The 61,103-nt window shown below is 43.5% G+C and overlaps 4 protein-coding genes across 4 annotated transcripts; 1 reads left to right on the top strand and 3 right to left on the bottom strand.

Moving 5' to 3' along the window:
- Positions 1-17,302: 17,302 nt before the first annotated feature.
- LOC120701418 (receptor kinase-like protein Xa21) lies at positions 17,303-18,278 on the top strand. Its single transcript, XM_039985471.1, has 2 exons — positions 17,303-17,733; positions 17,830-18,278. The coding sequence occupies exons 1-2, from the start codon at positions 17,505-17,507 to the stop codon at positions 18,015-18,017; spliced, it is 417 nt and encodes a 138-aa protein (XP_039841405.1). The 5' UTR covers positions 17,303-17,504; the 3' UTR covers positions 18,018-18,278.
- Positions 18,279-25,270: 6,992 nt separating this feature from the next.
- On the bottom strand, positions 25,271-30,290 carry LOC120701407 (high mobility group B protein 15-like). The gene is made up of 7 exons (XM_039985465.1): positions 30,051-30,290; positions 29,543-29,840; positions 28,093-28,171; positions 27,090-27,252; positions 26,920-27,006; positions 26,227-26,612; positions 25,271-26,125 (listed from the first exon to the last, which is right to left on the bottom strand). Exons 2-7 carry the CDS (start codon positions 29,833-29,835, stop codon positions 25,724-25,726), a joined length of 1,410 nt encoding a protein of 469 aa, XP_039841399.1. The 5' UTR covers positions 29,836-29,840; positions 30,051-30,290; the 3' UTR covers positions 25,271-25,723.
- A 14,554-nt stretch (positions 30,291-44,844) lies between these two features.
- LOC120701393 (cysteine proteinase 1) lies at positions 44,845-47,798 on the bottom strand. Its single transcript, XM_039985462.1, has 4 exons — positions 47,265-47,798; positions 47,015-47,134; positions 45,518-45,761; positions 44,845-45,404 (listed from the first exon to the last, which is right to left on the bottom strand). The coding sequence occupies exons 1-4, from the start codon at positions 47,730-47,732 to the stop codon at positions 45,118-45,120; spliced, it is 1,119 nt and encodes a 372-aa protein (XP_039841396.1). The 5' UTR covers positions 47,733-47,798; the 3' UTR covers positions 44,845-45,117.
- Positions 47,799-52,401: 4,603 nt separating this feature from the next.
- On the bottom strand, positions 52,402-60,250 carry LOC120701380 (probable galacturonosyltransferase 4). The gene is made up of 9 exons (XM_039985454.1): positions 59,744-60,250; positions 59,539-59,610; positions 56,458-56,499; positions 56,282-56,375; positions 55,941-56,125; positions 54,656-54,927; positions 54,186-54,543; positions 53,526-54,101; positions 52,402-53,008 (listed from the first exon to the last, which is right to left on the bottom strand). The coding sequence occupies exons 1-9, from the start codon at positions 60,233-60,235 to the stop codon at positions 52,733-52,735; spliced, it is 2,367 nt and encodes a 788-aa protein (XP_039841388.1). The 5' UTR covers positions 60,236-60,250; the 3' UTR covers positions 52,402-52,732.
- Positions 60,251-61,103: the final 853 nt, after the last annotated feature.

Raw genomic sequence — 61,103 nt, 5'->3', positions numbered from 1 at the left:
TTCTCTCTATATCACTCTCTAGTACATATATTAAAAAATATATGTAGTTTTTAATGCCTAATTTGTTATATAGTAAATTAAATATCATGAACCAAAACAATAGTAATCCATTTTTTCATAATTATCTAATGCCTAATTTGTTGTATAGTAATTATTATGAACCAAAACAATACTAAATTGATAACTACTAGTACATAATAAAAAAATAGTTACATTAAAATAATTATCTTATGCCTAATTTTTTATATTACATTATCAACTAAATAAACTAAATTGCTTCTTATAGTTTCATGAACCAAAACAATAATAATCTATTTTTTCATGTACATCTAAATCAACTATATTGCTGCGCAAATCTACAAATCATAATTACAAATTTCATATATTTGTAGATACATCAAGAACCAAGAAGAAATTAAAAAAAAACCTTGGACACCGGCCGTCGGGAGCTTTGTGCGCCGGCACGGGAATGATGAGGTGGCGGCGAAGGAGCTCAGTCGTCGCAACACTGGCGCAGAGGGAGGGTCGCCGGGAGAAGACGACGCTGGGGCGGGGAGAAGCCTCGGGTCCCGGTTGGCTACGGCCCAGGCGGCGGACGGCGACACGGACGAGCGGAGGACACTGCGGAGTAGATCCACACAGCCCACTGGAGGACGCGGCTGGAGGCATAGATCTGCGTGCGGATGAGAGAGCGGCGGCGGCGGCAGATCTCGGGTCACTTGAACCCCGGCGGTGGCGACGGCAGAGCGGGTCGCTTGAACCCCGGCGGTGGCGGCGCGTGCGTCCCGGCTGGTCGGGGCGCGGGGACGGCGGCGGCGCTGGCGCGGAGGAAGCAGGATGCGGCGGTCGTGGGGAGGGCGCGCGGCGGCGGCGTTGGGGCTGGGGCGGAGGAGGAAGGCGGCACGATCCAAATTTTGGCAGCCTCCCGGCGGCAGTCTGCGAGTCCAAAATTTTTGCTAAGTCCCTGGACGCGCCTTGATATTTATAGCGCGTCAATTTCTAGGGGCGGGTGGTGATGTCACCCGCCCCAAGTAATTGTTTTCAGGGGTGGGTGTTGATGTCACCCTCCCCTAGTAATCGTTTTCATAGGCGGGTGGTAATGTCACCTGCCCCTAAAAATATTTTTTAAAATGTCCTGAAAAATGTTTTATGTCCAAAAAATAGCAAATCATATCCAAAAAAGATAAAAAATTAACCCTAGCATTGTTGAGACACATTAAACAAGGAAACAAATATTAGAATTAAGTTTTCAGATTGTATTATATTTCATTGTGTGTAAATCACATTATAACCCTATCACTACTATCACATAACTATATGGTTTTAGATTTTCACACCCTCAAGGCAAATATACAACGATTTGTGGTTTTCATATTTTTTCCTTGTTATATGTGTCACAATTATGTCAGGTTTAAGGTTTCACCTTTTTTAAGTTCTTCTACTATTTTTTAGAATTAATTGAATTTTAGAAGGTAATTGGAAATTATTAGCAGGGGCGAGTGGACTTACAAGCCACCCCTAAAAAGGCTTTTGTAGGGCCGGTTTATGTTTTAACCCGCCCCTAAAAATGCTTTATAGGGGCAGGTGCTATTATGACCTGCCCCTAGTAATATTTTTCAAAATATCCTGAAAATGAGTTATATCTAAAAAATGGCAAATCATATCCAAAAAAAAAGAAAATTTAACCCTACCATAGCTGAGACCCATAGAACAAGGAAAAAATATGAGATATATATTTCTATGTGTTTTATATTTGATAGTGTGCAAACCCCATTATATAGTCTCTCACTACTATCTCATTACCCTATACTTCTAGATTTCCACAACATCAAGGCAAATATACAAAGAAATCTAGTTTTCAAATTTTAGTTTATTATATGGGTCAAAAATAGGTTCAGGGTTAAATTTTGGCTTTTTTGGGGTCCTTTCCTATTTTTTTCAATTAATTGAATTTCTGAAGTTAATTGAAAAATGTTTTTAGGGGCGGGTGGTGATGACACCCGTCCTTATTAATGTATTTTCAGGGGCGGGTGGTGATGTCACCCGCCCCTATAAATATTTTTAGAAGTCACGTGAAAATTAGTTATATTAAAAAAATAGCAAATCCTATCCAAAAAATTGAAAATTTTAGCCTACTATTGTTGGGACTCATACAACACGGGAAAAATATGAGAACCATATTTTAGTGTGTTTTGTATTTTATGGTGTGTAAACCACAATATATAGTCTCTCACTACTATCACATTACCCTATACTTGTAGATTTCATCACCCTCAAGGCAAATATACAAAGAAATGTAGTTTTCAAATTTTAGCTTTACTATATTGGTCAAAATTGGTTCAGGGTTAAATTTTAGCTTTAAAAGTCTTTTGAAAATGTGTTATATCCTAAAAAAATGGCAAATTATATCCAAAAAAAATGGAAAATTTAACCCTACGATTTTGGAGACCCATAGAACAAGGGAAAGTTTAACTATTAGTTTTAGAATTAATATTATTAGCCTGACTGACACGCAGAGTGTTTAAGAGTGTCTGAACACGCGGGCCCGCAACCCTTAGAATCATAGGAATGACCGAGGGTAAAGAAATAATTGCTCCTCCACACGATCTGAAACCCCATTAAATATTCATCGCAATAAACGTTACAATCATTCCATCATTCAGAATGCAATGCCATACAGAACGCAAGGGAAATGATACAAGTCCATACATTACATTAAATATCACATGCAGTCCATGCATCTAGCTAGTAGTCCATATTATTACAAGTCCATAGAGAAAGCAAGGGAAATGATACAAGCACACATAGTGCAACGAGTATTTCACGACGACGACGTTGCTCTAGTGGGTTGAACAGACTGGTACTCCGTGGGCAAGCCTGAGGACACGTGCTCGTGGCATCTAGCACAGTTTTCTTGAGTTCTTTCTGCTTCCAATGTTTCCTCATCTTTGGAATTATTATTCTTTGTCACTGTAAAGGAGTTTTGTTAGCAAACAGACGATACAAGTCCATACATTACATTAAATATCACATGCAGTCCATGCATCTAGCTAGTAGTCCATATTATTACAAGTCCATAGAGAAAGCAAGGGAAATGATACAAGCACACATAGTGCAACGAGTATTTCACGACGACGACGTTGCTCTAGTGGGTTGAACAGACTGGTACTCCGTGGGCAAGCCTGAGGACACGTGCTCGTGGCATCTAGCACAGTTTTCTTGAGTTCTTTCTGCTTCCAATGTTTCCTCATCTTTGGAATTATTATTCTTTGTCACTGTAAAGGAGTTTTGTTAGCAAACAGACGACTGGACAAGGTCTTCTGTTTTAGTTGGATAGTTGTATACATAAGGATTGAAGCTCAACTAAATGAACCCTTGTGTGGAGACTATTTGGGTGGAACCTTCGTAGTTGCCGGAATCTTCGTCGTCGCCGTATGCTTTGAGATCTAGTTCGGTGCCTCCTATGGTGAGTCCGGTGGTGTCTCCTCCACAATAGTGGATCCACTTCCCTGTTCACGTGGAGAGGGGCTGCCTTCTATTTCCTCAATCAAACCTGCATGAGAATCCACATGAGGTAGCGCAGTTTATGGATTATTTGGGTGCTCAAGCATGTAATTAGGACGATGTATTGACTAGTTGAACCATACATAATTGCACACGTTATTGTCCTTGTGCACCTCCTTGTCCAGAAGGCCCCGCACCCTGGCAAGGGGCGGGTTTAGGGTAAAGACTTAATCGGACTCAAACTTCTCTCAGATCTGCAATAAGAGCGACAATTGTTAGAAGGACTAGTGTAACATAAATGAAGCAAGGTTCTGTTATTACTGCAATTATCATTCTCGTGTTGCTCGACTGCCTGTGGGTCAGCTGGTGGAAGATGATATGGTTGAATCCAAACTGGCCACAGCTGCACGTAGGGACCACTTTGTCCAACTTTCCGGACGCCTACATATACAATCCTAGGTATAGATTCCAATTCTATAAATGTGTTCGCCCTGAGTGAGTAATCACTTGGATCCCTCTCGACGTCGCGAAGCTGACATATGTTTGCGAAGACTCTAGGTAATACCAATTGCGACTGCGCAAATAGATGTAGCCTGCAACATACTGTTCAAAGATCTCCTACAGTACATATAACTTGAGATGTAAAAACTACTACAGCAAAAACTACTTATCAAATGAAAAAGTGCATGTAACAAAAAGTGTGGATCTAGTTACAATTCACTCAGAACAATTGAGTTTGTATTTTTTCTGAATTTTCTACGATTTGTTATGGATTTTTGAAGTTCACTATTTTGAAAAAAAAAGAAACGAAACATTGCACAGAGGCCCCTGGAAAGATTTGGGGCCATGCAATACAGTCCCTGGCCAGACTTGGAGCAGGGGAGGCACGCCGGCCGAAATCCGGCGGGTTTAGTCACCGGCGGCGGGAGAACCGGAGTGGGAGAGCAAGAGGAAGTCGCAAGCTACCTCAGGGAGGCTTCGGTTGGGGCAGAGATGGCTAGAGGCGGCTCGCCGGCGAGGAAGAGGGGGCGACGGCGGTAGTTCTTGGCGGCGGCGGCGCTCCGGTGATGGGTTCGGGGCGTGGCCGGGCCTAGGAGCTTCAGGGCGGCGCGAGGAAGCTAACTCCGGCTGTGAAGGTGGGCGCCGGAGTGGAGGAGGATGTCGGCGCCGGAGTGGAGGAGAACCGCGACGTAGATCTGCACTGGTGCCACGGGCGGAGGAAGACGGAAGGGGCGCAGACGGAGGAGGATGGCGGCACGGGCAGAGGGGCACGACGGTCGCGCGGGCGGAAGAGGACGGCGGCGCGTTTCGGTTGCCTGGCGGCGGCGGCGTTTTCGTCCTCCGCAAAAAAATGACTAAGTCCTAAGTGCCCCAGATATTTATTGGAGAGTTTGTAGGGGCGGGTGACATCATGACCCGCCCCTGAAAATGTTTTGTAGGGGCGGGTGGTGATGTCACCTGCCCCTAGAAATTGTTTGTAGGGGCGGGGACAGAACCAACCGCCCCTGAAAATGTTTTGTAGGGGCGGGTGGTGATGTCACCCGCCTCTATTAATGTATTTTAATATTTTTAAAAATTCAAAAGAAAATGAGTTCTATCCAGAAAAAATAGAAAATCATATCCAAAAAAATTGAAAATTTAACCCTACCATTTTTAGACCAATAGAACAAGGGAAAAATCTGAGATCAATATTTTTGAGACCCATGGAACAATGGAAAAATATGAGATCAACAATATATTCCAAGTTTCATAAATAGGTCTAATATTCCAAGTTTCATGAATCCGATTACATGCACTCGATTCTAAATAGCTACTGATTCAAGCGGTAACAATTCTCGATTCGCCATCCTTGCGTGCCCATGGCTTGTCATCTTTTCTTAAGCTTACTTCTATAATGTTCATCTTCTGTGGTAGGTCTGCGAAGAGGTTCATTTCGTTGTACTGATTATAATCTTCCACATCGTTGATACCATCAACTCCTATGATATCTTGTTTTCCAGGAACAACAACATGTTTTGCTTTCTTTACGGGGTCAGCTACATACAGTACTTGTGCGACTTGTGAAGCAAGTACCCATGGGTCATCTTTGTAACCAACATTATTGAGGTCAACAATTGTGAGTCCATAGGCATCCACCTCAACACCTCTAGGGTGTTTAACCCAACGACACCGAAATACCGGTATTTGTATATTGTAACCATAGTGTATTTCCCATATATCATCTATGACACCATAATAAGTGGTACTTTCTCCTGTTCTCTCGTCCAAGGCCTCAATACGGACACCACTATTCTGGGATACGCTCTTCTTATTCTTTGCAGAAGTATAAAATAAATATCCATTAATATCATACCCTTGCCATGATGTGACCTGGCTAGATGGACCTGATGCTAATCTTTTAATCATTTGTTCTTCCAAGGTATCTCCATCTGGTAGATCCATATCCTTCAACCATGCAGTCAATCGACGCTTGTGCTCTCCCATGATCCAATCATCTGAGCGGCCATTACATTCAGCACGAATCATGCTCAAGTGCTCATTGACTAAAGGAGTCATTATCGTGAGATGCTGCAAGATGCTATAATGTGGTTGTTCCACTCCTTTAAAATCTTTGTCAATAAATGTTTTTCTCCCAATCATCCCAACCCCTTCCAACCTCCCAAAATAGCGAGGAACGGGCAGACCAATGGATACTTTATCATTTAGGTAACCAAGGCAACACTTAATGACTTCCTCAGTACTGTATCCCTCGAACATAGAACCCTCAGGATAAGCACGATTTAGTACATACCGGTTTAGAATGGACATGAAACGCTCGTACGTCCACATTTCGTGTAGGTAAAGTGGACCCAGTGCACGTATTTGGTCAACCATGTGAATCATTAAGTGCTATGTTATATCAAAATAACTAGGAGGGAAGCAAATCTCGAGTTGTGCCATAGTCTCCCCAATAAATTCTTGAAGCTCATTCAATTCATCTTCGTTGATAACCTTTTGAGAAATCTTGTTGAAGAAATAGCACAGCCGAGTGATTAACATCTTCATGTATACTGGCTTGATCGCTCTAATTGCAATATGGAGGAACACCGTCAACAACACATGATAATCGTGACAGTTATATCTGCATAGCGAGAGGTCTTTCATCGAGACTAGTTTCTTTATGTTGGATGAAAAACGACTAGGCACTCTGATCCCCCGTAAGCTCTCGCACATTGCCTTCTTCTCATCATGTGTCAAGTTGTAGGAAGCCGGAGGAAGTTCATATCTTCCATTTCCTTTTTCAATAGGGTGAAGATCCTTTCTTATCTCCATGGCTACCAGGTCTTGACGTGACTTTAAGGTATCCTTTGTCTTTGATGATGTCTCTAAAAGGAGCCCAATCGTGTTATCAAACACATTCTTCTTCAGGTGCATCCCATCGATTGCATGGAGGACCTCAAGATCACCCTAATACGGCAAGTACTTGTAGAATATGGACTGTTTCTTAAATGGTACACCTACGATTGGTGCCTTATCTCTATTTTTTTCTTCCCATCTTTTGTCACCTTCCCATAAATGACCTGGATGGCCCTCACCATTTTGAAAATATAGTGCCCATCTCTTTTTACTGGAGCAGAATGTAATTCAGGCTTGCCATCAAAAAAGTTGTGGAACTTCTTACTTCGGTAACGATGTCCTTCCACCAAGAAACGTCTATACCCAAGGTAAACTAACTTTCTAGAATCTTCCAGAAAAGATGATACAGTCTCATCCACGCAGACCGTGTAGCCCGTCCTACCTTTGATCTGTCCCGAAAGGACAAATAGATCCTGGTAATCATGGATGGTGGTGAAGATAATAGCTCTGAGATTAAAGATCTGCCATGTAAAACCGTCAAACATATCGATACCCTCCTTCCATAGTGTTTCCATCTCTTGCATCAAAGGTTCAAAAAAACACCAATATCGATGCTAGGATGCGTGGGTCCTTGTATAAGGATGGACAACAGAAGATATTTTCTCTTCTGGCACAACCATGTAGGCAGGTTGTACATCATCAAGATCACCGGCCATGTGTTGTGCGTGCTAGTCCTTTCACCAAATGGATTCCATCCGTACTCAACGCAAATCTAATGTTCCTCGGGTCCTTTCCAAATACTAGATAATACTGCTCATCGAACTTCTTCCACTGGCGAGCATCGGCTGGATGTCGAAGATTTCTGCCGCCCTTCTTGCACTTATCTGAATCCCACCAGCGCATCAATTCAGCATCCTTTGGGTTCAAGAAGAAACGTCTTAAACGGTCGGCAACCGGGAGGTACCACATAACCATCGCAGGGATTCGCCTCTGCTTCTCGAATATGCCTAAAGTAGTGTCTGGTGGCTCCACTGAGGCACCCTGCCTCTTCCTTTTGTTCTTGTCTGTTGGACCTTGGTTATCGCCACCACAATAACCAGCATTATTTTTGTATCTATTTGCAGAACATACAGGGCAATTGCCCAAGTCTTTGAAAGTATCCCCACGATACAAAATACAATGATTTGGGCATGCATGAATTCTTTCCACACCCATTGTGAATAGGCTGACAAGCTTCATTGCTCGATATGTGTTTGCATGCACTTTATTTGGTTTCGGAAGCAACCAGGCCAACATAGCCAGGAGATCATTGAAGCTACTATCTGACCAGCTATGCTTAGCCTTTAGGGTCAATAGCTCAAGTACAAAATGAAGAACGGTCCAGTGTTTCGAACATCCTTTAGATCGCTCAGATATATTTTCCTCTGCTGATTTCTTCACCGTCTCGAAATTTTATATCCCCTCTGCACTACCGACCAACAGCTCTGCTTTGGTGTGCTGCAACAACTGGCTCAGGAAATCACCATTATCAAGTTCATCGCTATCATCATCACTGCCAGTATCGATGGCCCCCATCCAAACCATCACTATAGCCACCACCAACATCTTCATCATCACCGCAAGCATCATCATAATCATCAAATAATATATTAAACTGGGGGTCTTGCAATATTTCTTTGAATTGATTCTCTCTCGGAGGTGGTGCTTCTTCACCATGTTTATTCCAGATCATGTAGTTGTCTACGAAACCACTAATTAGCGATCTAATTATAGTTGTTTCGCTAAATACTCTCATATTTTTGCAGGGTTTGCACGGGCAATGTATCAGATGTGTCTTCTCAATTCTTGCATGATTTTCCGCAGCTTGAATAAATTTATTAAGTTGTTCACGGAAATATGCATCCGTCCTTCGTGCTTTGTACATACATGTCTTATCTATCTCTAAACACCAACAACATAAAATCAATAGATAATTTCAACGGACTAAAATAAGCTCTTAAATAATATTGGAAATAAATGCTAAACAACTCAACAGCCAAGAGTAGATATTGGAAACAAATAAAAGGGAGAAAAAATTTAAACCCCAATCCATTACATTATGTGAAAAAGGGGGAAATCAACTCTTTTTCTCTCTCCTTTATATATCTAGTAATTTGTTTTCCTAGAAATGAGGCTAAAATAAGAAGATTGGTTGCAAATAATTACATAATTATGCTCTCCATCTAATTTAGCATAACTTGATCCAAAAACTTAAGGCAAATCATGGCTTAGATGGTAAATCCTCCAATGGAGATCTAGATCTAGCTAGGGAATGTGAGAGAAATTTAAGCCTTCATATTAACCCAAAAACTTAGGAAAACCATAGAGTTAGCATCTACTTACATCCTAGAGCCCCCAACTCCAAGGAAATCAAGTTCAAAACCTTCCCTCCTCTATTTTTGATTTATAGCATTTTCGGACAGCACCTCCCCCAAGAAGAGAGAGTTCTGTCGTGAGGAAGAAGAAGGTCTCGCGCCTAGATATTTATGGTTTTTTTCAGGGGCGGGTGACCCCACAAGCCTCCCCTAGAAACATATTTCCAGGGGCGGCTGAAGCCATCAGCCGCCCTTGAAAATGGGGCTCATTTTCAGGGGTGGCTGATAGTACCAGCCGCCCCAGGAATACACTACTACACAAATGATTTTCAGCAACGCCTCCTTTTTTTCAGGGGCGGGTGTAAATATACCCCGCTACTACAAAAGGAGTGGATACATCAGCCGCCCCTGAAAATGAGCCTCATTTTTCAGGGGCGGCTGATGGCATCAATCGCCCCTAAAGACATGTTTCTAGGGACGGGTCAACTGCTACAGTATCCCACTCCTTTTGTAGTAGCGGGGTATATTTACACCCGCCCCTGAAAAAAAAGGAGGCGTTGCTGAAAATCATTTGTGTAGTAGTGTATTCCTGTACCTAATTAAGGCACCCATGGGCTCAAATCTCCCTCCACTCGGTTGAGCCCAAAGTATCGGGGGTTCCTATCTATCTTAGATAAACCATCTAACTTTAAAGCCCACTTTGGCCTAATTATTTGCTACAAATATGTTCAATATTTTGATAGTATTAGCTCAACATTTTGTTAAACATGTTCAATATTTGGCTTTTAAAATGTTGAAATTGGAACATAAAATGTTGAAATTGGAAAAATAAAATATTGAAAATACTAAAAATAAAAATGTTGAATAGTGTTCTTTCTCCGGCGAGCTTGATGTTTCTTCTCCGGCGGCGGCCGCGACGGCGCGCGGCGGGCAGTAGCGGCACGTAGCAGCACGTGGCGTGGCGTGTAGCAGCGCAGCAGCAGCAACAACACGACGGCAGCGGCACGCGCAGCAGCAGCAGCGCCTGACAGCGGCGGCGGCAGTGCAGCAACAGCACGGGGCGGGCAGCAGCAGCATGCAGCGTTGTGGGCGTGGCGCACGACAGCGCAGCAGTGGTGATGGCGGCGCATGGGAGGAAGGAGGAGAAGAAGGTTAGGTTTGAGTAGATCTAATGGATGAAATAGTTTGCACGAATCTTAAACACTGGAAGATAGGGGAGAAAAAAATCTTCCAGAAAATGTATAGAATTGCTGCAAAGTATCTCTCTCGCGCGCGCATCTCTCTCTCTCTGAGTCTCGGCCCAACACACCCCAGCGGCTTTTTGCCGAGCTCGCCATGCACGTCAATATAGCCCATCTCTACCTACTATTCCGGGCCAATTCTGAGGCCTCTCATTGGGCCACGTCACCCGAAAAAATCGGCCGTCTGATCGGGCCATACAACGGCCAAGGGAACAGCCTCCGCCGCCGCCCGAGCCCCACCGCATGTACGCGCGCCGCTACTGCCCCATCCCCACCGCTGTGGAGGTCCCGCGCCGCCCTGGAGCCCCGTCGCCGCCCGCCCGCCACTGAACGGCGGATCCACCGCCATGCGCAACCGCCGCGTCCTCGCCGGATCCGGCCCTGGCCCCGCCGGATCCGGCGCCCGCGGAAGGGGAGGGGAGCCGCCACCAGCGCCAAAGAGGGACTGGGACAGGGAGGGGCCGGCAGCACTCGGGAAGAGGGAAAGCCGGCGAGTGTGGCGAGATGGCCCACCGCCACCTGCTCATCCTCGCCACCTCGCCCTTGCTGCCACCACCGCCGCGGCCGGGAAGAGAGAGAGAGAGAGAGAGAGAGAGAGAGAGAGAGAGAGAGAGAGAGAGAGAGAGAGAATGGGGAAAGACCGAGGGAGGGGAGGGGCGCAGGGCACCACGGCGCTGTGCGCAGCCCTCGCCCGCGCCGACTGCCGCCGCACGCCCTACTTGCTGCCGCCCAGAGCTCGCTGCTGGCCGCCGCCAAGAGCTCCCTGTTGACAGTGCCCATCCCCATCTCAAGCTCCCCATCCCTTCCTCTCCTCCCACAAGTGGAGGACCCTCCCTCCCACGCTTGGGAGCAGCTCGAGCTTCTGGGCATGGTGGTGATGGGGAGATTCCTGCGCAACGAGGTCACACACCTTGCAGGTTGCTTGCTCGGCAAAACGACAGGACAGCGAGACAGAGAGAGAGAGAGAGAGAGAGAGAGAGAGAGAGAGAGATTGGATTTGATTTTGCTTGGCTATGGAGCGGTGGAGAGGATAGATAGCAGATTAGCAGGCCAGATAAAAAAAGGTTATTACTACACAATTCTACGGATAAGAATGGAGGGGTCTGAATATGTGGATAGAAAGCGCCCGATATTTTCTCTCGACGCCCGAGTCCAAGCATTACTCCAAAACTACTGCATCCATCTCAAAATATTTGCATTTCTAGATTTAGGTATGTATACCAAGATAGTACATGAAAAATAACACTTTTACCCCTAAAAAGAGCCTCTCTTCTGTTATCACCAGAAACACCATGCAGCCTTGCTGCGCGAGACCTGGTTTGTACCATTTATTTGTATTATTTGAAACTTTATTTGAAACATGGAAGAAGAATGTAATTGGTTTGATATAATTTTTTTAAAGGTTGCTACGTATGTAAGACGATTTGGTCAATTTATTCTCTCCGTTTTTTTGTTTGGTCGCAGGTTATTGCAACACTAACTGTTAGTAGGTTGAACAACCTGTGTAGTCTAACAACTATATAGCATTAGCATGTAAGGATGTGTTTTATTTAATACGTGCATGAGATTTTTAAATGTGTGTCAAAGGCTAAGCACGGTAGAGTAATAGGGTGACATAGCACAGCACAAGAGGCGCCATATACTTGGTCCATGTTGGCCGGGAGGTGCAGCGGATCCTTGGGTGCTGGAGGTCTTGAGCTGTCGCACATGATGCTGTGTGACCCCGGGGACGACTAGGCGGATGTGTTGCTTCCAGAGCGGTTTCAGATATCTGAGTCCTTGGCAGAGGAGTGTGAGGCAGTGGGTGAGGCGAGGCCCCCACGCAGAGTGGCCCGGATCAGTGTTTTTCATCGGCGTCGCGACAGGACTTCCTGCTGATGCACCATTGGAGCAGGGGGGTCGACGTCTCTGTGTGTGCGGCTTGAGGGTGATAGTCCCTCGAAGGAGTTCGTGTTGCCGCTCAGACTTGCAGCGGGCCGTGACATCTGGCGCGGCACAACATTATTCACGACGGCACAGTTTGTGGTGGTTTCCTTTCGGCTCCTCTCCCAGGATGTGGTGGTGTAGTGATATGTTGTGTATGTATGTTTGTTTGCGTGCGTTGTTGGTGTGGTGGTGGTGGTATTCGCTTCGGCGCGTGATGTACAATTGATTTCTCCTTAAATGACAGAGCAGTGCTCCTGCTATTTTTTCAAAAAAAAAAACAAATACTAGTACTTGACAAAAAAAATCCATTGACTGTAATAATAGGACAAAACACACACCCTGCGGTAGTGCGACAGAGGTATCAGAATCTCCGTGTCAACCCGATGGGCAAAATAGTGATTGTTTTGCGAGGCATGTTTAAAAATTCTATGCACGGATTAAATAAAAATACACCTATACATACTAAATTGCTAATGCTACGCAGTTGTTCCACCATACAGGTGATCCATGCACCAATTTGTCTCACATACATCGTTGGAACCTTAAAAAATTAAAGAATGTAGTGCCAACATAAATACGTTCTTCTCCCATTTATCAAATAAAGTTTCAAAACATATAATCAAATGGTACAATACAGGTCTCGCGCCGCAAGGCTGCGCGGCCTTTCTAGTTAGTACTGAACGTGGTGCGATCAGAAAAGACCAACTATTCACCCTTTTCTGCTTTGTCTAATTAATACTCCCTCTATACTCCAAAAGAAAGTTGTTTTGATAAGATTTGAATCAAACATTAAGAATATAAATTATGAATAACTTTTAAATGGTTAAGTATCAAATACAAAAACTATATGAACAGATTTGTCATGAAAAATACTTTCATACAAATATAAATATATCACTTTGCGATAAATATTTTTATAAAAATAAGAAGTCAAAATTAAGTTTTGGAGACCGTATCGCTGTCCAAAATGATTTTTTTCGAGTATGGAGGGACTATATATGATTATAGTCTGTGCTACTTTTTAGCCAACTTAATACTGTAGCTTCAATTCATTTTTTTACCAGGAATAATTTATCATAAACCCGGAATATTTCCTTATGTATATAGAAAATTTGTTATGATTTATTTAGAAAATGGTCCATTTTCAGAAAAAGTTGCTCCTAAGACAATGTAATCAAAACTTACTCAAGCGTGATCGTGTTTTAAAGATCTTGTATGTTATAGCAAATATAATGGCGCAAATCGAAAGTTGATTAGGACGCTTAGTTTAGGATTTATAATTTTTTAACCAGTACGGGATATGACATCAACAATTTTATTCTGATTTGCATGGAAACGAATAGGAGGATGGGGGGGGGGTGAGCGGTTGGTCGTTTCCCACCACCCAGCAGGCGGATTGGATGCAAAGGATATGGACTCCATGATGAACACCTCTCAAGTCACGGAGAGGTCTCTTTTTGTTGACGGACTGGTCGCTAATCCTTCTTGGTCACCTGGTAGTGCACTTCTTTGTCGACGCGTGATTTGTTGACTTGGAGTCGTCGTCGCTTTATATTAGTGGCTTGACCCCAGGTCATCAACTGGTAGCCAACTAGCCATCCTCTTCTTCCTCCTCCAGTCCTCCTCTCTTATTTAAAGATCAAAGATGCATCGTTGATGGCAGATGACAGAGCGCGCGACCTCCGATCCCTCCTCAAATTTTTGTCATAATCTATCTGGTGAAACAAAACCAGCATCATCATCAGGTGTTCAGTTCACTCGGCAAAGCAAGCAGTACATAATCAATCGGACGACTTCGATCATCAAGCGCACACCACCGAGAGGTAAGCACGAATGCATCATCCCTCTCTTGTTCAAGCCCTCATTTATGTGGCGATCGGTCATATTCTGCTCACAAGTAAACTATACCTAGCATTCTGAAGCTGACAAGTAGAAGAACGAGAGGTCATCAGCCAGCTACTTGACATAATCAGGGGGGGAAATCTGCTATAAATAAACACATGCACGCACGCAAACACACATGTACGCGAGATCCTGCTGCGAGTCTACATTTTGTCCGGCATGTTTCCATTTACCGCACCACCCTTTAATTTGAACTAGATTTTTGCATTTTTCTTTTTGACATTGGATATTTATTAATTCAATTTTACTTGATATATTGTATTTATGTATTTCACTACTTTTATTTTTTTCTGTTCTTATGGAAGTCAAGTTAATAACTTTTACGTAGTTTTTATTCGAATTTGGCCCTAACTAACTGCGTTTTACATGGACTTCTTATTTAAGTATTTTGGTTCCAAAATCTTCTTGAAATCAAAATACTATGTTTTCATAATCTTTAATTCCAAAATTTGTGTTTAATAATTGTATTTGGTATGGTCTCCTTAGTCTGATATAGACTGTCGTTAGATCATCTTATTATATCTGATGGTATGAGTTCTTTTCTTTTTATGATTCATAATATATATGGTAATTTATATCCTCCTCGAACTAATTTGGTCACTTCTTTTAACACCCCCTTATGAAGATAGATAATATATAAGTACTCCTATCTTGCTATGAATTATACATGATATACAATAATAATTATACGGGTGAACATAAATAGATAAGAGTAGCATATATTTTCTTTTCCGTATTTACATACTAGCCGATTACTGCCTGAAATTTCCATCTTTTTTTTCTATGCACATAATCATGGTAGGAAATCTCGCTATGAAGCTTACTGCAGTGGGACAGTTTTCCTTTGTGCTACTGTCGTGCTGCATGCAAGCTGTCATCTGCTCTTCCACTGGAAACTACACAGACATGCTCTCTCTACTCGATTTTAAGAAGAAAATAAGTTTCGACCCACAACAAGCTCTGATGTCCTGGAATGACAGCACCCATTTCTGCAGTTGGAAAGGTGTCCGGTGTTCGGTCAAAAAACCGAGTCGTGTCGCTTCTCTTAATCTTACGAAACAAGGTCTAGTAGGGCAAATCTCTCCTTCACTTGGAAACCTAACATTCCTCAAAATCCTAGTCCTGTCGGCTAATTCATTCCTTGGAGGGATCCCTATATCCCTTGGTCACCTGCACCACCTTCAAATCCTCCGTCTGAAAAATAACACGCTACAGGGAAAAATACCTGCCCTTGCAAACTGCTCAAAGCTCACGTGGCTATCCATGGGACGGAACCAATTAACTGGAGAGATTCATGTAGATTTGCCTAATCGCCTTGAAGCTCTTCAACTTGGCATAAATAATCTTACTGGAACCGTTCCTGCTTCACTTGGTAAGTTGTTCAGAGAATAACATCGAGGGGAGCATCCCAGACGAGGTTGCAAATTTGCTAGGGTTGCAAGTCCTTTTCTTGGGTCTCAATAAATTGTCAGGTCGGTTTCCACAGCCCATCCTGAATCTTTCTAATCTAGTTTTTCCTGGGCATTACATTGAACAATTTTTCCGAAGTTATACCATCCAGTATTGGCACCTCTCTGCCCAACCTTCAGTTGTTTGAGATACGCGGCAACTTGTTTCATGGGCATGTGCCATCTTCATTAGCAAACGCTTCCCAGCTGAACGAGATTGATATGTCAAGGAATAAGTTCACTGGGGTGGTGCCTGGCTCCATCGGCAGACTTTCTGGATTGACTTGGCTAAACCTTTGAGTTCAATGAACTCCGAGCAAGTAACAAGCAAGACTTGAGATTTATGGACAGCTTAGCCAATTGCACTGAGCTAAAAGTATTTTCACTAGAAGGTAATTGTTTAGCAGGTCAAGTGCCGAATTCTGTAGGCAACCTTTCCCGTCAGCTCCAGTATCTATACATGGGAATAAAGGAACTTTCTTTCTGGAATAGCAAACCTTCGCAACCTAATATCTTTACAACTGACTGGGAATAATTTTACGTGTGCTTCCAGAATGGCTTGGGACTCTCAACAGTCTGCAAAATGTATTTTTATACGACAATTTATTTACAGGGTTCATTCCATCATCCGTTTCAAATCTATCTCAATTGGCAGACCTCTATCTAGATTGGAACCAATTAAATGGGTATATACTGCCGGACCTAGGAAAGCTCCAAATGCTTGGGACATTCAGCATTTCTTCCAACAATCTTCATGGCAATACCTAAAGAAATCTTCGCAATTCCAACAATAGTAAAAATTAGCTTATCCTTCAATAATCTACATGGCGCACTACATGCTGATATTGGGAATGCTAAACAACTCACATATTTAGATATTGCATCAAATAATTTGTCTGAAGAACTTCCTAGCTCTTTGGGATACTGTGAAAGTTTGGAAGATATCAAGCTGGGCAATAATCTTTTCAGGGGAAGCATCCCAACTTCGCTTGGCAACATAAGTAGCTTAAAAATGCTCAACTTGTCTCTTAACAACTTAAGTGGGTCAATACCTCCATCACTTGGAAACCTACAAGCTCTCGAGCAACTTGATTTGTCATTCAACAATCTTAAAGGTGAGGTCCCAATAGAAGGGATATTCAAGAATGCAACATCAACGCTGATTGATGGCAATAAGGGGCTTTGTGGCGGGCCGTTGGAGTTGCACCTGCTTGCATGTCCTATCATGAGTTTGGATTCATCTAAGCACAAGCTATTGCATGTCCTATCATGAGTTTGGATTCATCTAAGCACAAGCTATCAATTTTACTGAAAGTAGTCATCCCATTAGTCATAGTGTTGTTACTTGTGGTGATCATTTCTGTTTTGTCATTCCGGAGGCGAAAACAGAAAGCAAAGGATATTTCTTTACCCTCTTTTGGGAGAGAGTTCCCCAAAATTTCTCATAGTGACCTTGCCAGAGCAACAGAGGGCTTTGCAACCTCCAATCTAATTGTCCAGGGAAGATATGGCTCTGTTTATCGAGCACAATTGTTTCCTGATGGAAAACTGGTGGCTATCAAAGTTTTTAGAGGAGCACAACAAAGTTTCATCGCAGAATGTAATGCTTTGAGAAATGTGCGGCATCGCAATCTAGTTCATATCTTAACTGCATGCTCAAGCATTGATCCTAATGGAAATGATTTCAAAGCCTTAGTGTATGAGTTCATGCCACAAGGAGATCTGCATAGCCTACTACTCTAGACAGCGAAGGTTCTTCATATTTTATTCCACTAGTTCAAAGGTTAAGCATCATGGTGGATGTATCAGAAGCTTTGGCGTATCTACACCATCACCACCAAGGAACCATTGTACATTGTGATCTGAAACCTAGCAACGTTCTTCTAGATGGTGATATGGTAGCACATGTTGGAGACTTTGGGCTAGCAAGGTTCAAATTTGATACAACACCACCATCTCTTGTTGACTCAACTTCCACTTCTTCACTCACAATCAAGGGAACCATTGGATACATTGCTCCAGGTACTGTCCCTACTGTTCACTTTGTGTTTTCAAACTAAATACTACAAATTTTATGTTTACTATAACTAAATTAACTTCGCTACATGCAATGTATAGAATATGTTGTGGGTGGTCAGGTTTCCACTGCGGCGGATGTATATAGCTTCGGAGTTGTTCTCCTTAAGATATTCATCCGAAGGAGCCCGGCAGATGACATGTTCAAGGATGGGATGACCATTGCAAAGTTAACAGAGATCAACATCCCCGATAATGTGTTCCAGATTATTGACCCACAACTGATTTAGGAGCTAGAGCACAGAGAGGACATTACAATGACCATCAGGGACAGTGGGGCACAAACTCTTCAGTCAGTGCTGAGCATTGGGCTCTGCTGCACCAAGACGTCACCCAACGAGCGCATCAGCATGCAGGAGGTGGCTGCCAAGCTGCACAGGATCAGGGATGCATATCTTAGAGGAAACTTAAGAACCGGCTCTCAGTAATTTATGTTCTAAAATCAATAACTTGCAGAATGTTTTATTTCACGTGTCATGTGTGATGTTTTTCTTGTTCAGGCGTTCTTAAAAATATGTGTTATGCTTCATAAATTGTGCTACTTGAGCAGAAACAGGCTTACAATAGTTCTCTTCGTATAACTGTCAACAGTATATTGATGAAAACAAAGATCGCAGCAAGTGTGTGCTTGCACCTAAGAAAAGAATCAACAATCACTTTATTACTTCATACATGACACTTGAATCACTTCATTAATTCATGCATGGCATTTATAAAGTCAGTAAGTATAACAAAATTGAAAAACACTGAAGAACCAACTTAGTAATTTATGTTCTGAAATATGCATGAATAACTTGTAGAATATTTTTTTCACATGTCATGTGTTAAGTTTTTCTTGTTCAGGTGTTCTTAAAAAATCTGTATTATGTTTCACAAATTGTGCTACTTGAGCAGCAACAGGCTCCCGGTAGCAAAGAACGCAGCAAGTGTGTGCTTACACAAAAGGAAAAAAAAATCTACAATCACTTTATTAATTCATACATGACATTAGAATCAGATAGACATCAGGATTTCACAGAGTCGGTAAGTATAACAAAATTATAAGAGGAAACTAAAAGAGCCTTTTTTTTGTCGCTGCTAGTGCTTTGAATCAAGAACCCACAAAATCAGTATCCATTTACTATGCCACCATGTTTTTTCTTGTTCAGTATATGTTTCCTTTTTGTGACCATGGACTCTAGCAAAAATGACCCATTCCGTTGTTGCCATGACCATACATCAACCTGAGCCCAGACAACCCAGCCCAAACACCCAGCCAGTTCCAGGGCGTCTTTTTTATTTTTATATTTTTCAAAAAAAAATTTACAGAAATATATTTTGGTTTTAGATTTTACAGTTCTATACCCCTACTGCCCCCCTATATATAAATTAAAATATTTTTTTTTGCGCAGAGATCCTTGACGGGTGCCTGCTGCCAGGCCCCCTGCCGCCCCACCACTTGGCGGCAGGGGGGCGGCAGGCTCTCACCCCAAATATAAAACCCCGCCCCTTCCCTTATATTATGATATAAATTATGACGGGACGCATGTACCTTTAATTGCAATACTTATATATTTGCTATGTTTTATTGCAATGATTATATTTATGATACAATACCACATAAGATACAATGAACGAAATATAAATAGAACGTTAAACAAAATACCACATAACATATTACATTGAAGGTTTCATTCGTTACAACCAAATTCGAGACAAATACGCACTGCCAACTAATTATACAAGATATCTAGACATAGTATATACATAATACACTTAGTTTCGTACACACAAATACATTGCAAGCTGTTACGTGCACAACTAGATGCGGCGAATTCTTGTAGGTGGAGCCGATCCATCCGTCGGATTCCCGAAAGGTCCAGCCTCGGCAGCAGCAGTGAGTACTGAAAGTTGTGGGCACTTCATGTAAGTGTGACCGTCCGCTCTACACAAGTTGCAACGTTTTTTCTTCTTTCCAGCCTCGGACTTGTCCATTCCGTTCCGAATACGACGTGTCTGCCGTCGGCCTATGCCCCGCTTCGTAGCTGCATCAGGGATGAGCATTGGATGGGGATTTTTTTGAGTGAATGGGCCTAGAATACCGATGCCGTATATCTCATGACACCAAGTCTGTGCTGCGGCTTCTTTTATGAAATATTGAGAAACATATGACGCAGCATCTAACCCAGATACAGAACAAGCCGCGATGACATGGGAACATGGTAAGTGATGCACCTTTGGCTTCTGACATAGACAGAACACCCTCCCGTTAATGGTTATCAAGACTTCTTGAATTACCCTTTGTCTGCGGACACCCTGTCCGGTCATGTCCCTGCATGATACCTCAAATCTTTGCTCCTTTGTGCCCATCGATATGTCCGAGTGAAATCGAGCCTTTTCAATTTTTTTCTCCATGTACTCATTGACCCTTCTGCAAAAATGCACTCCTGGATCATTAAGTAAGGAAGCGGCTGATGCGTATTGCTCCCTAAAATACCTTATACATCCATATATGATGAACTCAATAATGCCAACAAGAGGAAATCCACGAACACGACGCATTACCATATTGTAACATTCAGCATGGTTGGTCGTCTCGATCCCATAACGTCTCCCATCTGTGTCATACAGAAGTGACCACTTCTCTTTAGGCGCACCATCAATCCACTGTGAAAATGGCTTAGCATGTCCAACTAATGAATCTGTAGAACGTCTCCTGCTGGATGATGAGGCCTGACTCTTAAGTAATTTGGTGCTCATATCATCAATTATACCCCACAAAGCATCGAACTTCCTCTGCTGATTCTGAGTGCACAATCGCTTGAACAAATTCATCAGATCCTTGTTCTTGAACCACTCATAAAAATTAGCAGTCATATGTCTCACACACCACCTACTGACAACATCTGGCCATATAGGAGGTGAAAATGGACTACCTTCTTGTAGCTGTCTTATAGCTGCAAGGAGACTTGCATGTCTATCACTGATAAGACAAACATTAGGCCTTCCAACAACAACGTGATTCTTCAGACGTTCAAGAAACCAGTACCAGGTTTCTGTATTCTCATTCTCAACAAAGGCAAAGGCGATGAGAACTATCTGCTTGTTGCAATCAATTCCGATTGCCGTCAATATTGTTCCCTTATATTTCCCTGTCAGGAAAGTGCCGTCAATACACAGAACAGGAAGGCAGTAAATGAATGTCCTCACACATGCTCCAATGCAGAAGAAAGCTCGTAGCAGAATGCTTGGCCCCCCTGACAAGCTCGGTACACTGTATGTATCAAAAGCATTTCCAGGATTTCTGTGCACAATTGCTTTAAGCATACGAGGTAGGTTGTCATATGATGCTTCATAAGTGCCAAACCTCATCTCAAATACTTTTTGATTAGCCCGCCAAGCCTTTGCATAGCTGATCATATACTGAAAATTCTGTTCAATGTCCCTAATTATTAATGTAGGCTCGTAATCCATTTTGTCAAGAATCACCCTATACATCTTCTTAGCCACGAAAGTTGATGTGATATTACGATGATGTCCCACAACACCTGTCAATCTACAAGTATGTGGTGTAACAATTGAACATTCCCAGTGTGTCTTGAACTTTCCCTTGTATGCATGCACTCGCCATGTACAGTCTCTATCTGCACACCTCACCTCGTATCCTTTGCTGCTAGACTTCAGTACTCTGAATTCCTTCCTCAGAGATATAGCCCAGAGCTTCACAGCATCCTTCGCATCCTCAATGGTACGATACTTTGCCCCTTGTACAACCTCATTCACTCTGTATTCAAACTCCGAACTCTTAATATCTTGTACCACTGGATTCCCAAAATCCTCTTCACGCCATTCACCTAGCACTGGGAAGCGTTCATCGTCCTCAACGTCCGATGAGTCCCCACATTGCTCCATTATTAGCGCATCCTGGTCTTCTTTCTCCATTTCCTCCACAATTCCAGGTATCTGCTCGCCTTCATCTGCCAAACCTTGTGGTTTTGGTTCTGGTTCTGGAGCTTGCATGTTCTCTTCTTCTTTATCTTCTTCCATCTCTTCATTGCAGTCAGATGTTGTGTGTGTTGACCCTTCACCTAAATCACTGGTCTTCTGGTGAATCTGAATTACCATTGCGAGAGGCCACCCACTTTCAAGAGCTGCGTGCATGTAATGTTGCCATTCTTTCGTACTACTTATATGCGTCAAGTCCTAGAAATCCCCATTAGTTTCCCAGGAAGTCAAGGTATGAACTGTAAGCAAATGGGTCTTTGGATTCACATTGAACATCCTGTGAATACATTTCCGTATGGACTCAAAACTCCTTTCTAGGGGTTTATCTAGACTGCACTGTCTTCTTTCCAATGCTGATAGATTTACTCCATAGGAATCATGAGTAATTCTATAGAAGTCACCGTAATAAACTTGAAACGCCACTTTGCTCAACATATCTGGCCATCCAAAGACTTCATTTTAATTAATCTAATATCTAGAAATATGCTATGGCTTCAATTATAACCACTAATCCGAACCCTAAGTGCTTACAATAATAAAAAATACTAATCATAAAATTAAATATACAAAAAATTTGGAATGACAAAGTTGAGAAATATTGGTTACCTGAGGTTCGGATCCAAAATCTGGCAGGGTTTCGTCGGTGGAATTACCTCCCTCACCCCTTCTCTCTCCCTCTCCTCTCTCTGGATCTCGTGGGCAGAAAATGAGGGCGCGAGGGAAGGGACGGAGTTTTATATTTGGGGCGGGAGCCTGCCGCCCCCCTGCCGGGCGGCAGGCCCTCTGCCGCCAAGTGGTGGGGCGGCAGGCTCCCGCCAAGGACCTCTGCGCAAAAAAAAATATATTTATTTACATATAGGTCTCTGCCGCTCCCCTGCCGGGCGGTAGGGGTATAGAATTCTAAAATCTGAAATCAAAAATATATTTTTGTAAATTTTTTTTTGAAAAATATAAAAATAAAAAAGACGCAGTTCCAGGTCTGGCTCAATTTTGGCCCACCCAGCGAAGCCTGCGGAATCCTATGGGATGATTTGGAAAGCATTCCGTTGGGCCAGAAACTGTTGCCAGCTTGAGATCGGCTCAACACATTAAATTGATGGATTACTTAAGCCCAACCCAACTAAATCCGTCCACGGGCCCAGATTTCATGTCCAACAGGATTTTCTTTTTGCTCAGATTTCATTCCCAGTAGGATTTTCTCTTTTTACTCAGATTTTGGAAGGCCAAAAGATATTGCCTTGCTCAAATGTAAAAAGATACAGCCTTGCTCAAGTGATTAGTATTGCAAGTCTGTTTGGGTGGTCCTTCCTCCTCAACCATCGTGAAGGTCAGGCTCCTCATCCATGATTGGAGGAGACGGAGGCAAGAGACGCTCAGGATGCAGCAACGCTCTGGCGAGTGGCGGCTGGCTACTGATGTGTCATCCATATCGAACCGACGGACACAAGAGCCATCTGGTCGATCGATCGCTTCTAGCTTCTTCCTCACCAGAGCACTGCAACTACAAAGGCAAAGCTAGCAAATATGAGGGGGGTGCACCATTAGCACTAGGTTGCTTTAAGGGATGCATAGATACCAATTTAGAGTGTGTGTGTGTGAGTGGTGGAAATTTGATTGTAATAAGTGTTTTTTTTTGGTGCATTGGCACCCACTACTTAGGGAGTAGCTTCGCCCCAGGACGACGCCCGGCGAGCGCGAATGCGAGCGCCGCTCATATGATGCATGGAAGCGAGAGCGTGGCAAGGATGAAGGCGGGTGCGAGGTCCTCGTTGGCAAGCGGTGCTAGTTGGAAGCAAATACGGAACTACGGAAGTAAGTACGAATACTGTTGATTTTTTTTGAAATGAATTTTCTAGACCTATTATCTACTTTGTTAAGTAGTTATTGTAGGTAAGTAACGAAGAGATTTGCATGCATAAGATTGTATATATGATGTCGTTGTTTTCCTCAGCTTTGACGGTTCCACCCCCACTGTCGCCACCCTCGCAAAGTGCAGATCCATCATCCATGAGTGTTTGTCATCAAGGAGAGCGGCATCCAATGAAGAATCATGAAGGTGAAATAAGAATAACTATATCATCAGCTCTCTTTTTGTGCCATGTATTCTGTCATGGCAGGATAACAAAGAACAACAATGAAATTATAAGCGCAAATGTATTACAAAGATGCGCAAATCTTTTGCGTATTCTAGAAAAAAAATATAACAAAGAACAACAATGAAACTTAGCCAAACTCGCTCCATCCATCGGGCCACGTCATGGTGGTATGAAAACTGTCCGATAATTAATGGACGGTGAGCACCGTGGGCAGCCACCGGCCGTCTCTCGAGCTGCTCCCTGCAGTCTCACTGCTCGCGTTGCACCAGAAGATGGAGGTCGGCGGCCATCTGCCGTGGCAGGGTCGCCGCAACTAACCGACGGCCGCGATGGGTCCCCATAATAAGAGTGCTGGGTGGAGGTCAAATGAAGCGTCCCATACCGCGAGCCCCACCGTCACGAGAGGATGAGGCAGAGGTTGGCGGCCATTGAAATGTTCGCAGAATTTACTTTGTTCAATTCCTAAAGGAGGCAAGTGTTAGGTTTACATTTCTAACCATGTTAGCATCTTCGGCCTTATAAGAAACAGTAATTGAAGTGCAGACTCCACCAAATATTGAGTGTGCACACATATCAACCATAACAGAGTCCGTAACAAGTCTTTCAACTTTAAGAATATGAATAGGTTTGGAGGTGCCCAATTGGAGAAGTGCTTATGTTTATCGTAGATACCTTAAAATAATTCCATCGTTGACCAGATTTTTAACAGGTCATTACCTTCAACAATACAAAATATACCTTCAACAATACAAAATATAAAAAAAATTGATTGATATAATTACAGGATAGCTACTGATTAATAAAATGTATATCTATAGTACATATAAAAGATAAAAGTTAAAAGTATCTCATCATGGTAGCACTGGCCAAAAACTAGTTAACATCTAACCGTGACCGGCGTCGTTGTCGATCTGTTGCCGCGGTAGCTACATACAGGGGCTGGGGGTGGGTGGGTAGAGGAGCTCTGAGCTCATTCAAAAATTTCCTACCCCAGGTAGGGGCATCTGTGCTGTGCATTATCACGCGCGGCTAGGAGTTGGTCGTAGAAGGATGACGCATGTTTTTTTCTGGCCCATGATTGGTACGTGGCCATACAAAAAATTCAAATTAAAAGGATTGCAAGTGAATATCCTATTTTTTTTCTTTCTGCAGTAGAATCACCAGTAGTCGCACATGTGACAGATACCCCTGGGCCAGCGGTATTGGCATACATAACTTAGTACAAGGAGCAAAATTCTCTTACTTTTAGCATTTTGGGGTTCTGCAGCAACCGAAAATTTTTAGAGAACCAGAGGTGCTAGTTCAAAAATGTTCAGCCAGAGGGAACCCGAAAAACAATTTGTTGATCAGACACTATTCATTTCCAAAAGATGCTCGGGCACAGATCTTAAGCAGCAAATAGGTGCGACTAGAAAGGAAGCACATGTTTGAATTTCCCCTGACATTGCAAATACTCAATATTGATGCATCAACAAACTGTAGCAATGATATTGAATGAAAGAATATATTTTCTCCGCAAATCAATCCAGTGTCCATCCACCCATCTCATCCCTAGATAGCGTGGGAAATTTACCTTCAAAATCTAAGAATAACCCCCCCTCCCACCCCCCGCCCCCCTCCTCTGAAGTTGGAAGGAAAATGAGCAATGCAAATTCAGAACTGGCAAAATGAAGGGTATTTCAACTCCTGGTAGAGCACTAATCGACAACATTAGCGCATAGCCTATGCACCTAAGGCAATGAGAATGTATAGTGGAAGCAGAAATAGGTAACCTACCAGACAGATACTGCAAAGAAAGCAACTGCATAATCTAGCAGCTTGGTACCACTTGGAAATTACCATTGAAATCGTCTCAATCATGAATCCGGTGGCACATTCTGTTTCTCATCTGCCTTAGGGTTTTCTCTTCGCCGCAATTCAAAGCGATCCCCATCAGCAGAGGGATCAGGGTGTCCAGGAGAACCAGTTGTTTCCATGCTCATCTCAGGGGATGTGTCGGTGTTGAGCTCCTCATCTTCTACGGTTTTTAATCCTGAATGCTCACTTTCTTCACTAGTGCTATACCCTTGGTTCGACAGCAGAATATCGCCTTCGCTCACCTTGGAGTCTACTTCATCAATCGTCACTTCTGTCTGAGGGAGTCTCTGCTGGATAGGCACAGCATTGCTGACAGACTGACCTGTCCTCTGTTCTTCTTTATAAGCAGCCAACTGAGTCCGGTATCGCTCCTTATCCCGTACGCCTCTTTCTTGATATACCTGAAATACCGGTAAGAATAAGAAAAGATATACTTGATATATAGCATGACCCCAGCTGCTGGTTCAGCATAGTGAATATTAACGATTTTGTCTACTCTTACAGCTTTATCTTCAGGACCTAGATTATTCCATCGTTCACCAATCATTTTACTGATCAGTCTGTCTTGTCCAGGATATTGTGGCTTAAGGATTCTGTGCTGATCCTGGAAGAAGAAATTATAGCCACTCCTGTTTGGTTTGGGGTGCCTGGGGTCTGTTGTACTTAACTTCTTCCTACGTCGCCTCCGAAGGCGACGTCCACCCTTCAGATCAGTGCTATTACTTGCAACAGGTGGTACTGGAGTTGGCAGAGCAGGTTCTTCAGTGCAATTATAGAGGATTGCTTTAGTGGATTTTGATCCCATAATAACAGTCACTATGTAACCATGTTCAAACTTGCCATCAATTATCACATCTACATCAACACTATCTGAAGACGAAGCTGGATCTGAAACAGTTAAAGCAACAAGATGTGAATGATATAATTGTAAACAGCTTTCCATAAGCATATCAAATTAGCAGAAAGCATTCAATCTGTTAACTATCCAAGTGGTAACAATGTTCTCCATAATTTATTTTCCATTCTGTTTGACAGCGCAAGGGATAGCATAATTTTATCAATTGCTAAGTGGGTTACAGAACAATCTACATGTAAAATGTGCTCGACAAGAACTCATAAGCTAAGGTTTGATGAAGATCGAAATACCATGATCGTATGAAGATGGTCACTATCTTGATAATTAACAGAAACTAACCTGAAGGAGATGCATTTGTGCCCCTTTTTCTTTTATGGGAAGCTTGAGCTTCAGTTTTTACATCAATGGAGGAATTCATTCTGGAATCTTCAGAGACAACAGGGGCATTTGTTAGGCAAGATTGCATCAGCTAATTAACAAGAATATAAAACTCTGCCCATCAAACAGACCTATTTCTTGCTGATACCAGCCTTGCATTCTAAAGAAATATAGCTGCTCAAAATGATATAAGAGTGACATATAGTATTTCTTCAACATAAAAGAAGCATTTGTCGCAGTGGCAGGGAAAATAAATGATGCAGTCACTTCCCTCCATCTATTCTCTGCCTTCACCTGTGAGAGAAACAAGATTCAGTTATTTATCCGCCAGTCTGAGTTTAAATGTTTGCAAATCAAGTCAACTAACAATGAGATAATGAAAGCACCGCACTCTTTGAACAAGCATATCTTCAACTTGGCTTTTATTGACAAAGATTATACTAGCCTTTTCATTACCACAAACAACTAAGCTTGCTAAAAATGACATAAAGCTGATATACATTCCAGTCTAGTACAAGAAACCAGCCACAGGGGCAATGTGAAGCGTACAAGGGCAGCGTCCAAAAGATATTTTAAGGGCTTAAATGGAAACATGCGATACTCTAAGGGATTAAGAAGGTGGACTTTTATACATTTATAATAAGTTAGGTATTTATTATATGTTCTTGGGTTTCAAGGAAGGATCCATTCCAGTCTAGCTACCTGTGCAAATGCAAGCTGGGTTCCTGTACTTTCTAACAACGAGTGGGTTGATTTAAGGAAATAAAGTACTGTTAAAAAAATCGACAACTAACAAATGGCAGAGTTCGGCTATTCAAACAAACGTTTAATGACAATGTACATCATGAAAACTATTACTTTGCATAGCACTACATGATTCCTGGTATGAATACCTTCATTACATTCACAAATGCAACATTTTGCGTATTCATAAGAGGTTAATATGGGCTCACTGACCACTTTAGCAATTACTGTATCTAGTAAATAAAAATAGTAACATGAGTTAGATATGCCCCTGAAGAATCTTACTTAAATGTCGCAAACAAGCACAGCGAAGTTAATACATTGACCAGATAAATTAATTTGTTAAGGGAAATTAAAGTTTGAATCTACAGCATTCTATTCATTTCTTGCCTTATCGATACCACCTCGTGATGTGACCTCCTTATATAGCTGATGAAGATCCAAATCTTTCCCTCCAATAATTGGCACCCTTACAAAAAAAACAATAATGTTAGAAGCATGGCAAATAATAAAATTAGAAAATAAATAAATAATGAACTCAGAATAAGTTACCAATACAGCAAACCTTTAGACGACATAGTATTAACAGAGATAAATTGAAGTAACTTTGTCTAACATGCCAGTCAGATCTTTTATACAAATCAGCTGAAGTTCTTTGACAAAAGTACACTGGTTTTTTATACACTAATAACTCAATTAAGCCAAATGCCAACTTTGAGTGAACAGTGACATAAAATGTTTAATAATATAAAGCCATCAGTTAGTCAATCTCATCAAAATAGAAAAGAAAGTTTGTCCTCGATATTTTGAGAGAGGAGGATTAATGAAACTCCAAGCTCTGTTTCGTGGTAGCACATAGTAATCTTGTTGATGCTAGGAACACAACAGTCATATTTCCTTACATAGTTGTGTGAAACAGCGGCCAGATACAAAGAATAGGGAGTACTCAAGAATAGGCTAAAAGAGAACTTTGTTTCATTGCCTGGGTATCAAATTGGGATGGCCATACATGTGAAAAGGACACTAAAGCTCAAAGCCAAAACACCTTACATGGTTAGACTCTAGCAACTTGCAAGAACCTCACAAAACAAGCCAACAAGCAGCAACAAATCAGAAGACTGATCGGTTTTTTTGCTGGGAAAAGACAGCCAATTTGTTCAATATATCAGACAGCATTTTCATACAAAAGGATGACTCTATTTAAGAAAAGCACCAGAATTTCAGAGCCTGAGAAATATATTGCTATATCAGTAAATAAGAGGGAAAAAAACAAAAGAATGCATACACGATCCAAATCCAATACAGACGTCGACGAAATGAAATATGATCAGTATAATTTCCCGAAATGGTCCCAAAGTAGAAGAATCATCTTTCATCCTCGACTGAAACAAAAATAATCCTAGATGCAACAAATGATTTGCCAAGAAACCACATCAATGTAAAAAGGGGAAACGGGTATTAAGAGGCCACCAACGTTGCCCATCAAAAAGATTAATGGCTGCAATCCCCATCCCGTGTTGGCGGATTTGGGCCACACATAAATATTAAAGGCAACACAAGCACGGGTTGATTAGTCAAAACCGATGAAACTCGCAGGCATTTGCATCGCACGTCACAAGGATCGTCACCGCTCCGCAAACTTATCTTTCCCCACCACGCATCTTTATCAAGTTGCAATTTTCGAGCATTGAATTCAAGAAATAAAAACAGCAACGACGAATACCAAGTGTAACCGCACCGCCGCATCAGACGCAGGAGAAGACGCGGACAGGAAATTAAAATGCGGCGGCTGGATCGGCGGCAGGGCTGAGTGCGGATGGGAAGTTGGAAGAAGGCTTACTTGAGCCTGGTGCCCATGTGCGCGTGCAGCCTCTCGAGCGCCGCCCTGAAGCGCGCGGCGTCCGCCACCACGTCCGCGTGCTCAGCCACCGGCGCCGGGTACGCCACGAACCGCCCCCTCCCGGCCTCCGCCGCCGCCACCTCCTTCCCCTTCGCCGCCGCAACAGCGTTGGCGATGGCGGCCTTCTCCTCCGCCGAAGCCGCCACCGGCGCCACCTCCTTCCCCTTCGCCGCCGCAGCAGCGTTGGCGACGGCGGCCTTCTCCTCCGCCGCCGCCGGTGCCGGCGCGCTCATCTCCCCTGCACACACGCGACGGGACCGTTGTCATCGTCGCCCCGGCGGCAGAGACGCGTGGAGGAGGGGAGGGAGACGAGGTGGCGGTGGCCGCCCGCCTCCTCTCCCTCTCTCAAAGATATAATCTTTTTGTGAATCATCTGTAAAAGAAAAGAAGAAAGGCGCCATGCCATGCCATGTGGTAGTGGGAGAGTATGATCCATGCGCTTGCTTACCTTAACCTCGTCTTCTCCTCCTAAACAACCACAACTATGCCGGCGCGGCGAATATTTTGGTGCTCCAACTTTAGGTTTTGGCTGGAAGGAGGGATTACTGTGAGGTTAACGATCTCTTAAAAAATTATACGCCTCCTACTATACTTGGGAGCGGATGGGTAGAGAGAGAAAAGGATGAGAGAGAGAGAGGGATAACGTTATAACCTAAGGTGGTTGTGGGGTGGAGGCAGAGAGCCATATGTGCTACCGTCAAATAAAGGGGAGATAAAGATGGATGGATGCAAATTTATATCGGAATGAGTCTGCTAGTAATAATAGACAAGACACCCATGGATATGGAAAATATATCGACGGTTTTCCTTAGCGTGAACAAAAAAAATAAGAAATAAATAGGCGAGAGGGACGAGTACGAGCCTAGATGTATAAGCATATATTGTAATATTATTAGACTAATTCTAATGGGTGGTTCCATATTGTTGTTTCCAAGAGTGGCACACGGCCCATATCAACAAAACGCACATGAAACACTAGATAAAAGTTACTCCACGATATATTGTTTCATATTTGCTACTCCCTCCATTCTCTTTTGATAGTCTTATTTTATTTTGGTACAATGACCAAGAAGAAGTATCTTGCTTATCATCACATTAATTATGACCGCTCGTTTTTTATGTTATCATAAATACATGCACCAATTTTTTTTAGAGAAGTTACTTTGCACAGAAATCGAAGGGGCATCCATATTATTCCCAAGATATCAACTCAAATAGGACTATCAAAAGAGAATAATTTAATTTTTGAAATAAGACTATCAAAAGATAATGGAAGAAGTATTTTGTAGGCTCTCGTCATATTTAATTCCGAGACTCATCAACGTTGGTAAACAGTAGATATATTTTATAGGCTCTCCTCATTAATTTAATATCACGTCATCTAAAATATCGACATAGCATCTTATTTAACAAACTCTCATGAAATCTCCACTGAAAATAGACTTAATGTTTCGAAAGGTGTGGCACACGGCATCACCGAGGATTAACACTCGAACTATAATTGGTTTTTATACATACTTTCTAATGGCGAAATGGCTATTTTAGTCATACAAAATGACTATTTACCTTCTGGCTAGAAGTAATGACCAACAAATAGAGACTTCAACTTTATCATAATTTGTAGAGATAAAAAATCAAAGGTGGGTTGTTTTGTGCGTAGTTGTTGGGGTTAGTCCCACATTGGTTGTGGGGGGAGAGTTGAACCAACATAAAAGTGGGGGGAATCTCTCACCTCTTGGGCTAGCTTTTGGGGTGTAGCAAGACTTCCTCCGGGTGTGCGCCCGGTTGGGCCGACTCTCCTAGTTTTTGGGCCAACAACTGGTACCAGAGCAAGGTTAGGTCGTCGGCATGCTGGTGGTGGCTGGCACAGGCGGCGTTCTTGGTGGCGGCCAATGCAAGCCGGACTTCCCCGGCAGCTGTGATGCGATGAAGCTCCGAGCCGTGTGTCGGCCTGTCGAGGTGCGCGGTGCTGCAGCTGTCTCGGGAGGCGAGCTGCGGCGCAGCGGGCTGCGGCGTGCAGCAGGGCGCGGGCGCGACGTGCTGTGGGGTCGCCGGTCAATGGTGGACCGCGGGTGTGAGGCACATATGTGCTCGTGTGTTGAGCCGGTCACTGGTGGACTGTGGTATGGGCCCGGTCAGTGCTAAGGGGCACCAATGTGTGACGGGGGAGATTGTTGGGGTTAGTCCCAATGTGTGACGGGGGAGATTGTTGGGGTTAGTCCCACATTGGTTGTGGGGGGAGAGTTGAACCAACATAAAAGTGGGGGGAGTCTCTCACCTCTTGGGCTAGCTTTTGGGGTGTAGCAAGACTTCCTCCGGGTATGCGCCCGGTTGGGCCGACTCTCCTAGTTTTTGGGCCAACAGTAGTGACCATAACTCTCATTGTCAAGCAAAATTTCATACAAAAGGCGGAAGCGTGAGGAGAGCATAATTGCACTAGCGTGGTATTGTTGACACCCCGAGCATAGAGATAGCAAAGAGAACGTCTATCATACAATTTGCAGGAATATGGCAATTCCAAACTAAACCCTTTTGACTAATACTAGCTGTTTTCCACCATCGCCTGCTGTATCATCAATTGAAATTGATGTGGTAGTGATAGGAATGGACGTGGATCAACAGAAAGTACAAAAATAAGATAAGATCTAGTAGCTAGTATTCATCTTGTATAGTTGTATGGACAATAATTCGAGCCGTGTGGCTTTCCTAGGTTTTCCTCACTGCCATCACTGTCAACGGAGCCGTGTAGGAGCACTGTTCCTTGGAGTTGGGACTGCAGGGCTTGCTGTGAGCGGTGACCTCTCTCTCTCTCTGTCTCTCTCTCTCTCTCTCGTGTGTGTGAGTCCAGGCTCCAAGTTTGCAAACAAACCAATATATTAAGTGCTATGTAATGTAAATATTAATTAGTTGAAATTTGTACTTGTTTCGAATTGCTTATTTTCTGGACCAATGACATGTGAAGGGAATGTATCGTGTGCACCCATGCGTTTTGGTGCTCTCGTACGCTCGAAAAAATGAACAGATAGAAATAGAAGATGCAAAGATCTATATTCATATAAAATTTGAGGTGCAACACAAAATTGTACAAGGAGATATAAATAATTGAATTGAGCACTTGAATAGTAACACGGATTGTACTGTTCATGCATGATTCACACCCTGCGCCTATTTTTGCATCATCTATCCATCCAAATTTGTTGTTGGATTTTTCGAGTATTTTTTATTTCTTTTTTTGCGTGGGAGTATGGAGACACCTAAACATATGGGAGTAGTATATTCTCAACATATAAAACCGTTACTTATCTAGCTCTCCACCAAGGAAACATATCAGATGCAAACCAATCTCTCCGTGCAGATCGTGCAAACTTTAATCTGAACCATTGGATCAACATCCAAAGGGTATGGGGATTGGGTAATTTTATAATTAACCGCCCGCCCTTGGATTGGGTAATCACGCTTTTGCAAATTCCTCTTCCCACTCCCCTTGCGTCCCCCTTGGATATTGATCCAGTGGCCCAGATTGAAGGTCGCATAGTTTGCACGGAGAGGTTGATTTGCATTTAATATGTTCCCCTCCACCAATGTCCTTCACATGAGGCTGACATAGTTTTTCTTTTCTCCTGTGCTTATTTAAAATATTCCCTCGTAATATTTGACTTTTGGATAAGGTTCCGTCGAACTGTTAAGAATTTGATTACCAATAACTTTTGAAATTTAGATTGAAAAAATAAAATTCATATGCATGGATTTGTCTGGAAAAGTACTCTCATGACTTTCTGATTCGCATTATATATATTTGATGAAATTATTCTAATAAATATAGTGGTTAGAGTTGCACCTCAAAGATCATGGAAAATATAACATAGTGTTTTGGACATTACAACATTTTCAATGTACACCTTGACTAGTAGTTATATCATAGTTCTTTGAAATACTAAGTAGGATCTAGGATTATTTTTTGCGATAGTAGCTAATTGATTAAGTGGGTCGAGACAACCAGAAAATAAATGAATGGTTGGGAAAAAAATCACACATATATAGCCATCACTCATATACTTATACCAAGCAAAATGAGGTCATGCATGTGGTGTTGTATGGTCCACAAAGTGCCACTTATGTGCCCAGGAATTGAAGAGGTGAAAACGAAAGGCCAAGTTTATCTCTATTCTCTCTTGTTCTGCAATTCAACGAGGAACTTTATCGCTTGGCTCGCCATCATCTCAGGTTAATTGACACTTGTGGCTCTTGGTGACCTCAGCCAGGGACAGAAGAAAGTGTAGACAGGTATGAGTATCAATCATAGATATAAATGTGAATATATATGGCTATGATGGTTTGAAGTTTCAACATATTCCCCCATTTTCTCCCTCCCTAGAGATGTTCGTGTTGTAACTCAGCGTAGAATAAATGGGCAACAGTAGTAATTTGCAAAGTAAATGTAATGAAATAAACATGGAAATGCGAAAGAGTGTCGAACAAACACATATATTTACATTAACAGGGAATTGAAAGGGTTTGGATATAAAGATACATAGACTCATGAACATCTGAATGTAAATAATAGGAAGTCTGATGACATGAAATAAATTCGTCGAATTAAAAAGATGGAAATAAGGGGAATGATAATTTTGTGGCGGGCTGAAACAATAGTCTCAGTTTCGGCCCCCACCACTTTTGCCCCAGGTGGCAGAGGGGGGCGCGATCATTCGATGGCGTCGTGGGCGGTCCAGAGTCAGGCCGCCACATAGGCCCACCTGGCCCAAGGTGGGGATAGCACTCGCGGTGGCTCCAGATCTGCTAGAGGCCCAGCTGTGCTCGGGTCGGTGCGCCAGGCCGTGGCCCGGTCAGCCCAATTCGCGGGTGCCTGGTATAAAGAGGTCGGTCGGTGCAGTTAGGGTTAGCTCACCCTAACCTCTCCCAGCCTGCCACCACCGCCGGTGTCGATGCTCCACCGCATCATTCAGATTTGCCACCTTCAGTCCCAGATCCGGCCATGGGTCGTCTAGATCCCTCCTCCTCCCGCCCTTTCCTCGGTGCATTAGCCGTGCCTAGGTCTCCCCCTCATCGGAGCGAGAGGGGCGAGGCCCAGGTGAGGGCGAGGTGTTCTCGAGCATTACTGATGCCTCCGCCTCACCGGAGTGAGAGGGGCGAGGCCCGGGCACGCTCATGGTGTTCACGGCCGGAGCATGCCCTGTATGGATCATTCAGCACCGGAGCTGGAGTTAGGGAAGCGAGGGCTGGGTCGACGAAGATAGGGCCGGGTCGACGAAGATGGGGGTGTCACCATTCTAGAGCTTGTCGTGGCGAGGATGAGCGGTGGGACTCATCGGCGTGAGGCAATGGTGCCCCGAGTCTCGGCGCAAGGTCATTAATGGCGGCACACTCATCGCGGCGTCCTCCAAGCCTTCCACCAATTAAGGCGCGTGGCGAGGAGAGGAGGGTGAGGACAGCGTGCCAGAGCCCAGCGAGATGTGCGCGAAGACGGTGAGCTCGCTATTGGTGTGGAAGATGCGGGACAGATGTGACGATCTCGAAAAAGGACGGTGAGTTTGGCATCTTACTGAGCTTAGCAGCGTTCTTCCGTCTGCCTCTTTTTTCAGTAGGCTAGAGCTGCAGATAATGAGTTGTAACCCGCGACGGATCTAGGATTTTAGCGAAGGGTATGCCGTGATTTTTTTCCATGTACCATCTTATATATATCATATAATTTGGTAAATAATACAAAGAAGATGCAAATCTTAATCACTAATTAAGTGTGAAAGTTGCATAAATTACAATGCAAATAGTTCAAACATGTTAAGTCTAAAACAAGCATAATAGGAGCTTATGCACCTATAATGGTTCAAAGATGATTACTCTTGTTGTCTGGGTTATGTTTTCTAAATGTCATGAAAGAGTATGTTCCCTTCATAATTTAATAATCTATAAAACCTATATAGAAGCTCCCCACTAAGGATCATTAACTTTGATTTTTCTCAACTCACATTGTGCCACATCATCAATAAAATTGTGTCCATTCGATCTTAAGCCCAAGTTTAATTATGACTGTTGATTCATCATTCTAGTTTGTCTTTTTATCTTCCGGTGCTCCACTCAAAATAAATGATCACTTTTTCATCTTCTGTGCTCCACTCAAAATAAATGATCACTTTGATTTTAATTCTCATATCTTTCTATCTCCCTTCCCCTACAGCAAGCCAAGTTGCGAGCAGGCGCGGGTGTTACAGGAATGTGTGCTATGTTTTCTCCATGCATGACTGGAGGAGCCAAGCAGTGGGTGCGCTACGGATATTTACTTGGTGCACTATGATTACTTAGTGCATGCACTACGGATACTTGGTGGATACAAATTAAATCAAAGAAGAAATTAACAGATCTCTCATGCATGCATGGTGCATATATAATGCAGAATATGTTTACGCCAAGGTGCAGCTAGCTGTTTTCCATCAGGGCGCCACCCCTTGCATGTATCTGTATATACTCGGTATATAGAGTTCCATCGCCCATCATCTACTTCACCTGACACCAAGTCCCTGTTCCGCTTAGTCCCTCTGCTACTCCCTTTGATGCAAAGGCCAATAGGAGGCCAACAGGTATCAGCTAGCGTCTTCTATTCCTCGTCCAATCACTTTATCTATATGATGTCGATTTTTTTAAAAATAATATTATTTTAATAGTTAATTGCAGAAATAAATAGTAAAATTGCAAAACTAGTAGGCCGTCGGCTTTTGAAAAGCCGACTGGGGTGTCGGCTGTTGGGTAGCCGACATGCACTAGTCTGCCACTCAGTAGCCGACTAGTTTGTCCATGCTGGCATGAGCTCCTGGTCGTGGCCGCCATCGTGGCCTGTCGGCCTTAGAAGGCCAGTCGGACCGATTAGGGGGGGGGGGGGCAGTCGGCCCATCAGCAGCAGCCGACAGACCCTATCGGCCCGACAAGACACTACTCGGCTCTTGAGGAGCCGACAGGCCTGTCAGCTGAAATACACCCCCTCCCCCCGGCCCCCTTTGACTTTCACCGCGCCCAGTTCACTTTTACCTCTGCCGCCACCGCCCGTCAACCATCTGCCCACCCCGTCGCCGCCCCTCCACCGGTCCTCCCCGGCCCGCCACACCGCCGGAGCCCCTCACCCGCCCGCGAGCGCCGCCGCCGCCCCTCCGTCGACCGGTGCGGCGCCTCGGCCTTGCCCCTCCCTCACTCGCGGGCTGCAGGGGGACGAGTGCGGGCTGCAGCCCCCCGCCCCCCTCCCTCGCCGCCCTACCCATGGGCGGGTGCAGGGGGCCGACGCGGCACCGAGGCGGCCCTGGCCGGAGCCTCGCCGCCCATCTGCAAAGCGCCTCGCCCGACCGGGTGCGAGGTGTGTGGTGCGGCTCGGACCTGGGTCCTCGGCTCCCTCACGTCCGACAACTAATCGATGGAAGGTGAATTTTTTTTTAACTAAGACTTATTTAATTACAGTTTATTTAATTAATTACACTTAAATTATTGTATTATAGGTTTGTCGTGGGCGACGTGTACCGTAGGAATGGGAGTTATTTTTAAAAATTGTTAGAATAACATGATGCACTTATAGAAAATTGAAACCAATAGATTGTATGCACATGATTGAATGCATTAATAATTAACTTTTTACAATTAGTTTGTTCAATTGATGTTTGGTGAGAGATTTTTAAGCAATTTTTGTTATTCAATTGATATAATTAGAAATTGGAGTTCATTATTTAATGTCATTAATTTGTACTGTGATAATATATAATTATTGCATGAAATAATTAATTTATTTGAATTCCTTTTATAACATCGTTGTTTGTTCGCGGGTGGGTCATATGAAATTTGTATCATGAACGTTCTTAGATTATAGAAATAAAAAGTTTTAGGGTGTGCTGTCTAACGTCCGATGATGTGGTGCATTACTAGGAATGGGTTTGCAACTAGTAAATATCAGAGTTCATCATGGCAACGGATTCATTAATTATTGCGACTCCGGGGTAGATTTGAGTCAGTTTCAGTACATAGATACAACAGTACCCAATCCGTTGCAAATGCGTCATGCGGATGTATTAGGTTGGATGCATGATTTTCTGCAAGTGGACCCAAGCTACTGGAGGATCAAAGTTAGTGGTGTGGTTCCAAGACTACGTGAACATGGTTGGCGGTGGGAACTTTGTGAGATGAGCAATTCGAAATGTTGGCGTGCTTTTGTCCATATGGCTACAAACAAAATAAAATTCCCTCTTGTGCTCGTTCAGCAAGAACTAGCTAACGAAACTCAAGGTGAGAGTAGCCATGTTGTTCTTGCAACTGAGGTGGTCTGAAACCGAGTGGCCTCCTGAAAATTGCGTTGTAGAGGATGAGCAGTCGCAGCCTGAAGTCCACCAACAAGCTGAGCATGAAACTGAAGGTGGCGATTGGGAATTCGGAGGTCACATGATTGCTGAACAGGGGGAATTAGATGAGATGATAGTTGATCAAATGGACCTAGATGACGAGGAGTACAAAACCTTTGTTGAAGGCAGAGATGGTCGTCTATTTGAAAATGAAGATACCGTCCCTGAGGATTGGGGCAACTTTGGCATAGATGAGCTTATGGTTAATGATGGCCATGACACTAATTGGGTGTACAATCAAATGGAGATCACAAGTGGTCAATTGTTTTATGATAAGAAGCACTTGCAGTATGCTGTTAAGAAGTGGTCTTTCTTATAGAAGAAACCATTCAAGGTGGCCGTTTCCAATCCGACCACTTATGATGTCAAGTGTCTCACCCCAGGTTATCCCTGGCGCGTTCACGGGTATCTGCCGAAGGCTGAGAGCAACTTTGTGGCCTCGATCATGGTTGGCCACTCATGCAAGCTTTTAGAAACTGTTGTGAAGCACAGAAACATGACAGCAAAATTTGTGGCTATTGTGCTGTATGGAGAAATTATGAAGAAGACTTTCATCTCACCCTTCCAGATTATGTTTGCAATATCAAATAGGTACTCCTATGAAATATCATATGACATAGCATGGGTACTTGCTATCACCCTTCGTTTCCACAAATCTTTTCTCATGTTTTCTAAAATTAACACGGGTTTATTTGTTTTAGTCTTCTGAGGCTCCGGAAGGGTGCAAATTCGCTAGATGGGTTGATCCTCCTCCTATTCATCCGCATGCCGAGTACATCTATTACCTGTAGAATCGTATCTTCGATCTAGAAAGGAAAGTGAGTGCCGGTGACGTGGAAGATAATATCAACAGCGATGATAATGATTCACAGGAAGTACTCTGCATTGATCCCTATTGCAAGTGCCCATATCACAATAACAAGGGTCCTCCGCCTCCTCATCCTCCCCCGCCGCCACCGACAAGCATGGGAGGATACTATGGAGAAGGTTCAACTCAGTTTGCTAGGTGGGATCAGTACTAATTGCATTATCGCTTCTTGTAACGATGTTAGATCATTTGCCGTGATTTAAATTCTCTAAGGCATGTTAGGTTTAGTTATGGCATCTCTGCCATTACATGCTACTACAACAATTGTGTTGTTTAAATTTCCTAAGGCATGTTAGGTTTAGTTATGGCACCTCTGCCATTACATGCCACTGCAACGGTTCTGTATTTTAAATTTCCTACGTCATGTTCAATTCAATCCCGTGACCTTCGAGTATTCTGTAAACCATATAATATAGTAGGAACGATCCATAAATTCCCGGCTCGTATTACAAAGTACAAATGCTGGTGAGATAGCTAAGCTTGCAGCGGACCATTGCATCTCTACTACTACGGTAACATGACACAATAGTTCTTTGCCCGAAATGGTAAACTTGATCAACGAAGTGCAGTGGCATGTGCAACACAGTAGCCTCGTGATGAAACTAAACCTAACATACCTTAGGGAAAATAAAATGCCGGGACTACAATAGTTGTGATTCACTGAGTGCACCGAGGATATTTTCCCTTTCTAATAGCTTCGGACCCTGCTTCCTTTGCACGGCGTGCCCTTTCTCGCTTCCTTTTCCTATCTTCTTTCCGTTCCTCCGCCTTCTGACGCTCCACTTCCTGAATCCTTTTGCGGATCTCTTCTTGATCTTTCTTGCGCTTCTCCTCTTTCTGTTCCTCGTGCAACATTCGCTGCCACATCTCCGTAGCCCACCTTGCTTGAAGTTCAGCCCACTCCTTATCTTGTTGGGTCTGCTCCGTGTCCAACCACTGCATGAAATCACATAGAGGGGCTGGACTCTATGTCCAACGCAAGTTAGAAGTTGCTGTCAAATCTGTAACTACAAACATTACATTCATGTCGTACCTTAGGTCTATTCTGGCCGCGACGCTTTGGCGGGTCGTGCACGTAGTTCTCGCACATAAAAAACCTCATTCTGAAGTCGTCGCCCAAAACCTTTGACCTCATGAGCTTGCATAAGGAACCACAGAAGCACATAGACACCTGCATTCCTTGAGGCGCTGGTTCCCTCACCTTGTCCCATGGGTTGTAGGTCGAGCCTGAGGAAGACATCGTGCTGCGATGTGGTGGTTGCGTTGTGCGGCTGAGGAATGCCCTGCAAACGCGCATTTATAAGTGGGCGGGGGATGAGGGGGCATGTCGGCTCTGTGGCAGAACCACTTTGAACTACACCAGTTTTAGTGCATTAAACATTTAAATGCACTTCAACTAGTATAACCAATGGTCCTTCGGGTAGAATCCCGATACAGCCACTCGATATCGGATCGTAATACAAGTATACATCCCGCACGAAGGCGAGTCAGAGATACAACAATTCCACAATATTTTACATCACATAGATAAGGAGTATAATTTACATCAAAGTTTCGAAGCTAGCAAGCCGAAGCTCTAGCTTTTACAGTTTTATTCTGAAAGAAACTAGAGAAGTTTCACAAAAACAAACTATAAGGAAGAGGTCCTGCAGCGGAAAGTAAAACACAACTATGTACAAACGTCATAGGGTTGATGTCATGGTAAGCCCGAGCATGACATCATTCATCCGAACCATGGCTGGTAGATGGTTCCCATTCCATCGTCCAGCCAGCAGGTAAACCACTAGGCCAAGTTGAACTAGTGTTTTGATCATCGGAAAGCATTCCTAAAAACATTAGCAAAAGCAAGTCTGAGTATACTAATACTCAGCAAGACTGACCCGTCTAAAGGTATAACATAGCCCTTTTAACTAGACATGAAATGTTTATGAAGGCTCTGGAGTTTCTTTTGCTGAAAAGCAACAAAGAGTAGGTCCTTAATTTCATGTTTTAGCTTTCAAATTCTAGTTGTATTAACCATTCTAGATAAGCACTTATCTATACAAACATGGTAGAAGATATATGCATACAACAAGATTAAGTATCATCAATGTTTCATTTCTTACTCTATGTGGCAAAGGGATCAAACAGTCTCAATTTCCGCGAGAAACGGACGATTCTGAATCGAATTTCCAACCTTGCAAGGGTAAACCTAACAGTATAACACACACGCTTGGAGCACTGACAGTCACTCTCAAGCAACCATTGGCTTCTCATTCCGGTTCATGGATCAGTGCCACTCTCCCCGACTACAGAGAACCGCTCTTCTCTGCACCCGTGGTTTGTTTTGCAATATAAAATAAACTTTAGTTATATATTAACTTCCTATCTCTAAGAGAGAGGGGGTATGTCCACTTGCCGGGCCGATCAGTTACTAGGCTTGCCGCATACCATATTTACGGCACGTGTCTAGTATTTTCAAACGCTTAACCACCGCTACCACACACTACGGCCTTAGCAAGTTCATCAACATAGACGGACTTCAACAAATCCGCCCATGATCCTTATAGTGATTGCAAGAAGTAAACAATCAACTCCTATAAACTCGCGAGTGACAGGCAATCACTCAACTTTTACCGGTCCTATTAGCATAGCATCTAACTCGGACTCATCTCTAGTGTTCAATCAGTAGGTACCTAAGATTATGCAACTAGGGTTTTCAATCAACTCCAACAACTTAATTGCACAAGTAAATAAAAATGATAAGTTGCATAATTTGAAATAATAGGATTATGCTCCAGGGCTTGCCTTCAGAGATGTCTATGGAGTCAGTGGATTTTGGGTCTCCCGAATCAAAGTTCGGAGCTTCAGTTAGTTCGACAACGTTGGCCTGAGCTTCAGAAGAAAAATCCCCGTCTGGCTCCTGGGTGAGCTCGTAGGTTCCGTCGGCTAACGGGGTGACTTCTATATGAAATGCGATATTCGAAAATTAGTGAAGTGCTTGAGTATGGCTTTCCTTCACTATAAAGTTGAAATCCAATAAAGTAAATATTAAGACAATTCTTAATTACTTTACTTTACTGGGAAATTGTTTATAGAGTAAAAGTAAATAAGGTGAAAATCTATAAAATAACATGGAAAATGGGTTTTTATTTCAATAAAATAATCCACGAGAAATTATATAAATAATTTCTTATAGATTCAATTTAAAATATAGGAGGGAAATTTTGAAAGCAAAGTTTATAGTATACTAATGAATGTAGAAAATGTTTATAGAGCTTGACATACTCAAGGGAGCATATGGTCAAAAGCTCATAAGCAAAAATTAATTGTGGAACATCAAATACAAATAAAAAGAGCTATTATCTAATCCTATTTTTAGATTTAGCTACAAAAGAGTTCAACTCAAACCAATAGCATAAAGCTGTAGAGTTATTTACAAGGATCAAAACAAAATTAATTTGGCATTTTTCTAATTTTTCTACATTTTTTTAGGATTTTGCAAAGTTCACAAGAAAAAGAATAAAAAGGAAAGGTCTTTTTTTGCAAAAAGGACCCTGGGAAGTTTTAAAAGTTTGCAATTGGGTCCTTGGTCGTGGTCAGCAGGGAAGGGGAGGTTTGACTGGCCGATTCCCGGCGACGGCGATCGCCGGCGGCGAGGGCTAGGGGGGCAGGAAGAATCAGCAGGTCGGGGCGCACCTGTGGGTGGGCTCGGAAGGCCGAGGGGACAAGTGGAAGGGGTTCGTCGGCATAGGACAGGGAGCAGCGGCGGGGAAGCTCGTCAACGGCGGTGCTCCGGTGGTGGATTGGTAAGGAGGGGTGGCGGATGAGCTGTGCTGGAGCAGGGCAAAGCTGACGGGGTGCTTAGAAGGGGCGGGGAGGCCCTGGAGCGGCGGATCGACGGTAGAGTCGAGCTCGCCGGAGACATAAATGGTGTGGCGGTGGTGTTTTGTCGGCGAGAAGGCTCGATTGGGCTTTATATAGGCCAAGGATGCGAGGATAAGCGAGGGGAGTAGCGCAGGGATTGAGTTTGATAGAAGAGGAGGCGAAAATGGCGACGACTGCGACTTCTCCACGGGTGTCGGCGAGAAGGTGGGCGGCAGCGGCGTGGCACGCATGCTGGGAGCCAGCAGAGGCGGCTTAGGGGTGGCGAGGCTCTTGCGCGCGGCACGTGGATACGGCGAGGCGGTCCTGGAAGATAATTCCAGTGGTGGCGTCGCGGAAACGAGCTCGCCGGTGATGAACCAGGGGCGGAGCTTGGCGGCGCGACGTGGCGTGCTTGCGCAGAGCCAGCAAAAGGGAGTAGTGGGGCCCAAAGAGGGCTGCTGGCGACGGGTGGCCAGCCAGGGCGGCGAGGGGCAGCCGGCGGGCGGGGCATACTGCGCAGCCGGCGGGAGGTTGAAGAAGGCTGGGTGGACTAGATTGTAAAAATAGAAAAAGGCAGGGGGCTGTCTGAAAACTAAAATTTGCCGTTGATCTAGGGTTCAAATGAAAAAGTGCCCAAAACAAAAGTTGTTCAATTTTTCAAGACCTACAACTTTCATGTTGTGCACATTTGCACTAAATCAAATAATTTTGAAATATTTTGAAAAGTTTAAAGGAACTCTCTTTAAATAAGGAAAAAGACTTTTTGATTGCAATTTCATCACAATTTTGGACTTAAATGCAATAAAGCTGCTAGAATCATGATTACTTGCATTTTGCAAGAAAACCCTTCAAAATTTTGAAAATACTTCCTAAGTTAAACCTTTTTGCAAAAAGGGGCTAGTAATTTTGTATAATTACAAATATACCCTTAATTTGCATTGAAACTTTTTTATCTACCAAAAAGAGTTAAACACACAAAATGCACATATTATTCTATGTTCTATCATAGTAGACATCTGAAGTGTCACAGGCTCCCCATGGGCCGACTGGTCCTGTAGGCTTCCCACAAGCCGACAGGCCCAAAATAGTCTAGTCGGCCATTGAAGAGCCGACAAGGCCTTTCGGCGCCAACAGCGCCCCTGACCGCGGTCAAACGGCCCCCAGGGTGCCACGGTGGCCTGCCATGTATGAAGTCGGCCACCACGTAGCTGACAGGTACATAGTCGGCTTTTCAATAGCCCACAGGTTACTATTTTTGCAATTTTCATTTTCATTATTTATTTCCGCGATTAACTATTAAAATAATATTATTTAAAAAAAATCATATGGTTTAGAATAGATATGGATGAAGGACCAAGTTCATCAACCGTCCACATGATGCATTCAACATAAAATTTTTAAAAAATGGGTGTCTCTGAAAATTCAGCAGAAGGCGCGGGATATTCAACTAGTTCTATACAAACAAAAGATGTAACATTAGCTATAGCGGTCTGCTATAACTCACTAAATCTCGCTATAGTCTGCTAAATGCCGAAGTGGTGTCTCTCTCAACCGCTATAGCTAAGCTATAGCCCGCTATTTAAAACACTAAGTTATAGCTCGCTATTTAAAACACTGAAGCTGTGGGCTGTTTTTGGGCTGGATCACAGAAGAGATTCACTTCATGGAACAAATAGGCCGAGTTTTTCCCTTGGCTATATAGGCCCTGACTGAACAAACTCGTGTATGTAGGCCCAGTTGTGACTGGTCCAAAACGGCAAAACTAGAGATCAACAATATGAGCAGAGAGAGAGATGGAAAAAGTTACACCGAACGGTAGGGCCCAGATATATTATTCTCAAAGAACTTTATAGGGGTGAAAAGGGATCAAATACGAATCGAACAGAGATAAAAAAAAAACACAACTGTATTTGTTTTCCTTTTTTGTTTGAACGAAAGGAGTATTTGTTTTCCTAGACGAATATGAACATGAATTCACAGAACAGACTGACATTTGCTGGCCGGCTTGATTCTGGTTCCTCAAATCCTAAAGCTCTTCGATTATGCCCTCTTTTTAGGATCTCACTTGATAAGCAGCTGCAGCTTGGCGAGTCAATGAGATTGAACAAACTTACAGTTCAAAATCATAAGCGCACCAAACAGAACACAATTTAGATGGGAGCACACCATATATTTATGTACACAATTATTCAAAAGTTCTGCAGATTAAAAAGCGTATACAGATCTTGTGATAACTTTGCTACATCCAAATACCGTGTAGCATGCGTAGCAAACATAACCTTCCAGCAAGCATCCCATTGCAGCTTCACATCTCTGCTGCCTTATATGTAACAGCATACAGATGGAGCATAAATACTAGCAGGGTATTGTAGTTCTAGCATATATGAAATTGTCAGGGAGGACTACCGATCAGTCTACTCCTTAGAAGCATGGATGGCGGAGACCGTGGAGACCATGGAGTCGACGCCACACTTGTTGCGGACGTTGGAGCCCCTGCAGATCTTGTAGTATCCATTCTCGCCCCAGTTCTCACCCCACGAGTTCTTGATGATCCAGTAGGGCTTCTCCTTCAGGCGGATGGGGGCGAAACCAGCTGCACCATAGCCGACAAGGAGAACACCATGGTCGAGGTGCCTGCCGCAGATGTATGGGCATGACACACCACCGATGTATGTCTGCATGTAGGCAGCATTGATACCAACTGCGTGGAACAGAGGACCAGCATCAGTGATTTCATTGTTCACTGTTGATGATTCTATAATGTATTTAGATGCAATCAATAGACCCATCAATGTGACAGATACGTGTACTTACTTGCCAGTGGACCATGTTTGATAAGGTTGGCAGCAATTTGGTTTTCATCCACAGAGACAACACTGAAGTTTTGAACGGAAGCAACAATCTTCGACTTGTCAAATTTGCATTTGCCATCTCTCCCAGTGTAAGGGTATTCCTTCTCGCTCTCAAGGCCACCAGCTTTCTGGAGATAACTGAAGGCCGTGGTCATCAGCCCACCATTGCATCCCGAATCACAAGAATCAGGTTCTGATGAATCACACTGGAGAATTACAACAGGAGTGGAGGATGGTGAGTTGAAAGACTGACAAATCACACTGCGGGACAACAGCAAATTCAATTTACACAGTTCCTACCATGAAAACTCTACAAACATATGTGGCTCACAACTTTAGTGTCGCAACTCATCACTAATGAACACTAGCAAAACCCTCTTCATGTATCAAAATTAAAGAGTAACACAGGCATCTTGCCAACTGAAACTTCATTATGCTGGAATGAATGTAGGTTATATTTGCCATATGAAGACAAAATTACTTCTTGCTGGGTGAACGTACAAACAGTCTATGGATACTCTGAAAACAATACGCTTCAAGCAACATAATATATGATGGTCATATCAAAGTTTCCTTAAGCGGCCTGAATCATGCTGATTATTACCCAGTTGGGACTCTTTTGCAGGCATGCCATAGGAGCATGGGAATACTTTGTAAGCTACCTAATTAAGAATGAACTTCATAATGAAGAGTAGCTGACACATGAGAAATGAAATGGCAAACAGTAGGATTTGTGATATGTCTGGCAATGCTTTTGGTCAACTTAAGCCCAAAGATTTCCTTGTTTGTTATTTATTGAATTCTTCAGTCAAAATTTTATCGAGCCAAATTCCACATGGCTTTCAAAGCTTATAGCTTTCTGAGCTCACTCGGAATGACCACAGAGCTTAGTAGCCAAGTAGCAGTTCGATCATAAAAAAAGTGTCTGAGCAGTCATTCTAGACAAGCTGTGCTGGTCTGTACTCTGTAGAGACTTAAGAACGCATAGACAAAACAAAACCCTATGCGCTCCAAGGTCAAGCCTACCTGACTATGCCATCAGCATATACATACACTCTAACATTTCTTATCTTCTTATCCATCAACTCAACTAAGCCAATAACTTCAGCTGTCTAGACTTATCTTTGATAACACTCAATACAATTTCAGTTCAATTCTGAAGGAGTCACATCTCAATCTCACCACTCTTTTATCTGCTAATTTCACGTTTATATTTTCTCATCAAATTTTGGCTCTAGGTTGTCCTCCCAAGTCCCCCCTTTTCCCCGCTCAAGATATGTGCGCTGCTGCCCATTCAGATAGGTATAAAAATGGGAAAAGAACATCATACCAGCTGCCAAAACATTGGCAAAAGGCCGCAAGAATCCAACCTTCCTTGCAGCACCCATCAACCAATGAACCAATCACATAAAACGAGACAAAATAGTAGGAAATTACGCAAGGGAAGAAGTATTCTTACCTCATGGTCGCAGTCGACAAACTGCTGCTCGGAGAGCACCTCCAGCTTGCCGGTGGCGAGGTAGTGCGCACCCTCCAGCGCTCCCGACGCGCTGAACGACCAGCACGACCCGCATGAACCCTATACATCAACAAAAAAAAATCACAAATCGCTTCGCCGCGAAGTATACTAGATCAAATCAATCAAGGAACCATCAAAAGAACGGCTCCGATCGGCGGATCCATGGCCAACGGATTCCGGGGAAACCGACCTGGTTCTTGACGGGGCCGACGGCGCCGTGGTCCCTCCAGTCGAAGTCCTCGGGGAGGCCGTCCGTGGGGAGCACGGGCGCCTCGTGCGCCGAGCCCCCGAGCTCCCTGAGGAGCGCGCGCCGGGACTTGCGGAGGCCGAGGTAGGTCCGGCGGAACTCGGCCGGCGTCAGGTCGGAGAACTTGGTGACGCCGTGCTCCGCCGACGGGTCCAGCAGCTGGTGGCGGCGCGCGCGGCGCAGGTTGGACTTGAACACGGACAGCCGGTACGCGTGCTCGTCGGCGTCCTTGTAGGACTTGCCGAACCGCTGCACGAAGCTCAGGAAGTGGGACTCCGCGTTCAGCTCCAGGTCGTTGTCGTCGCCGCCGGGCACCACCTGGCGGATCAGGGGGTCCTCGGCGTCGGCGGTGGCGGCGGCTACTGCGGCCGCCGCGGCGAGGGAGAGGAGGAGGAGGACGCGATGAGCCATTGGGGATTCCTTTCTTGTTGTATTGGTATGCTTGGGGATTCTCGGTGCCCCCCACTACCCACTAGCTATATAGGAGAGTTGTTTGGATATTTTCTCGGCTTAAAGTTCTAGGTGGTGCGAGTTTTTCATGTAAACCCTCGTTTGGGTGTGATAATATGAGCTATGATCCAAGATATTTTGTGAAAACCAGGATCAGTTTGTTCTTTTTTTGCTCACAGAGATAAAAAAAATAAAATATATGTTAAAATACTGATACAGTGGCTGACACTTTTTATTAAGTGTGTAAAAGATTAATATGTGAGGAAAATCTACAATATTAAAAGTATCTTTTAAAGAAACTATTAAATGTTATGATGTCCATAAATATAGTTTTCGTATGTTAGTGTCGAAGTTAAAAACATGTCTATAAATATAGTTTTTGTATGTTAGTGTCGAAGTTAAAAACATATAAGTTTTCCTATCAATATATAGTACGGTTTCTTGGGTAAAATTGTCACCATTTTGACAATAGGATTTGCATGGTAATTTGGATTGCTTATGTACGCTCTATATTTTTTGGTTAACAGGTTTAGCTGTACAACCTTTGTAGTACAACCCTTCTTACAAGACAAATGTGAATGCTTTTGATTTTAAGTTGCGATCATGAGGAAATTGTGTTTGTATGGGACTTTGATATATTAGTAAACCCTCTGTGCCAAAATAATTTCTTTACATATCAGATTTTCATTTGCTAAAATTTTGATGAAATCAAGTAGTCTGGCATTGATATTCTTTTGGTGGTAGACGACGTGTCTGTCGATAGCGCGATGCCAGTGGTGATTCCATCAATCTCGAGGATATACTGACTTAATATCTCAGAGATGCTCATATAGGATTGCATGTATGTATTTATAGGGGTGAATGTGCGTGCGTTTGTGAGGGTCTCGATTTATACTATTTTAAAAAAATAGTCTTATACAATTTTTTCTTAAAAAAGGATAAAGACTCATATTTGCGATGTTGCTCCTACTTGTTGTTTTTATGTGTCGTAAATCATTTCTGGATGACAACTTAGAGCATGTATTATAGTTGGGGGGGAACGGGTGGATATATACGTGGAAGAGAGAGAAATGAGAAGAGAGAGAGGTGGGCGTCATGCAATACGCTCGCTCAGCGCCCGCGGAGAGCTGCTACCGCTGCTGCTATTGGCTGACGGATCTGTTAGACATTAAATTTTTGCGAGATCTGCCACCATATATGCCACCTCACCCCTCGCTCGCAACCGATCATAAAACTTGCTCTTACAAAGAACCACCGACCAAGCCCATCATCCACATTTCTTTACGTGATTACGCAGCCTTTGGAGGACCGGCTGGGAAAATAACAGTGATGTGACCCCGCAGGTCGCCCCTTTCGGCGTCAAGAAAGTGCCGACCTCCTGCGCACAGCGCCAGCATTAATCAGACGTCACACTCCCAGTTTAGCACCTGCTCTTAGGCGAGCCTGTGTGGATGACATGTGGGCCCAGTCATCCTCGAACCATCCGCGCCCGGTTGTTCGCGCTTTCGTCCGGCACGCATCCCTCAAAATTAATTACGGGCACGACGAAGGAAGCGCGCCGGAAGAGGAGAGCTCGGCTGCCGGTGGCCGCGACGGCAAGCCGGAGGCCGACGGCCGCCCGGCAGATTTTATTATACTCTGAGCTGACTCCGTTCGTTATATCCGGCCAACAATATTTTTTTATTACACCAAACCAACAGCAGCTATCGGCCAATCAACAGTACTTTTCTTTCACAATAAATCAATACTAATCATCAGCCACTGCACAGCGACGCCGAGCAACTGAGGCGAGCTCCCTTTCCCTCATTTATTGCTGCGACGGAGATCTGAAACCACCATGTTCAGACAATATTATATTATGGTCATGTTTAATCTCAATTTTTTTTTCTTAAGTACCCATCACATAGAACCTTCAGACATATATATGTCGAGAATTAAATGCAGTTGAAAAAAAACTCATTACACAGTTTAACTATAAACGATGAGATGAATCTTTTAAATTTAATTAGTCTATAATTAGACATTAATTATTAAATAATAATAAAAGTGTTACAGTACCAAAATTAAAAAAAATCTTGCGAACTAAACAAGCTCATTGTATTCGTTCCAGTACTGTTATACACTTACACTAGAATACAGCGTGTCCCACTCGGTCCAAAAAGGCAGCATACATAGTACATCTTCAGTTTTTATATAGAGCACCAAAAAAATTGGAAAGGGAATGGCTTTATTATACTAACTTTATTTCTCCAAAAAGAAACGGTAGTACTCCCTCCATACTGTAAAAGAAATTATTTTGAACATCGACACGGTCTTAAAAATAATTTTGATTATTAATTTTTTATTATAAAAAATTTATAAAATATAGTCAACATATATATACTTTTACGAAACTACATTTCAAGATAAATTTACTTATATCACTTTCATATTTTGAAACTCAACCTAAAAATTTTATTTGTAGTTAAAGTTTAATATATTTGACTTAAGACAAATTGAAAACGATTTCCTTTGCAATATATAGGGAGTATAAAAATAAAATCCAAGAGAAAACGGACGTGTAACCAGAAACTAAGCTCGGGCCCTTCGCGCGTAGCCTGTTCTTGCTTGCACGTGACTCTGAGCTAGAGGATGAAGGATTAGAGAGAGCGTATTTTTTTTATAAAAAAAGAGAGAGCGTAAATTAAGAGGTTGTATCCTTTCAAAAAAAAAAAAGGTTGTAGCATGTGCCCTCGACTCACTACTGGCCTATGCTACGCTACACGACTCCTTGCACCACGCTTTACTCAAACCAGTGAAGCTGTCACGCATCCGTGCCCCCAAGCAAAAGGCTTCGTTTTGTTCGTCGTCCACCCCGCGACGGCGACGTTGGACGAATGGAAGGAGACGACGTTTTGTTTTGCCAATGGAACCAACCCGGAGCACAATTTCTACACTGGAGGGAGATGGCGAGCGAGCGAGATGCCGTCACGCCCGGCGACACCGGATCGCCCGCTAGCTTCTTCTGACTGACCGCAACTTGAGGCAGGGACGTCGCGGTTGATGATGCAGAGGAGGAGAGAACGGGCGGTGCGGCTGCCCTCCACGCCATGGGATGACCACCAAGACCAGCCCTGACGTCAGCGCACCCGTCAGCAGGCCGCTACTGATATTTTTTTCTGCCGGTTTGTAGCAGATTCTGATGATCTTTTTCCGAAGAGAGTTCTGATGATCTGGACCGATACTGAATACGGTGATTCTGTGCTGCTTTTCTTCACACCGCAGCATAACTCCAATTTTCTTTGCGGCCTGGCTCGACTGCCTTGGAGTGGAGGCACTGCAAGTCTGCAATTGAGAGTCCTTGCGGGTTAAAAAGAAACACCCGGGGTCTCCAAGCGACAGTCTCCACCCCAGTTGTGGTCTTATGGGTAGATAGATAACCCTGAAAGCAAGCAATGTTTGATTTGTTGAATCGGAAACAAATCATAGTTTTTTATTAGTTAGTAACTAGCAAACCGTTACATCAGAAGAAGAAAAAAAAACCAATACATCCTCTGCTGAGGTGGAGTAAAATTTACTGAATTACATGTATTGGCATACACAGAGCCTTGTAACAACGACCCAATCGACTGCATCTCGCTCCACATCCAAACATACCCACACCATCAATATTATGCTAACAAAATCTCAAAGAAAATATTATGTTAACAAAAAAATGTGCCGATTTTAATTGTTCCACCCGTTCCAATTTTGTGACGATGCAATAAATACAAACAACTAACATCAAGGATTCATCAAAAAAAAAACTAACTACAAACATGGTCAACTTGGGGCAGCTCTTGAAGAAGCAAGCAAGACAAGGTTTAGCATGTATACCAAGTTAGGACCTTTACCTATAGCAAGTTTTGAGCACTTAGGGACAAAATTGAAATCGGTCATACATCACATATAAAAGTTAACTAATTTATACAAAACGAGAAGAAAGTAGATATAAAAGGGTGGCAAGCGGCAGAGCATAAAAGTTACTACTACATCCCTATATAGAAAGAAGTCAACAAGCTATGAGCACAATAGCGAAGGGTGGATTGAATTCTTGATGGTTTTTTCAGTAATTATTGCTCATAAAATCCTTGTCACGTCCTGAACCATGATAAGATTCCTAACTATTTTATGACTAAATTTTAGCGCTTTCTGTTTGATGACAGCTAAATAATTAATTACCAGAAGCATCCATCTCAATTACCTGTTATATTTCCATTCCCAACTTTTTCAAAAATATATTGCCATGGCATGCGTTTTTTGCATAAAGCTGGGTAGTATAGGTTTCATCGCCTGCTATGATGGCACGAGAGATTGGAAAATTGGTTGGCCACACTTTGCAGTAAATTGTTCGTGATATGAGCAGACAAACTGTTGTGCCGTGAAGAAAATGGCATGTCTGAACTATAAGCAACGATGGTTGACCACTGCACAAAAGCGTAAAGCATGCAGCATATTGGGTGCTAATCTAATGGAAACATGTCATGATGTCCAGTAAAAGATCTTTTGGAGAACAATGTTGATGTAACGATCAATGGGACAATGACAGTATAACATTGATGTTTAGCTAGCATTCCATTTCCACCAAAAACAGACCACAGGAGGGGCAACCTGATGAGTGCAATATGATATCCAGTTGAATACAATTTGTCATTTGAACTGAGTTCAACTTTCTGGTGACCAAAGCTGCAGTGAACTATTCAGTACAGAATGGCGAGGGTGTTCCACTACATTTTTGTTTCTTGCTCTAAATCATGTACTTTCAAGCATTACAACTATATCTGCAATTATGCAGAGGGGTTAACAAGAAGCAATTTGATTAGCAACCAGAATCTAAAACGCGAATTCAATGAATATTAGGCTAACTAGACTACAGAGCATATCAGCACAAAAAAAAACAAGCTATTGGTTATGTCAGATGGGATTGAAAGTGCAATCTTCCTTTATGGATTGATGTTGCATTCCTGCAGGAAAGGTTGGTCATAATCTAGATACTTTGACCAGTAGCTTTGGAACTTGGGCAGGCCAATCTCTAGCCAGGGCTTCATGTTGCCATTGTAATGTATGACTGCGGCACGTTCAATGTCTCTGCTGTTTACATGGGGGTTGTAACCTAGACCAAGAACATGCCACGACCGGCTGAGGGGGAATGTCTTGTTCCAGAATGTGATCAAACCTGGAGGGAGAGTGCCAAGTTTCCAAAGCGATCTGTCTTGATTCTGCAGTTAAATATGATGTAACATGTATTTGATCAGGTTAAATTATTCAGTACCAATCATAGTCGGTACACATGACAAAGTGAACAAAACAGACTGAATTCAAAGGCACTTGAATTATTAAAAGTTGTGAAACAAATTTTCTATGTTTGTGCATATGTATTTTTCTACAGAATATGCAAGCTAAGATGTTTTGTTAATTATAATTTTGCATAATGTAAGCTGAAAACTGAATATGGAAGTTAAATAAAAATACACAATGTTTAATAAATTTCTTTCCTAGGGCCACAGTATAAATAATACTTTGCAGATGATTTAGTTCAAAGTGTTGTTGGCGTTTCCAGTACATCCTTTCTAGGTATAGCTTCAAAGTCCTACTCGCTACTGAGCTTCAGTACAGACAAAACCCTACTACACACATGCAACAGAAGTAGATTTAATTTTCATACATATGTTTAAAACATCAAAAATAAACTTTGATAAATAAACCAGTGTGAAACGAAGGTTGTGAGCATCTTACAAGCTTCTGCCATGAGTGATAGATTTGGGTTATGTTCTGCCTCTTCCATTCAGCCAGATCAAACACATTCATTCCAAAAGCCCAACCACAAGCATGGGGGTCAAAATTCTTGGCAATAACATGATTTGAGAAATTCAGGTAACGATCGAAGCGATGGAAGCTCTCTCCACAAGTCTCGACAGCACCATTTACCTTCCCCTTCATATTGATTGACCAGAGGCCAGTCAGATCCTTCTTTACTACTATATCATCATCAAGAAAGACCATCTTGTCAAGCTTTGGATAAATCTCAGGTAAGTAAAATCGCAAATGATTAAGGATTGACAAATATTTTGGATTTCGGTATTTCAAATTTGAATCTGGGTTTGCACGATTTGTTCCAAAGTAGTAATCAATCATGGACTGAGACCCAAGTTGTTTGAGCACTGGACTGTAGCTGTCATTTAGCCATGTAAACTCCCCAATGTTCTGTACTTCAATTGTTGCCTTTCCAGGAGGATTAGAAAGGAACCACATTCTCATTGGAGCATAATTCAGTCTGTCAGTTACTATGTGGAAGACATGATCAGAAGGATGCTGCAACCAAATAATTCCATTAAGAATGATGCAAGCTATCTTTCAAATTTTAAACTCATATATTGAAGTATTCAACATACATACCTTGGCATTTAACACTGTTGAATTTACAACAACTGCTGTTGCTAGTATATTATCCGAGAACAAGGCATAATGATACAGTTTTGGGTTAGTGAGTTTATGTTGGTTTGGGAACTGCTGCCGATCAGGATCCAATGAAAAGTATTCGTTAGCTAGCCTCAGGGGGAGGCAGTGAAGACCTTTAGGAAGGGTTTTAGCTGCAAGTTGTGTCAGAAAAACAGTCTGCTTCTTGTGTGCATGCAGCTGCTCCTCTGCTGAGTGAAGCATAGCTCGAAGCTTTTTGACAACAATAGAACAATCATCCTGCATCTGTCTGCCCTTAATCAGCATCTGCTCCAGTGCTTTAACCTTCTCATTTGCACTGAACAAGTATATGAAAAAGTCCCATAATTATTGCATGCACTGATTCTATGCACGGTATGAAACTGAAGCTATAATTTGAAGCAAATGGACTGAACTGATGAGAAACTTACTTCTTTGGTAGATCAGTGTCCTTAGATGCATCACCAAGCACCTTTTGGACTTCTCGTATCCTCTGCCTTAAGTCTTTTAGGTACTGGGAATTTGCTCTAATGGATCCAAGGCCAAGGTAGACTTTTGCCTTGATTAACTGATCCTTGATATTCCGGATCCGCGTATCAGGCAAAACAAAGCTTTTAGTTTTACCATCTGTTCTAGCTGTTAGGGAGTTCTCCGCAACAAACTTGTCAGATGTCTGTTTAGGCATAGTCTCCAGTAAAATTTCCTGTAAGAGTTCATGTGATAAAGATGAAACCATGTAACAAACATAACTGCAACACACAAGATCCATGAAGAACAATTAAATTAAATTCTGTAAAATAGAAGAATCAAGTTCGGGAAAAACATTAGGAGTATGTGATTTCCGCGCATGGATGAATATTTCACGACATAAATGTATTGAACCCCATTTGGTCAGAAATTGCATCTATTACATTAAGATGACGTTCTATAATGAAATCCCATATTAAGAGTTGATTTAACAAATTGGAAGGAAAGGATATTGGAGGTCAAGGCAAAACTTGGCAGGAAATGTAAGCATGAAACAAAACAGGCCCTGAAACCAAATCAGTAAGAATCCAGAACTTTCATATATGTGCTTATCAGTATCCTGAAGGAAATGAACAACATACTGAGCCAAAGACGTGCCATAGCTGTTGACGAACACGATCAATACCTATAACTGACAACTGACTCCAACTGCTAGCAGTAATTGACATTGTAAAATGATTAATGTAAACTTGCTTCATTAAGACCCACAGATCAACTAAGGGCTATGTATTCACCCTAAGGTTCTCCATGGCAGCATTTTGCAGACATTAAATTGATGAAGCAAGTGAGCCAATTAATACTTTACATCTGAATTTTATCGGTTAAGTTTATTCATGGTATTCCTCATTTCATAGATTGGCAGTTGACACTACGATTTGACCTGTTATCCCAAGAAAATGGAAGATATCACAACCCTCCAGAGGCCAGAATGTTCTTAACTTCTTATCCCAACCAGGAAGGTACTGGCCATCAAGGGGTTAGGTGTAATAAGTACAGAAAGGCTTCGCCTACCAACCGATTTCAAAGCTTGATCTTAACTGATTAATTCTAATAATGCAATCTTCGAATTCCAGCTTGCAACCTGAAGCTAAATGACAAACCATGGTCCCAAAACTCAGAAAACTAATCCTCAGGTGACAACTCAACTAAAATTTGATAGGATGCACAGAAAGCTTAAAAACTACCAACCTCTGAAGATGATTGCTGCTGTGATCCGGTGGTTTTCTCTTGCTCTTCTGAGTCGGTACTCACCAAGCCACCATCCTGTGCCTCCCGCCTCGGCACTTGCTCGAGCACTTCGATGCCATCAGCAGCCGCCGTGACTTCAGAGAGCACGCAGCTCTTGTGCTCCCCTGCCTTTCTCGATGGCAATTCTAAAGACAGTTTGTGTGCAACGATCTCAGAAGTCAGAACACAAAAAGTCAACAACAACAACAGCAACAACAACGCAAATCTCTACGAAAGACTCTGCAAATCCGGGAACCTACAAACACAAGATGCAATGAAACAAACAGAAGAGTTACCCGCACCTTGCCCCTCAGATTCAGTCGATTCTTTCGACAACCCGCCCAGTTCATCCGAGAAGACAATGCCGACAGGTTCTTTCAAAGAGCTCACAGTTTCCTGCATACAAAGCAAAGGGAAATCTATAATAACTCGTCACCCTGGTCAAGAAAAATACCCAAAAAAGGGAGTGAAAATTTACCAGAGGAAGCGCATTCAGCTTGTTTGCCTTGACGCCACGGCCCTAGCACACCATTCAACCCAAAAAGAAACCTGTCAAAACCCCAACCAAAATCCATATAGAATCCCAAATCCACCAACCAAAACAAAAAGAAAAAAACCCGAAAACCCCACTCATCTGATTCGTGATTTCTCCGGGGAAATCCCGCATTTCTGGAAAGAAAAAAAAACAAGGCAGCAAATCTGTAAGAGCGCCAATGCCAACAAAAGACGGCCTCAAATCTCAAAACAGATCACGCCGGGGGAGCACGCGCTTACGGATGGGGTTGAACGCCGTCGGGAGGCGGCTGGTGTAGAACGCAAGGGGGGAGAGCATCGTGAGGGCGAGGGCGAGGAGGAGCAGGAGCACCGACCTCCTCGTCCTCACCATCTTCGAGTTTTGGTTTTCTTCAATGTGTTTTGTCTGCGTTTTTGCTTCCCCTCACTGCAAACATTCCTCCATGGGCATGTCTAGCAGTGGCGAGTTTTGCATTTCGGTCCCCAAACTAAGTTTTGCACTGCACCCTGATCATGACGCTTCAGAACTCGTTTGATTTTTTTTAGTTTAAGTCATAAGTCCCGTTACATCACATGTTTATACACCAATTAGGAGTACTAAATATAGACTGATTATAAAACTAATTTTATAAGCCGCGACTTAATCACGAGACGAATCTATTAAGCCTAATTAGTCCATAATTTGACCATTAATTGCTACAGTAATCGTCCGCTAATCGTGTATTAATTATACTTAATAGATTCATCTAGAGTCCTAATTGCAACTTATGCAATTAGTTTTATATTAAGTTGGCATTTGAACATTCGAATTAACAACCGAATATTCGATGTGACAGCAACTTAAAAACCAAACGAGGCCTTAGAATTTCGGTCAGCTAGAATCTAGAATCTCAATGACAGTCTATTTATCGAAATAGGTAAAATTTATAAAGAACTATCCTAGCTCTACAAATTTGAAATCGAACTTCCATAGATAGCATGAATTTTTATTGTGAAGGGATAATGACTCAACATTCAAAAGTAAGGATTTGATAAGATGAGAGGGGGTTGAGCTCGAGTTTTGGTGGCTAGTGGTTGTTCGGCTGGCTGTGGCTAGTGGCTGGTGCTGATTTGTTGTGAGAAAAAAGTACTGCTGACTGGCTGGTGGCTGGTACTGATTCGGTGTGAGAGAAGCACTGCTGGCTGGTTGGCCAGCAGAACAGAGTAGTGTCTCATAATTTTGACAAACATTGTAATTATATTGCATCTATCTATGCAAATACATACCATTAGTATTCAAATTGGTATCCTTGTGGTCCAGAAAAGATATAAAAAAAAGAGAAATATGTATGGAGTGTGCGGTGTTGGTGGACAGTACCCTTTGGAATGGGAAGATACCACAACAACCTCAGAAGTAGCGCCCAATGAAATATAACACCACGAGAGCCTCTTCAGAACACAAGTGTGCAATTATTCTGTATTCAATGTCCCGTTAATGATAGTTTCTCGGTTATTTATAGGGGGCTGTTCAACTACCCTCTACAACATTTACACCTTTGACCCTCACCGACTATATTCCTCAAATATTCTCAGGTACATCATAATTTCCTCACTTATTCTCACTATACAGCTCAGCACCTACCAAAATCTGAAATCCTAGCAAAGCTCTAAAACGTCAATCCTTGCCACTAATCCACTAAATCTCCAACCCAAACTCCATAATAGACAACTAATCAGCGTAGAGAAGGGTAAAATCGGACTCACCTTGGTTTTCCCCAAACCCTAGGGCAACAGGAAGGGAGGGGAAAGGGCCAATCCACCTCGAAGATACACCTCTCTGTGCTCCTCTCGCTCTCCTCGTTCCGTTTTGCTATTTCCCCTCAAGGATTAGGCGCTGAGTTGGGGGATTTAAGGGTGGAGCAGCCATGGGAGGAGGAGCATGAGAAAGAGAACGAGAAGAGAGCAGGAGGCGTCGGCCAGGGCGGCCGAGGCGAGCTGCTGTGTGGCGAGGGCCGGGGCGACCACGGCGAGGACAGCCGGGGCGGGGCCGCGGCGCGGTGAGGGCCGGGACGGCCACGGCGAGGATGGCCGCGCGGCCAGGGCGCCGCGGCGAGGACGGCCGGGGCGGGGCGCCGCATGGTGAGGACGACCAGGCCAGGGTGCTGCGCGGCGAGGACGGCCGAGGCGGTGCGGCTGCACTGTCGCGCCGAGGGCGGCCCTAGCGGCCGCGCCGAGGATGGCTGGGGCGGGGCCGCCGCATGGCCAGGGCGGCCGCGGCGAGGCCGGCCGGGCTTCGTCCACACCCCAGCACGTCTTCGGGGAACTTGTAGGAGTACTCAACTTGCAGACGGTGTGGGAGGAAGAAGAAGATGACAGTGAGGCCCGCTCGTCATTGAGAGGAGAGAGCTAAACAATTTTTTTGGCATCCAAGGGTATAAAGGTCTTTTTGCAGCTCTGTTACCCTCTGTTACCCTGGGAATGACCACAGAGCTTAGTATCCAAGTAGCAGTTCGATCATAAAAAAAGTGTCTGAGCAGTCATTCTAGACAAGCTGTGCTGGTCTGTACTCTGTAGAGACTTAAGAACGGATAGACAAAACAAAACCCTATGCGCTCCAAGGTCAAGCCTACCTGACTATGCCATCAGCATATACATACACTCTATCTAACATTTCTTATCTTCTTATCCATCAACTCAACTAAGCCAATAACTTCAGCTGTCTAGACTTATCTTTGATAACACTCAATACAATTTCAGTTCAATTCTGAAGGAGTCACATCTCAATCTCACCACTCCTTTATCTTCTAATTTCACGTTTATATTTTATCATCAAATTTTGGCTCTAGGTTGTCCTTCCAAGTCCACCCTTTTCCCCGCTCAAGATATGTGCGCTGCTACCCATTCAGATAGGTATAAAAATGGGAAAAGAACATCACACCAGCTGCCAAAACATTGGCAAAAGGCCGCAAGAATCCAACCTTCCTTGCAGCACCCATCAACCAATGAACCAATCACATAAAACGAGACAAAATAGTAGGAAATTACGCAAGGGAAGAAGTATTCTCACCTCATGGTCGCAGTCGACAAACTGCTGCTCGGAGAGCACCTCCAGCTTGCCGGTAGCGAGATAGTGCGCACCCTAGACATCACAAAAAAAAAATTCACAAATCTCTTCGACATTAAGTATATACTAGATCAAATCAATCAAGGAACCATCAAAAGAACGGCTCCGATCGGCGGATCCATGGCCAACGGATTCCGGGGAAACCGACCTGGTTCTTGACGGGGCCGACGGCGCCGTGGTCCCTCCAGTCGAAGTCCTCGGGGAGGCCGTCGGTGGGGAGCACGGGCGCCTCGTGCGCCGAGCCCCCGAGCTCCCTGAGGAGCGCGCGCCGGGACTTGCGGAGGCCGAGGTAGGTCCGGCGGAACTCGGCCGGCGTCAGGTCGGAGAACTTGGTGATGCCGTGCTCCGCCGACGGGTCCAGCAGCTGGTGGCGGCGCGCGCGGCGCAGGTTGGACTTGAACACGGACAGTCGGTACGCGTGCTCGTCGGCGTCCTTGTAGGACTTGCCGAACCGCTGCACGAAGCTCAGGAAGTGGGACTCCGCGTTCAGATCCCGGTCGTTGTCGTCGCCGCCGGGCACCGCCTGACGGATTAGGGGGTCCTCGGCGTCGGCGTCGGCGTCGGCGTCGGCGGCGGCGACCGCGGCCGCCGCGGCGAGGGAGAGGAGGAGGAGGAGGAGGAGGAGGACGTGATGAGCCATTGGGGATTTTTCATGTAAACCCTCGTTCGGGTGTGATAATATGGAATTTTTTTATTTTAACCCCTTTTTAAATAATATTTTATGTTTAACCGGTTTTATTTACACGAAATAGCCTGTTTGGTTGCGCCACCTGTACTGGTGCGACATATAGGCTCTGTCGCGCGGCGCGACAGGATCGCCACGCTGGCGCACTGAGCCAGCGCTGCGTCAGAGAGGGATGCTGACGTGGCTCAGCCTGTCGCGCACATGCACTAGCGTGACAAGGCCAATGTCCTGGGTCCGCACCAGCCCTTTCTCCCCCACCCTCCCACTGTTTACCTCCTCCCCGACCCAAGCTCCACCCAGTCGCCGCCTCCGCCCCCAGATCCTCCCAAATCCGGTGTTTTGAGGGGGGAAAGTGGCGGGAAACGTTCTCCACCCTTTCCCGAATGTATTGCTCCCATTTTCTCTTCCTCTAACCATGCACATTTGTAGTTATTAGTAGATTGTGGTGTTTAGGGTTTGGTTTTTGATGTGAGAAATAGTGGGGTTGTTGTTAGTATAACCATGATTGGAGGTTTAGGTGATACGCAGATGGTACTCTGCTCGTGATTTTGACGTGAGAAATTACTTGCATGACTCGATTAATATAATTTGTAGGATTGAGTAGTGAAAAGTATAATATGAGATTGATTCAATTTTATTCCATAGTTTTACGAATGTACACATTATAGTTTTACGAATGTATATAGTTTGTTTCCTTGAGTAGTGGAAAAGAATTACTTGCATGAACTTGCTTCGGCTTCGAGGATGCACATGTATGAGGCTGTTTTACATTGGTGATCTTTCACTGATCGGTGCCCCTAACAATACGTGCCCAAACACTCTA

The sequence above is a fragment of the Panicum virgatum genome, chromosome 1K (genome assembly GCF_016808335.1).
Source record: "Panicum virgatum strain AP13 chromosome 1K, P.virgatum_v5, whole genome shotgun sequence".
Taxonomy (NCBI): domain Eukaryota; kingdom Viridiplantae; phylum Streptophyta; class Magnoliopsida; order Poales; family Poaceae; genus Panicum; species Panicum virgatum.
The sequence above is the reverse complement of the archived record's forward strand: the minus strand, read 5'-3'. Positions and strand labels throughout refer to the sequence as shown.

Excerpts from the sequence above, each read along its gene's own strand:
- LOC120701418 (XM_039985471.1), top strand. The coding sequence starts at position 17,505 with ATGGTGGATGTATCAGAAGCTTTGGCGTATCTACACCATCACCACCAA. Across the intron at positions 17,734-17,829 it reads CATTGGATACATTGCTCCAG|AATATGTTGTGGGTGGTCAG; the intron begins GTACTGTCCCTA and ends TGCAATGTATAG.
- LOC120701407 (XM_039985465.1), bottom strand. The coding sequence starts at position 29,835 with ATGAGCGCGCCGGCACCGGCGGCGGCGGAGGAGAAGGCCGCCGTCGCC. Across the intron at positions 28,172-29,542 it reads CACATGGGCACCAGGCTCAA|GGTGCCAATTATTGGAGGGA; the intron begins GTAAGCCTTCTT and ends TTTTTTTGTAAG. Across the intron at positions 26,613-26,919 it reads CACAAATGCATCTCCTTCAG|ATCCAGCTTCGTCTTCAGAT; the intron begins GTTAGTTTCTGT and ends TAACTGTTTCAG.
- LOC120701380 (XM_039985454.1), bottom strand. The coding sequence starts at position 60,235 with ATGGCTCATCACGTCCTCCTCCTCCTCCTCCTCCTCCTCTCCCTCGCC. Across the intron at positions 56,126-56,281 it reads GACTGAATCTGAGGGGCAAG|AATTGCCATCGAGAAAGGCA; the intron begins GTGCGGGTAACT and ends AACTGTCTTTAG. Across the intron at positions 54,544-54,655 it reads GACACTGATCTACCAAAGAA|TGCAAATGAGAAGGTTAAAG; the intron begins GTAAGTTTCTCA and ends ATACTTGTTCAG.
- LOC120701393 (XM_039985462.1), bottom strand. The coding sequence starts at position 47,732 with ATGGCTCATCGCGTCCTCCTCCTCCTCTCCCTCGCCGCGGCGGCCGCA. Across the intron at positions 47,135-47,264 it reads TCGGCCCCGTCAAGAACCAG|GGTTCATGCGGGTCGTGCTG; the intron begins GTCGGTTTCCCC and ends GTTGATGTATAG. Across the intron at positions 45,762-47,014 it reads TTGTCGACTGCGACCATGAG|TGTGATTCATCAGAACCTGA; the intron begins GTAAGAATACTT and ends GTAATTCTCCAG.